Raw genomic sequence first — 60,948 nt, 5'->3', positions numbered from 1 at the left:
ACTTTTAAAATACTTGTTAATTAGCTGGGCTGTGTATTCATTCATAGTTCATCTGTTTTCAACCTGATTGGATTTTAAAAATTTGAAATGTGTGTGCCTTAACTCTCATTCTCTGCAACAGATAAGGACTTGATAAAGCAAGACAGAAACTTGAAAGAAACGGGTATGTTTTCTGGTTTTTCTAGAGATGTCTGGGCATATCCACCTCTCCCTGGCTGAAGATCTATCATAATAAACTGGGAAGTACCTGTTCCAGTTCATTACTAAGAAGGGCGAAGAAAGGTTTAGTAATAGTGCTCAGAAAATAGAAATTACTAGAGCACACTTTGGCATACAGGGAACATATGAATGATATTTAATTCTGAAGAAGCGAACATCTGGACCTTAGGCTAAGAGGTTGTAAGAAGGTAGGTCTAGGATCCAAACTCTTTCTCCCAGGAATTTCAATCTCAGTCTTGATTCCTGACTCTTGCAGCCTGTCCTTTCTATATTTTATAAGGAGTGTCAACAGTGAGTGTATTAGGAGCCAAGGATCTCAGGCCAATGCTAAAAAGTTTTGTGAAGAAATTCTGGGATGAAGATTTTGCTGGGACAAAGGAGATCAAAGAGTCAAGAGTTTTTCCAGATCTGGGGCCTGTCTTTGCTGCCATAGGCACCTTGGGGCAGCAGGACTATCTCTGGTTTTTATTGTGGAGCTCTGGTTTATTTATTCAGGCCTTCCTTAATCTTCATAGTAAAATTCTTCCCTTGAAAGCCTTCCAGTCCTTGCCTGTGAAAAGCATCATAGTTCTTCTTGGAGTCACATGCTTTTTGATTTCTAAACTCAATTTCCAATTTTCATTTGTTCAACCTGTTCTCCCTGTTTCATTCCTCTTGCTTCACAATGTTACAATAAGAATGTATTCCCAATTGTAGACCCAAGACAGGGGCAGTGTAAGGCAGGGAGGCATTCTCCTTGCACAGTCTCCTTGAGCAATATCTTAGGCTTAATTGGTCACAGCGACAGAGGCTGATCCCACGTGCTAAGAAGGAATCTGCTTCTACAAATGGAGTGGCCCCTGGGGAGAGCTGATATCTCATCTTTCCACTATTACCACTGTGTGATTTGGGCATGCCTGTTCTCCTCTGTAGGTTAAATTTCCTTGTCTGAGGAATGGGGAAGAGTATTATCTCCTAGTCATCCAAGGGCGCAGAGGAAACTGTTCAATAAAAAACAGAGTTATACTAACTTGGAATCTAAGGCACAGTACTGAAATCCATACTGATGAGGGTGAGTTAGATATTAACTTGAGTTAATGCAGGCAGCTGACCGTGCTGTTTCATAGCATATTCTCAGAAGGAAAGACTTTTATTTAAAAGCTAAATTCTGCCATCCCATTTCTAGCATTAGCAAACTGAGCACTACTGGAAGGAAATTAAAGGTTGACAAAGAGCTTTTTTCCCCCCCAATTTTTATAAAACTTTTTTATAGAGTAAGTATAGATTCACAGGGAGCACAAAACTAGTTCAGAGAGGGGTTGGGTACGTTTTATCCAGTTTCCCCCAGTGATTATGTTTGACATAGCTATAGTGCAATATCAAAACCAGAAAGTTGTCATTGGTACATTATGTATGTGTGTGCCATTTTATCACAAGTGTTGATTCATGTAAACACCCCCACAATCAAGATACAGAACTATCCCATCACCACAAAGATCTTCCTTGTGTTACCCCATAAAGCTACACCCATACCCTACCTGACTCCTACTCATCTCTAATCTCTTTTCCATCTCTATAATTTTGTCACTTTGAGAATGTTGTGTACATGAAATCATACATTATGTGACCTTTTGAGATTGATTTTTTTCACTTGGCATAATACCATTGAGATCCATCCAAGTTGTTTTGTGTATTAATAATTAATTTCTTCCTAGTACTCTGGGAGGCCGAGGCAGGAGGATAGCTTGAGCTCAGGAGTTCGAGACCAGCCTGAGCAAGAGCAAAACCCCGTCTCTTAAAAAAAAAAAAAAAATAGTTCATTTCTTTTTGTGAGTAGTATTCCATGGTATGAATATACCACAATTTGTTTATTCACCTACTGAGGGACATTTTGGTTATGTCCAGTTTTTTCATATTAGAGATAAGACTGCTGTGGACATTCATGTGCAGTTTTTGTGTGGATGGAAATTTTCGTTTATTTGGGATAAATGCCCAGTAGTGCGACTAAGTGTATGGTAAGTGCCTTTTAGTCATTTAGGAAATTGACAGCATGTATTTGGATCATATTTTTTATCCATTCTGCCAAGTGTCGGGAGGTGAAAGTTCAAGTTTCCCACTTGGCCTCAATTGACACCCTTGAGGGCAATAGGGAAGGGCACCTCAATACTGCTTGGATGAGCAGAAGTTCCAGCTGTCCACTAGGCCTCCACTGACACCAACCTGTGTGGCAGGGGGAAGGTGGCTCCTTACTGCTCCCCGTGTGACCTCACACAATGGGGGTGGGGCACCCCTCAATACAGCCGGGTGCATGTAGAAGTCTAGGTTCCCCACATTGCCTTTGCTGATAAGACTGGGGCGGGGCTGCAGTGTTTTTGGTTGGAGTAGGGTGAGCATAATGCTAGACTACCCGTTTCTTGGTCCTTTGACTAGGTAGAGCCAGTGTTTCTGGAAGCTATTTTTTCTTTTCTTTATTTTTCTTTTTTTATTTTTTTGGTCTGCGCCATTGGTGCTTCTGGATTGCTGGCTTCTCCAGCACAGTCCAGGATATATGAAGCCAAAACCAAACTCCCGTTCATCCAGATAACCCATTGCTGTGTCTTTCCTCAGACTTCAAAGTCTCTAGTTAATCTGCTTTTCTGAGCTTTGTGTTTGCTTTATATATAATGCCCAGGGTTTTTAGCAGTACGTTGCGAGAAGAATAGGGAGAAGTGTATCTATTCCATGTTTGTCCCATAACTGGCATCTGACAAAGTGCTTTTAAATGGCCATTTCTCCTCTAAAAGCACAAATCTGATCATGTCTCCACCCTTCTTGAAACCCTCTTAAAGCACCCAACAATCTAAAGGATAAAATTCTAACCCCTTAATGTTGATATTTAAGACTCTTCACTATCTCACCACAAGTAAAAACAATCATATCTTCTGCAGCGGCCCACCATGCACATGTCCTCACCAGCTACAGAGAATTTCTTATGCACCACTTCTTCAGCGTGCTGTGCTTTTTCATGGTTCCTTGTTCTGCGCATGCTAGTCCATCTGCAGTCTGCTGGCCCTACCTTTCTCCTCTTCCCTGATGGCACGCACCTAGCTTTCCTTCAAACCTACCTCTTACATTACCTACAGTGAAGTCTTCTGAGACTCTCCCGCAGTTATTTGATCCCTTCTCAGTGCCACCCTAGCAGTGTGAACACACCTTGATAACTTATTTAACATTTCTTCTTTGAGTTGATCTCTTCTACCAGAGCTCTTTGAGGTGGGATTGTCTTTATACGTTTCTGTCCCAATAGATTGTAAATTCTTCGAGGTTAGACTGTGCCTGTCTTATTTATCAGTGTATCTGCAGCACATAGCACCATGCCTGGCATGTAGTTGGCACTCAACAAATATTTATTAAATGAATAAGTGAGTGGTTACTTTCAGATAGTAGAGCAACCAAAAATTGTTATTAGCTGTGTTACTAGGCTTTTGTCATTACCATATATTCCTTTTAATTTTTCCTCTCAATGAAGTGACTTTGGAAAAGTATAATGATAATTTAACCACTTCCATGTCCTGCTACTTTCTTCCTTCCTAAGGACTTCTGGCTTTCAGATTGTTTTCATACACATCTGCTGCCACCACTGGTATTGTCAAGAGGTTAACCATTTGAGAGCAAGGCTGTCCTGTTGGTTGGGTACGTGGTCCCCAAAGCCCATTCTTCAGGCCATTCTGAACCATCAATCTCGTCTTTACTAGACTGAAGCCCCTACTTTTGACCAGTTACATCAGGGCAGGTACTTTCTTTGCTGAACATCCCAGAACTTTTGCTTTTATTGAGAAATAAAATCTTTGTGGGTTTATAGTCACCTTGCTTATCTATCTTTTGACTGTGTTGGCTGGGAGGATTCTAGTAGTAACTCTTCTTAGTGAGATTTCAGCATCTGACATTTAAGATTATAATTGCTTCTTTCATTTTTATGACCCTTTACTCAAGCCATATATACATCCTTGTCAACCTCAAATTATTCAGCATGGATTATCACAATGCTTACAATAACTCAGTGGGTTAAGTTGTGTATATATATGTACACATACACAGATACAGACACACAAACACATGATATTAAGGATTTTGCTGGTCAAACATATTCTCTTATACCCATTGATCCTTTTTAAGGACTCTGATCCTTTGACTCCTATATTTTGTTCTCTTTATTATGGCCATTGGTTTCTCTCAGCTGTGGTCAATATCTGATCCCAATACTGTATATAAATTCATGTGCACATAATTGCTGCACTTACCAAAGCTATTTAATAGGGACAGGCACTGTTACACTTTTTGTGTGCATAATTTTTAAATTCTTAAAGCCACTCTGCAAGGTAGGTGTTATTATCTGTTTCATACAGACAAGGGAACTGAGATTTCGAGAACTAGTAATTACCTGAGCCAGAATTAGCTCTGACCCCAAGCCCATGTTCTTTTCACTATACCACTCTGCCTTTCAATAAAAAGGCCTAATGTCAAATTGAATCTTTAAAAGATCGAATAATTCACATAATCACAATTTCTCCTAATATCCCAACTTGTACCCCCTCATTCAAGGCTCTAGGTCTTGATTCTATTACAAAAAATTATGCTATTCTCTCTTTAGTAAGACAGCAGTGGAAAGAGGGAAATGTGGCCAAAGAATGTTCCTGGTATATGTGGTAAATTTGGGGGTTCTGTTGCCTAGAGGCTCATTCACATGGCATTTGTCCTCATAGACTTTCTCAAGCATTCAGGTCCTTCTGTTCCTTTGAAAAAACCAGGGACAACACTTGTTTCTATGTCTAAAAGGCCCTAAACAGGTAACTGACTACCCAAAAAGTCCTGTGGGTGGCACTTGCTAGCGGTAGAAAACGGTATCTGATGTATAAAATGGCTCCTTTCTCAGAAGCGTCTGGTACTAAACCATAGTAAGCATTTTTGACAAATTATACGGCTATCCATAGAAGAACTGAGGATTTTTTCCTTTAGTGTCTGAGTCAGTGGCTCCTCCTTTCCTTATTTCCTTCAGGTACTGTCCACATCCTGCGGGGCTGGAGGGGGTCGTGTGTGGACGGGTGCTGGTAACAAGAAGGTGAGTCAAGAGTGGTGAGGTTGTGTAGCTGAGTAAAGGGGGTACCGGAGCCCCAGTATCCTTCTTTGTCACTCCCTCAACAAGCAGGAAGCCAATAGATGGTGCAGCTTACCTATAGGAGTAAGTGAGGAGGAGTTCCAACATTAATAGGAGGGTTTCCGCTGCCATCCTGGCCCCTGAGCAGGGATAGGTGGCTGGAATTCACAACAAGTGACAGCCCTGCTCCCAGCTACTTGTTGGCACATGGTGAATAACAGCCATGCTACCATGAGACATGTTCCTAATGCCTTTCTGAAAGTTCCAGCCCAGGCAAGCGTGGTCCTCTGAGAAGCAGGAACACAGCTCCTCCAGAGGGTCATGAAAAATGAGCAGTAGTGACCTTTATTCCTTGCTTTCTCTCTGTCTGAAATGGAAAGAGAAGTTCCATACTGCTCAAGTCTGGAGCACACCTGTGCAGCTCTGGAGCTGGTGTCGTCCGTTCCTCTGGTGGTGTCCACCTGCTCCCCCCATGTAGCATCACGTAACTTCAGCTGCCTTGGCTCATTGGTATTCCCAGTTTATCCTTCCCTTCAGTCCCTTAGAAATAAGTAGTTATCTTCCGGGGTGGATCAGCTCATTCCTCCAGTGTATTTTCTACCTCTTGAAAGGGGGTGCCTTAAGCTGGGGCATCTGGGATTACTGACTCCAGAGCTGGTGCTTTATACATTCTGGGACAACAGATGTCTCCTGGGATTGCCCAGGCAAACCAAGATAAAGTCACCTAACCCAGATGGCTAATAGCCACCTAACCAACTTGTAGGAATTAAATGAATGTACCCCTAGGCACAGTGTGGTAAGATTAAGGATTTGATTAAGTGAGCCACTGGTAGGACACTCTTCCTTTGGTGTTTCAACTCTCCGCACTACATTTAATCTGCTGATCTGTGCCTCCCTTCCTATGGCTTTTCTTCTTTCTTCCTTTACTTCTTGTCCTTGGCTTGTTGCCCTCTTCATTTCTGCCAGACCTATGCCCCTGACTGCCTGGGATTAACAAGAGGGTTTTACAACTCTGCTTACCCTCTTTTCGCTTGGTTCCAAGGCTGGTAGCAGCCAAGCCCATTATTCTGGGTCCTGACCTGTTTGGTGGAGTTGTTGCCTCACTTCCCTGACCTTGCTCTTAGGGCCTGGGCACTCCTAGGAGTTAGGGGCAGGGTGGGGTTAGGGCTGAAACCCATTTGCACAGACACATTCTGATTTTATGTTCTATTAACAACTTTATTCTCCAGGCGAATACTTCCTTTTCCACCCCTCTATCGTTCACCCTTGGGTTCACATACAGGGATCTCACAGTATCTTCTTACATGTGCAAACATACCCTGAAATCTTAAGGCTAGAGGCACAGAAGTCCCTGCCTGGTAGGCCCTGCTGGCCCTTCACTGCCACCTGGCTGCTTGCCTCCAAAAGGGAGAGCAGGAGTGACTGCAACAGTCTGTCCCAGCAGTAGGTGGGAGGCCAGTGTCTGTGAAGGGGACTAGTACGTCCTGGTCTGGAATCTGAGCACAGCAGGAAGCTCCAGCCTGAGGCTGGGAGGTGTGTTTGGGGCCAAATATTGTCCATCCCTGAAAACCCTCCTGCATCCCCCGGAGGCACCCGCACTCAGATCAATCAGTGTCATGTAGGGGATCACTGAGTGTCAGCTCTAGCCCTCGTGCCCCAGTGTCCCAATCTGTGTCCCGGCCCACTGCTTCTCAGGATAGGAAGTGCTGCGGGGCCCGCTGTGGGCAGTCGTGAACGTCACATACAGCAGACAATGTCTGGGATTGCTACTTTCATTTCCCTGGAGGGTAGTGAGGCAGAAAGTGCAGAGCAGAAAGAGGATCCCCAGAAACAGAGCTGTCAGTTTCTGGACAGGGAGGCAAAGCACAGAAAACTCAGGCGCTAGCGAACGGGCTGGGGGATGGCCAGCCGGTTTGCGCTGGGCCAGACCCCGAGGGCGGTCAGGTGCAACGGGGCGGGGGCTCCTGACCTCCGGCCGCGGGGCCAGGGCGGGCCGACCGGCGGGGCCTTTAAACCCCGCTGACAGCCCGGCCGGGACACGCGCCCAGCTCTGCGCCCTCCTCCGTCGACTCGGCTTCGGGTACCGGTCGGGCAAGATGCGGTCTTCCCTGGCTCCGGGTGTCTGGTTCTTCCGCGCCTTCTCCCGGGACAGCTGGTGAGCGGGCTGGGGGTGGGAGGCCGCCAGCCGGGCAGCTCCCGCGCCGGGACCGCCGGGGCAGCCTCGGGGGACAGACGGGGTCGGCCCCAGCGCCGCTGCGCCGCTCCGAGGGTTTGCAGGATCTGGCCCGGGCTCCTGCGGCGGCGCCAGCCTGGAAGATTGATAACACACTCGCTTCCTAACTCTGCGTTCCCCCAGACTCTGTGACGCTGGCTGTGTGACAGTGCTGAAGAACAGGCTGCTGGAGGGGTCTCCATCATTTCCTGTTTGCCGTCCCCTCCACCCCACACACACACCCACACCCACACACCCACCGGGAACCTTCCAAGCACCTCATTTCATATCTTTGTGCACCTGGGGAACATGGACTCGGAGGCTGGGGAACGGAAGCCAGGTGGCAGAGTAAAAAGGTGGCCATGGGGGTTCGTGAATGTCCTTTTTGGTCTCTGTTAGCCCTTGGGCAACACCAAGGCCAGAACTCAGTGGTCCTGGGAGCTTTCCTTGAGGGGTCTAGGCCCTGGGAGACACCCCTGGAAAGGGCATACCTCTCAGCGGAGCTGCAGCTGCTCCGCACCTGGGTGGTCCCCCACAGCGGGGGAGCTGGCTGCCACAGCCTTCCCCCTGACCACAGGAGGCCACAACGTGTGGGGCTGCCTGGCAAGACGGAGATGTTCAGCTGACTCTGTGTCAGAGATATTCAAATGTTGGAGCAATTTGCTTGGTTTGCACACTTCGTAAATATTGTGTTAGTTGCCATCATTTACAAATTATAAAATTTAACAAAAATAGATTCCTGGCTTCTCTTGAAAAATAGATGATGTAGCAATACCAGGCCTAATTTCCAAATTAAGTTAGTAGGATTGAGGAGCCCTCTTTAGATAGGGCAGGTGTTTTTAGGGAGACCAACTTGTCCAGGTTGAAACAGAAAGTCTTTTGTCCCCCACGCTTTCAGTCCTGGGCAGAGCAAGACAGTTGGTGACCCTAGGCACTTTCCAACTGGTGACAGTCTTCATCACTTCCAACCTTCTTCACTAAGTTAGATTACTTACCTGGTCTTTTTTGAGTTTGGGACTGTTAAAAAATATTTTTCAGAAAAAGATTAAAATCATGACTCTCATAAGGATATAAAAATGAACATGTGTTAAAGATTTTATTTTACTCATAATGAAGGAGCCAGATGTTCTAATTGGTTCAAAAGAGAATCCAGAGAAGGGAAATGGGGAGTTATTGCTTAATGGGTATGGAGTTTCAGTGTGGGAAGATGAAAACAGTTCTGAAGTTAGATGGTGGTGATGGTTGCACAACAATGTGAATGTCCCTAATGCCACTGAACTGTCCTCTTAAAAATGGTTAAATGGTAAAATTTACGTTTTTTATATATATATATATATATATATTACCACAATTTAAAAAAGAGAATATAAAGCACATACCCATTTACAGATCAGGAATATCGAGACCAAACTGGTTTTTCCACAGGTTGGGAGGGAAGACTATTGAAACTATCTTCATAGACATATTTTACATGATTTATCAGTTACCTATTACCTCAAAGAATTATAAAATAGCTCAAGGTGAATAAAAGGCTAGAGTTTGTGAGGAGCAGGGAACCTGTGGCCTTGGGGCCACACGCGGCCTTCTAGATCCTTGAGTGCAGCCTTTTGACTGAATCCAAACTTCACAGTCCAAATCCCTTTACTAAAAGGATTTGTTCTGTAAAATAAGGGGCCACACTTGGGGATCTGGAAGGCCACAGGTGGCTTTGAGGCTACAGGTTCCCCACCCAGTTTTTTTTCTATTGCCTCCCTGTTTTGACTTAAAAAATAGTATCCTAGAAAGATTATTCTTGATCATAAAATCCAATAATCATTAGATTTGATCTGATTATTTATATAGGTACACCAAGAATGTTAATTTACCATATAGGCCTAGTTAAGTTTGCTTTACTGGAAGTTTTCTTAAGGAGTCTTAGATTAGATTTTTAAAAGCCTTTAACTGTTTATTGTCCTGAGATTAGGAAGCCAAGCCAGGAAACTGTCTCCACCAGGTCGTACCTTGTGCACCTACAAATTTGGGCAAATTCCTCTCTTCTCAAGGTCTCAAATATCTTAAGTTTTCTGGGTCAGCCAGGGAGTTAACTTCCTTTTTGCCTATAGAGCTGGGAACCCAGTAAGCCAGTTTTCTTGGGAGGATTCTATTAGCATTGGCTCCATACAGTGAATGTTAGTTCCTTAAAAAGGGCTGGCTATATCAGATTAAATAGGCATCCTTGTCAAATATGACATTCCAGGCTGGGCCTTGGTTGTATAACAATTTTTTCTAATTATGTCCTGGTGAAAAAGAGGACAGATTCTTCTTGAACCTATGCAAACAACCATATTGCCACGAAAAGCAAGAAGACTCAATAAGAGTTTCTGAATTCTGAGGAGTCTGGTAGGGGGAATAAGATATTTATAAATATGTCATTTCAGTTTACAAAAGCAGAGTCTACTAAATTGTTATGGCTTAATATAGCCTAAGAAGAAAGATAAAGGTCTTCCTTATATATCCGGAAAATAGAACACTGTAACAACAGCAACAACGTTTCGAACATAAAGGACAGTCGTCCTTTATCAGTTCATTCAGTCCTATGGGGTTAGTTCTGTCCCTCTGAATCTTGGGTTAGCAATCTCAAAACCCACCTGCTCCTTGACTAAAGAGTTCTGGAAGTCCTGAGCCAGTCCACTAGTATGTTCTCAAAGTTGTCTAAGTAGTGCCATCCGAAATCTGTACCCAAGAGTAAGCACTCAGTACCGTGCTGTTCTGAGCAGTTCTTGGCTGTTAAAGATAAAAACTCTGGCCTGCTGGGTGCTGTGGAGCACCTATAGTCCCACCTACTTGGGAGGCTGAGGCAGGAGGATTGCTTGAGCCCAGGAGTTTGGAGCTGCAGTGTGCTATGCTATGATCACACCTGTGAATAACAGCCACTACACTCCAGCCTGAGCAACATAGTGAGACCCCGTCTCTAAAAAAATAAAATAAAATAAAATGCTATCCTATAGCTGATTGCAGAGACTTTAGGAAGAAACAGAGTAAAATAAAAACTATTTGTGGGTGATGGAGACTTAAAAAGTGCTGGTTAACTTATTACTGATAATTTTCAAAAGTGAACTACCTGATGAGAATTCATGATAAGAATAATGCAACTGACAAGGCAATTTGGTTGCTCCTGTGGTCTGCAAATCAAAAAGAAGCCAATCTAAACAAACAAAAATTCTAGACAATGTCTAAAAACATAATAAGGCTAATTTCGAAGAAGATAGTGAATGTTACATTAATTTATAAAAATGGATGAACATAATTTTTACAGAGGGGAAAAAAAATCTTAAGATACAGCATATAAAAACCCTGAGACACAATTTACATAATATACTGAGAATATCAACTAAAGAGATTCAGTTAAGTCTGGAATTAGTCCTTGAAAACCGATGGCCTGGAAGACGCTAGATTTAAATTTAAGAAGTTGCAGCCCAGCAAGTAACGTTTTAAATCGTAGCTGAAATAACATCTGGTGACACTACACTGTCGTCATCAGGTAGATCACCACCGGGGCGCTGATAAATGGAAACATCATGGACAGAAAGGACACCAAGAACTGTGTGCAAGTTCTTGTACAGTGTATAATTTCTGAAATGTTTATATAAATAATATTTACCTATACAAATTTAACCTAGAGAAGGCTGAGTATCTCTTCTGATTTGACAATTATTCCCATGCAATTGATCAATATTAACATATCAAATAAACCTGAATTATTCCCAGTACCTCTCTTTTTAAAAGACTAAAGAATAAATCTTTGTCATTTTCCAGAGGCTCTCTTTGTAAAACCAATATGAGTAAACTCACCAAAATTGAGCCAGCTTTGGGGAAATTTTAACACACTTAATTGCTTGTTTTCAGACTTATTATTTGCACATACTATAATCCAAGGCAAATCAAATTCCCTTTCCACAGATCTTTTACAAATATATCCAATAGGTTTTGTCCTTCATTGTCTTCTTTCTCATTTCACCTGTCATTTCACTTAGGATAAAACTTTTTTCCCCTTAATAAACAAAAACACATTTCACTCCCATGTGTGCGGTCAGTCGTACCTCTCTGCCACTGTTGCTCCTAGCAGAGTCTCATTTGTGTATATTAATTATATCCTTTAACCAAAGTAACTGATATTTCAGAGAAAATGGGGAATGGGAAGGGTGGATCATTCAAACAATCTGTCACACACCAGTGTCTTAGTGTAACGCAGCTTTCTCCAGCCACACGTCACCTGCACACTTCTCAAAGTGTGAATTTAGCTACTGTGTTCTCCACCATCTCGGGGATTTCAGACAGACCTGGTTTAAAGTCCTTCCACCACTGTGGGCCTTGAGTAGTTACCTCCACCCAGCCCCAGTTTCCTCATCCGTAAAAGTCAGGTGGGTTCTTGAGGATAAATGTGACAACATGTGTAAACATTCTTGACCCCTCGTGGCTGACAGTGGGTACTCAATGGCTGTCCTACTTCCTCCCTGATGAGTATGGCTTTGGATTCCTATCAAACACTAAACGTAATGTCGGTCTACTGCAGGTACTTTATTATGCTGAACTCTGAGGCCTGCAAAGACCTGGAACTAAGGGTCAAGCTAGAGAGAGGGTGTGTACACATAAGTCAGCAATTTCAGAAGGCCCTGCTCTGTGTATTGAGTGCCAAAGGGTGATGTTTCATACGTGCTGTGTCATTCAGAGGACCACCCAGGGGAATGCAGAGGTCAGCTGCGGGAATGTTGAAGAAAGCTGCTTTGTGGAGCATGTCTAACACATACGGTATTGGAGACTACATGTGTCAATTGCTCGGCATGCAGGAAGCATGTAATACACGGTGGCTGTTGTTATTGTTAGTGATCATGTTATTACAGACAGATGTTAACCCAACTCACCCTTCCTGTGCCAAACAACACACAGGCTGGGGTGGAGGGAAACAGAACAAAGACTTATAGTCTGAAATCTAGAATTGAACTCTCTGTCACATTTAACTGCTTTCACATGTCCCCAAGGAGGGCATTTAAGCAGAAGTGAAGAAGACAGGGTAGGAAGCTGAAGGTGGATTGGCCCAGGCCTTGGACTCCTCATCTATAAAATGGGGACATTAGTACCACCTGTGTCATACGAGTGTTATGAGGTGTAAATGAGGCGCTGTGTGTAAAGTACTTAGACCAGCGCCAGCCTCATAGGAAATGTTAATTATTGACTGTTATTCTATGCTTTTTTTTACTACTTTGTGCCAGGCATTGTTTATTTGTAATTCTTGTAGAACTGCAAGGTGAATGTTGGCTTCCCCACTGAGCATACGGGGATAATGAAGCACAGGGAAGTTATGTAAGCCTGTCCAGTGTCACACCGCTAGCAAATGACCAAGCTGGCATTTGAATCCAGGTCAGGCTGACTGCGAAGCCTGTGGTCTTTCCGCGTCTTCCTGATAATAGTATGGTATGGGAAAAAGATCACAGGGCCATTTGGCCTTGGACAAATCACTTAATCTCCCTAAGGCTCAATTTCCTTATCTATAAATTGGAAGTACTGATGTACCTATATCACAGGGTATGGTGAAATTAAATGAGAAGCTGCTTAAAGCACTTAGGTGCTAGCCTACTTAGCAGTCGCGAGGTGCTTGTAAGGGTATGAGGAGGGAGAGAGTCTTCCCTCTTAGGAGAAGATAGTCTTTGACTTGGATCTGGAGGTATTCTGAGCAGAGGTCACAGAGCCAGCAAAAGCAGGGGAGTGAAGACATAGCCTGTCTCCTGTCTCCAGACTGGTGACATGTCACTCCAGCTGACAGGAGCAGTCCCTGGAGATGAGGCTGGAGTCATGTGGCACCAGGTGTGCCGAGGCTGAGGAGTTTCTGCCTGTTATTGCTCCTCCTCCTGTCAGATCCTCTCTGGCAGGATGAGAATGAATAGCTTTTCCATGGCCTTTCAGAGCCACAGGGCACCTGCAGGTTCCCCAGCTCTGGGCCTGGCAGGCACCTGCCTTCCGTGCCAGCGTCTGCGTGGGCGTGTCTTGGGGCAGCTGGCAACACGGAAGACGACTGTGGCAGGTGCTTCTGGGGCTGGGCCCATTTCCCAGAGCCCTGTGAGGGGGACAGCTCAGGATGCGGAGAAGAGAAGCCTGTGGGAGGAGGGACCAGGTGACAAGGCAGCTGGATGAGCAGGAATGGGTGGGGGGGTGGATTGGGCAGGCAGGAAGAGCGAGACTGTGAACTCCCACGGTGGCGCTGTTTCCCCCACACCCTGATCTGCCCCTGTGAGTTGGGAAAGGCCAGGCTGAGCTGCAGTTGGGACAGAGGGATCTGCCCTGTGGAGTTAGCTAAGGGCCTGCACAGCCACACCCTGGCGTCCACCCTTGGGAAGGTGCAGGAGAAGGACCTTCAAATGCTCCCATAGAGAAAACCTGCTGAGTGGCAGGTCTCTTCGCATCCACCTATCCCATTCAATCCCGATATCAAGCCCCTACAGCAGGAGTGTACTGTCTTACTGAAAAGATGATCAGCCTGAGGCTTCAGAAGTTAAACAACTTGCCCAAGGTCAGGGTCAGAGGCAGGAGCAGAAATTAAGACTCAGCCTCTTTTGGTCTGATGTCCTTTTCCTGTTCTGCGGTGGCCCCAGCCAGCCCAGGGGCCTGGATGCTGCCAGCGCAGCTTTCTCTGGTTTTCCTGCCCAGTGTGAAGAGGCGCCTGGTGAGGGCAGGGGCAGAGTTGCTCGCGCCGCGATGAGCCGCGATGCCGAGAGGCTGCTCTGGAAAGAAAGTGCGGGTGCGGGGCGGAGAGCTGGGGGCTGGGCCCTGTGGTGTGGTGGTCCCTTCCCCCACCCCCTCGTGACTGCCGGCTTCTCCCCAGCTGCTCTCTGTGCTTCCTCTTCCACCCTGCTGTTTCCTCTTTCCCTCCTTGCGGAGCCTGGCGGGTACCTCGCTAGCTTTGGGTGGGGCTGTCTGACTCAGGCCCCAGGGACTGGCCTAGAAGGCAGCAAGCATTTAGAAATCGTCTGCTTGGTCGGTCAAGGCCTTATTTCTCCCAGTTGAGCTGTACCAACTGAGTGCCCGGCTCAGAGCTGAGCAGTCCCAAAGTAGCCACAGAATCGAGGCAGCACGCGGGGCAGAGTCCCCGAAGGCCGGCACCCCCCTCCCTGCCTGCGGGTTGGTGCGTGTGCGGGCGGGCCGGGCGGCGGTGTCGCTGCTCTCCCTTTGGCGTCTGGCTCCAGCCTGGTCCCCTGGATCCTTCCTGCTCCGGAGGAGGGTGTGAGGGTGAGGAGTGCTCAGAGGAGGCCGTCATCTTACCCCCGGGCAGGGCCACAGCTCTGGCATCATCAGCAGCTTCCGTCTGTTTGCACGACCTTTCTTAGGAAGAGAGGCCCACTCAGTGCCTGTCACCACCTCTTCCACACCCGCCCGTCTCACCCTCTTCCTCAGTGATCCCAGCGGCCTAAACAGGAGCTTGCCCGCGCCGAGGGCCGTGACTTCTCATTGTGTCCGCGCATTCAGGCCGCCCCCACTCGGCTTTCTTCTCCAAGCAAAGCGACCTGTACTGTATTTTCCTCTTTCCTAAAAAGATCGTCAGATCACATCTTAGCCACCAGGCTCTTCTGAGTCCTAGTTCCTTGTGTCCACTAGCCAGTGGCTCCCTTCCCCGGGAAGGATCCTGGGGGCCTTGCCCAGCGTGGCCTTTGGTCCTTGGCCTGCTGGCTGCCATCCCTTCCCTCATAGCCACCCTAGGGCTAGCTAGGCAAGGCCGAACTGTAGGTATTTTGTCCCCTGCTCCCCTTCTGGGACCTCTTGATTCATGAGGAAGGGCTCGTGAGAAGAGAAGTGAAACCGATGGGTTCTACACGCCAGAGGAACATGTCAGCCACCCTTGTGTGAGTTAGTGTCACTCAGCACTGGCCTCGGGCTAGCTAGACCTTAATCGGACCCATGTCCCCAGGCCCTCTTGAACTACAGGCCCTTGGCCTTTTTCTCAGAACACCTGACAAGGTGGATGGGAAGAACACCAGGCGCGGAGGAGGCCGGGCTCCAAGTGCGCTGGGGTATGGCTGGGAGCTCATCCCTCCATTTCCCTGGAGTCACAGGCAGGAAGTCCCCGTGCCAAGCCTCGTATCACACAGCTGAGGACCCCCTGCCCCCAGGAATCATGACTTTCCTGCTATCTTGGGTGTCAGAGTTAGGAGGAAGTCAGGCCAGCCCCTGGAGGAGGGCAGGGCTGGACTCCTCAGACCTGGCGGGCCTGCCAGTGTGGACCGCGGCTGGTCTCCTGGTCTCTCCTGAGGGAGCGCATGGGAAGACCCAGCAGGTGTCCCCCTCCCACCGAGGGACACTTCAACCCACCCCAGGCAAGGGGCGGGCTCCAGGGGATCTTCGTTTTCATCTAGACCCTGGTATGCGCAGTAGGGAGGTGGGGAGGAGAGGGCCATGCTGGCATCCAAATCTCTACCTTCCGGGTGAATCTACCTGGAACCCCCACCACCCAGAGGGGCTTGGTGCCAGCCCCCGACCCCACTCTGCTCCCCTAACAGAGCAGCATGGGCTGCCTCAGCCCCTCCAGCTCTTCTTCCTCATCTGAAAATCAGAAACATACCGGCTGTCATTTTTAAGTGCCCACTGGATGTTGGGAACGATTGAAGATGCGTTATATGCGTCATCTCATTGGTCTGTCAGTAGTTCTGTGAGAAAGGTAATAAGCTCTTGCTTTTCAGATAAGCAAACAGATTTAGGAATGAAACCAGCTTTTGCCTGATTCCTAAGTCCTTGCTCTTTTCTCTTATAGAACATCGACTCCTAGAAAAGCACCACGTAGGGTCCTCCGTGGTGCTGCCATGTGCCGGGCAGTGGCTGGCAGGATGGAAAAGGCACAGGCAACTGGCCCCGCTCTTCAGCGAGGGAGCTGTATGGGGCTTCCTGCCAAAATCCACAGGGGAGAGCCGTGGTCTTTACCTGGCCTGGACGGTGTCCAAAGCCCCCTGGCCTAGGAAATCCCAGCCCCCCTCACTAGCTTCCCATCACCCTCGAGAGGTACCCTGCACGCCACAGCTTGGCACCCAGGGGCCTGCGTGGCCTGGCCCTGCCTCCTTCCCAGACGCCACTCCTTCCATGCTTGGCTCTATCCCACTGTCAAATATCCTGGACAGCGCAGAGTTCCCCAGACAGGTAGTGTTATTTCAAGCTGCCATGCTTGTGCACACGCTGCTTCCTCTCCCGGGCACACCCTCCCTGCCCCGGCCCTCATTGGCCTGGCCACCTCCTGCCTGTTTTCGAAGAGGCAGCTGAAGCCTCACCTCCTGGAATCCTTTCCTGATGCTGCTATCATCCGGCTGGACTGGCTGTCCCTCTTCTGTGCTCCCATGTCACCCAAGAATGCTCTCGTCTACGGCACCGTCACACTGGTTCTGTCTCTTTCCCCTGACCCATGCGCTCATGGGGGTTGAGACCCTCTACGATTTCTCTTGCTATTGCTGATCCGTAGCATGGTGCCTGGCACAAGGTGGGCACAGGGTGGACAGGAGAACAGTCTTGTTTCTGCCAAAGAGAACCAGGATGTTAGAAACGGGCATGAGTTTGTTGCCCTCTGGCACAGCTCCTCCTACGAGGGTTGAGGGTCAGGACTCCAGACGAAAGGGACACGGAGCAGGTGAGGAAGAACACTTGGACCACAGGCAGGAGATGGGCAGGGGAGCGGGCGCTGAGGCCTTGGGTTGAAGCAGCATGGTTGGGAGGGTGGAAGGAGAAGGGGTGCCGGCAGCCACACTGTCCCTTTGGGTCCCCACTGTCACTGACCAGCCCTGGGAGGGCTCAGCGTGTCTTCTGAGGTGCGTCCTGGCTTCGCAGTCAGCACTGGGGGTCCAGAGCTGGCAAGGGCCTCCCTGCCAGGCCTGTCATGAGTGACCAGTCATCGCCAGGTGCCCCAGTGGGGCCTCGAGGCCATGGCAATCTTTCAGACCCAGAGAGGATCTGACTTGTCACCATGGTCAGCGGGCAAACATCCTGGCAAGAGCCCCGGCACATCCGTGTGGTCAGCCAAGGTAGGCTCGGCTGAGCTGGGGGCCTTAAAGGTGGCACATCCAGGGACCCAGGGACTAGAGGGCAATATAGTGTCCACTTATGTAGTGAGATAGATGGGGTTGACACTATCATCCATGTGCAACCAATGAGGAAACCAGAGGCAAAAAAGGCTTAGGAACTTGCATGAGGTTACGTGGGAAATTAGCGAGAAGCATCACTCAAAGCTGCGGCTGCTGCCTAGACCGGGCAGCGCGCCCGGCAGACTCCAGGAGGGTGTTGGCTGTAGGCTACAGTTTCCTTCCATCTATTGCTCTTTGCAGAAGGCCAGCTGGGCACCCGCTCCAAATTGTCTCGAAGGACTTCCCCCAGAGGTTAGAAGTCCCTGAACAAGGAGTCATGAGCCATATAGCAAGTGGTGGGACCCGGAAAACATTGCTGCCATCAAGCTTGCTGATGTCGGTCACCGTCCCTAGAGACCTCTGTGATCCCGCCCATGCACCTTCAGAAACTGGTAGCCAGAGAAGCTGCCTGCAGTCCAGACTACGTAGTTGTCAAGAACCTCATTCCTGATGGGATGGAAAGGCACTGAGAATTATTTAGCAAAGTAATGGAGGGGGCAAGTGCAATTTCATTCTCTGAAGATGAACTGTGGGGTCCCAGGTGGGAAGCTCAGTCCGGGGGTGGCATGAGAAGGGGCCTAGTAGCCCAACTCAAATTCAGCCTTCGCTGAAATACCGCTTTGCTCCACAAGTGTAGCCGCGTTGCTTCATGGACACTTGGGGGAAGTGAGTCTGGGTTCGCAGCAGACTCTTTGGGAGAGCAGAGTGAGCACCCAGTGTCCTGCCTCAGGCTCATGGAGCCAGGGATGGAAGGGCTGCAGGACCCTCCCACCCTTCTCCACGAGATCTGTAATGGTTCTGGGTCTTTCCTGATGCCTGGCCCTTCCTCCTGGGCGGGGGCCCGTTCTGAGATCTACTTTCCATGTGCTTCCTGGCCCCTGGCTGCTGACTGGGCTCAGCTGATGCCCTGCTGGGGAAGCAGACAGTGACTCAGGAGGCTCGGGGTGGGGTGGGGGGGCCCTTCCGCAGGCCTCGGGAGTGGGCAGGGGCCGGCGCAGTGGAAACTGTGAGCGCTGCCTGCCCACACTGCTCTTTCCATCCCAGACCTGTGTGTGGGATGAGCCACGGGGTGGGAGGGAGCACACGTGCATGTGAGCCACAGATGGAAAGGATGGGCTTCTGTCCAGTGGAACGGACGCAGTGGGGCTGGGAGGACTTGGGCTCTGTCACCAGCCGTCCCGCTGCTGACTCCTTCCAGCTGTGGTCTGGGCGGGGGCAGGCCCTATGTCTGCTGTGCTCTAAGCTTAAGAGGAATGTTGACCTCGCTTTAAAAACAGACTCTTCTTCTGCTTCACCTCCCTCTCACCCCCATCATTTCTGACACTTTAAAAACTACTCCAACTCCCCACCCCCACCTCTGCCCCCCATCCCCGACACGCACGCGGGCACACACACACACAGAGGCACCCTTACCTCAGTGAGGCCAAAGAAAAATCGAGGCGCTGGCAGATGGGCAGGGCAGGAGGAGGGGCTGAGTGCTGAGCCGGCTCCATCAGAGGCCCCAGGCTCTAGGACCAGGGAGGTAGGGTCACCCTGAGCACCCTGGCCTCTGGGCATTTGTTCCTGGCCTCCCCTTGGCCTCCGCCCTGAGGAACTTGTGTCTGGAAGGGGAGCCTGAGGGAAAAGCTTCATGGTGCTGAGGCCCTGGGGCTGCCAGACAGGTGGGATCCTGGCCCCCAGCTCGCAGCCAGCTGACCTGCAGCGAGCGCTGACGCCCATCTCCACCTGCAGGTTCCGAGGCTTCATCCTGCTGCTGACCTTCCTCATCTACACCTGTTACCACATGTCCAGGAAGCCCATCAGTGTGGTCAAGGTGAGGCTGGGCCAGCAGGCGAGGAAGAATGTAGCGGATGCCGGGCCTTCGATAGAGGCGTCCAGACCTCAGTCCATAACCCTCCTCATTCCCTTACCACGGTCGCCCGCACTGCTCCTTCACCCTGGCAGGCTCCCACTTCCAGCGGCTTTCCCAGGAATGTTTCCTAGGAGCTCCTTTTGAGTTTATTCACCAAGACGGCTGTGTCGGTGGGTGTGGATGGACTAGGAGAGCAGGGACCCTCGTGGGTCTGATGTGGCCACTTTGCCCCGTAGTCAGCTCCTGCAGGAGGAGGTGCCAGCAGGGGCAGCGTGGAATCTGGAGGCAGGGAGTGGCGCTGGTGTGGCTGGGGTGGGTGGTTGCCTGCTCTCCTCTGGGGCAAGTGGGCTCTGGGACGATGACATGACCCCTGACCTGCGTGTCCCATTGCCTCTCCAGAGCCGGCTGCACCAGAACTGCTCGGAGCTGATCAAACCTATCAATGACACCCACAGTCTCAATGACACCACATGGTGCAGCTGGGCCCCATTTGGTAAGAACAGGGCAGGCTGCCCTTCCCAGCCCCGGGGTCTGCCCTTCCCAAATCCCCATTCCCTCCTCCTCAGGAAGGGGTTATCCTGGCCAGAGAGCGCTTCCTGCAGGGGCAGCCAGCTTTCTGTCTCTCCCGTCTGTTTTCAGACAAGGACGACTACAAGGAGTTACTGGGCGCTGTGGACAACGCCTTCCTAGTGGCCTATGCCATTGGCATGTTCATCAGGTAATGAGAGGCCCAGCCTGTGACTGTGCAGTTAGGACAGCTCAGAGCTGCTGCCCGCCCTTGACAAACCTGGGGCAGTGGGTGGCAGTGAGCTCCCGCGGGGGAGTGATGGCTCCCCTAGGTGCGAGTGAGACCGAGATTTCTGCACACGTGGTTAGGTTAGCCCACAGCCATCCCCTCCCTTACTGCGGTCGCCAAGGCCGCCCCTCCACCTGCTAGAGCTGTTAGTAGTTCTTTTTTCCTGGGTTTTCCTGGAAGCTGCTTTTGAGTTTATTCACTGAGCTAGCAGGGTTGGCAGGTAGGGACCGAGATCCTTGAAGGATGGCCCTGGACGCAGGGATGGCTGGGAAAATCCCCATCCTGGGCTGTGGCTAAACCGGGCAGCAAGCACGGGCTCCACACGGAAGCACAGTGTTCGCTGCCAGGAATCCGAGATGACTGAGGCAGGGTACTGCCTTCAAAGAGCTCACAGGCTAGTAGGGGTGACCAATACATCAGCAGCTAATGACAAAACTTTGTGATGGCTCTGTGACCGAGGTGGCCATCAGGTGCTCTGGGAGCTCAGACACGGTCATTTAGTCCAAGCTGGAGCGAGCAGAGGGGTTAGGGAAGGCTACTTGGATGAGATGATACATGAACTGGGGAAGATTAGGTGGGTTTGCAGTGGAGAAGGGGCCCCAGGCAGAAGGGCTAGTATGAGAAAGCAGGGAATCCTGAAACGGCTTGAGCTAGGGGAGGAACTGCTAACAGGCTTATGTAACATTTGAGGAAGGTATTAGCAGGGCTGAAGGTCATTTGCAGAGGGCCTGGGAGCCACGTGGGGAAGGGTTTCCTCGGGGAGTCATGATCGGACTGGCGTTTCAGATAGATGCTCTGAGAGCGCTGCCGAGAGGACTGGAGAGAGGGGAGGCTGGTCATGCTAGGGGCAGGTTGGAGGAGAGTTTGTGTGACGGCAGCGGTAATGGAGAACTGGTTAGGGGTAGCATGGGTGGTCTCGAGACTGACTATGAGGGGTGGGAAGGACAGAGGAGAGACTGAGGGAGCAGCCTGGTCTGGCCTGAGTGGCCAAGGGGTCCCTTTCCCTCAGATGAGGGGTGCAGGGCTGGGTGGCAGGAGGAGGAAGAGGAGTTCAACGTTCGAGTGCTCAGTTTCAAATGCTTTGGGAGCTTCGAGTAAAGGTGTCCGGAAGGGATCTGGATATGATCCTGAAACTCTGGGAGACAGGTCAGGTCTGGAGATCCGTGGTTGGGGCTGTTCAGCATATGGGTGGTGGCTGGACCCATGAAAGTGACAGAAGAAACTGCTCTGAGTGGCCGGAGGTGGCAGGGAGTGCCGGCCAAAGGAGAGGAAGACGGGCAACACCGACATGGCGGAGCATGGCCGGCAGTGCCAGGGCAAACACAGGAGTCTGGGCACTGAGGCCACCCTGACGCGTGGCAGCAGGGAGGTCGTAGCGTGGCGGGAGGAACGGGGTGGTAGAGCGTCAGGGAGTGGACAGGGAGGGGGCTGACCACAAATCCAACTCTCCTCCCCAGTGGGATGTTTGGGGAGCGGCTCCCCCTCCGCTACTACCTCTCAGCAGGAATGCTGCTCAGTGGCCTCTTCACCTCGCTCTTTGGCTTGGGATATTTCTGGAACATTCATATGCTCTGGTACTTTGTGCTCATCCAGGTACGAGTGTCTGTCTCACTCTCAGGCCTCTGTTTTCATCTCGGAAAGGACCCTGGAGACCCCTCGTCCTCCCTGGCACTCCCAGGCCATAGCAGGCTGGGGCTGGACTCCTGTCCCCTGTCCAGTGCTCCTCTATCACACCGCGCTGGGGCCTGCCTCCCAGTCCCTTGTGCCTTCCTTCACTCGTCACTTCCCCTGCACTTGGGGCTGGGCTCTGCCTGAACAGCCTTGAGCTGGAGGAAAAGCCAGCTGGTGACGATGGGGTGTGTGGACGTGTGCATGGGGGATGGGCAGGGCTGGTAGTGTGGGGCGTGGGGGCCCCTCAGCTTTGCTATTGAAGCCCCTCGACCCAGCGTGGTAGGAGCGGGGAGCCAGCAGTAGGGCCTGCCCGACCCCACTGTCCTGCTCCCTGCAGATCTGCAATGGACTTGTCCAGACCACGGGCTGGCCCTCCGTCGTGACCTGTGTTGGAAACTGGTTCGGCAAAGGAAAGTGAGTCTGTGCCCAGGGAGGACGAGTGGGAAGGATCCAGAGGGCTGGGGGCCCGAGGCAGTCACTCGTGGCCTCTAATGTGATCTCAGGGGAAAGAGGAGATCACTACCTCTGTGTCGCTGACGTTCACTCGCTGAGGTCCAAGCAGCCTGCCGGTAGCTCAAGGGCAGTGCTGACTTTCCCACTGACGATGCTTTGACCCATAGAACAGGCAGCTTTAGTTATACTTTTTTCTCATAATAGATGAATTTCCATTTTGAATGAAGACAAAAGCCTGTAAAACGTTTTTTCTTGTACTGGTTTGTGTGCGGAATTAGTTGCTTTAGAGCAGGGTTCGCACCCTGGGCACCGTTGCCCTCCTGGGCTGTCAGACCCTGATTTGGGGCTGCCCTGGGCACTGCAGGGGGTCCAGTAGCATCCCTGGCATCTGCCCACTAGATGCCAGGAGCACATCCTGAGTTGTGACCATCTCCAGCCATTACCAGATGTCCCCCCTGGGGCAGAATCACCCCCCCAGTGAGGACACTGCTTTAGAGCGAGACCACGGGGCCCACCCCCTCTGCGTGGCCACAGCTCCCGCCCTCGGTGCTCGCTCAGGGAGCTGGGCATGGGGTGTGGGCCCCACCCACCGAGGCCTCCCCTCCTCGCTGACGGTGGTCCTGGGGCTGTGTGCCTCGTCTTCAGTGCCTCGTGGGAGCTGCGGGCTGCCCGCCCTTCGAGCTAGGCTGGGGCGGCTGCTGCGAACAGTGCACCTCACTTTTTCCTACTCTCCTGCCCGCCCTCCCCGGCAGGCGAGGCCTCATCATGGGCGTGTGGAACTCCCACACGTCCGTCGGCAACATCCTGGGCTCCCTGATCGCCGGTGTCTGGGTGAACCAGCACTGGGGCCTGTCGTTCATCGTTCCTGGCATCATCACCGCTGCCGTAGGCGTCCTCACCTTCTTCTTCCTCATCGAACGTGAGTGCACCTCCCGGTGCTCTGTTTCTGGGAGGAGGCAGCTGGATCCACTGGAAAGCTTACTGGCCACAGAGTGGGAGGACCAGCTGTGTGACTTATCACAACCTCTCAGAGCCTGTTTTCTTGTTTGTAAACTAACAATAGTAGTATGTCCTCATAAGATTTCTGCAGGGTTGAGACACTAGTTTAAACGCCTGGCCCATGATGGGCACTTGGCAAGCAGTGGTTGAATCTGAGAGGTGTGAAAGGGGAAGGTGGAGTTCTGGGACATTCCTGTAGTAACCCTCTCTTGCATTTGGTGCAGACAGGTGTCACCATCCCATTTCCTGACAGCCTTGTTAGCCAGACCAGGCATTACAGCCACTCTGTAGAGAGCACTGAAGTCCCAAAGACACTGGTGACACCGCTGGCTGTTAGGAGAGCCAGGCTCAGACACCTGGTCTCCTGAGCCCCATTCCTGTTCCCTCCTGCAGGGACATACACTGGCCACCTTAGGAGTAGGAAGTGGGGCTGGCTCCCAGGACAATTCAGACCAGTGCAAGGTGAGGGCCTGGCCTGTTGGGAAGCTTCTTAGAAAGTTTCTTTTTCCAGACCCAGAAGACGTGGACTGCACCCCTCCTCAGCACCATGTGAGTGGGAGCCCTCCCGGGCCCATCCCTGCCCTCCCACTCCAGAGGGCTGGACCCAGACAGGGCTGGGGAGTTGCTGGAGGGAGCCCTGGCCCCACAGGGATTTCACAGACCCGATGTTAGGCCTTGGGTTGGTCCTGCACGACCTGATGGGCCTGGCAGGTTAGTCCAGCCCGGGAGAGACGTGCGCCCCCTCCAGCCTGGGAGCCCCACGTCTCTCCCTGGGCTGCCCCTCCAGCCGGTGGGAGGGGTACGTGGCCAGCCCATGCCCAGCAAGGGCTCCTCTCCTCTGCTCAGGGCGGGCCGGACGAGGACCAGGACAGCCCTCAGGACCCTGGGAATGGCCCCTACTCTAACAGGGAGAGTGGCCTTGAGACTGCAGCCAGATGCTCCAAGGAGCCATATGAGGAGCCTGCCGCCATCAGCTTCCTCGGGGCACTCCGGATCCCGGTGAGAAGTGTGGAAAGGAGGGGAAAGGAGGGCTTTCCAGACTTTTCTGTTGGATATCAGGAGATGGGGTGCTTGGGGTGATCTATGGTTTCCAGAATGTCTTTACAGGAGATCTGTGAGGTGGGTGGCTTGCGCGGGGAGACTTGTCTTGAAGCAACACTGAGCAGCAGCCACACGGCTGTCATTGAGGCTGGGTGTGTATCTGAGGCTGCTTACTGCAGCAGGTGAGGGAAAGTACTGGGTGGTGCTACGCCAGCCCTGGGGGCTGCCACAGGACCAGGGATCTCTTGGGCCCCTTCCCATCGTGCCCTCTGTCCCAATCCCCAGGGCGTGGTCGAGTTCTCTTTGTGTCTGCTCTTTGCCAAGCTGGTCAGTTACACCTTCCTCTACTGGCTACCGCTCTACATCTCCAATGTGGGTGAGTGCACGGGGAGGGGTGGGGAAGGGGTCTTGAGGAGGCCAAGGCCACTTATGGTAGGAGAGGAAGCTCGTTGTGTCATGGTGACACAGGTGATGCCAGTATATAGGCAGGATTACCCTGTACACAGCCCCCTAGACCCCGACTCCAGCCACCTTCCTCCCTTGGAACTGAGCTGGAGCTTAGCTGGGGATCTGGAACGCAAAGCTCTGCCAAGGAGCAGCCCGCCCCGCCCTCCCCTGCCCCCAGGAGCCTCTGAGCTGCAGCAGGGCCAGGACCTCTCACCCAGCTGCCGCCCCGCCCCCAGCCCTGAGGGGGACTACACCACCTACACAGTGCTGGCTCTGCAGGACATACTGCAGGAATTAGTCACAGCTAGATCTCAAGCTGCAGCTCGCCTGCAGCTGTACCTGCAGGCCTCTCTCTGTGACAGTGGAGAGGCTAGGGCGGTGGACATTTGACTCTTTGTTCTGTGGCCTTGATGCTGACTTCAGAGTATGAAGCAATCTTGAGGGTGGGGCTACAATTCAAGCTTCTAGACATTCCTATTTCTAAACCATAGCCAAGGCCTATGACCTGAGGTCCCCATTGTCCTGCAAGTTTCCTTCCTGGCTCTGTTTATGAGCACAGGTAGATGCGAGCAGCTCCTAGTTGGCCTGTGACTGGCGGGGCTGGGCCGGGGGATCACAGAGGGCCGTTGTGCTCCAGGGGAAAGGTGGTGGTGGGACAGGGTTCTCAGGGCCCTGTCCCAGGGCTTGCATGGGAGGGGCTGCTCTAAGAGGTCAAGGTCATCCTGCAGGGGGCCAGAAGGGCATCTGTCCCAAACAGCTGTACACTGACTCTGGGACTCTGGCCGGTCACTGCTCCATGGGTCTTCTGCTCCTTCCTCAGAAAAGGAGGCTCTGGGCCGGGTCAGTGCTCTGCAGGGATCCTGCCGGCCGTAGCACTGCAGGATGTCTGCCCTGAGCCCCCAGGCCTGACCACGTCTCTGTGTGTTCCACAGCTCACTTTAGTGCCAAGGAGGCTGGGGACCTATCTACGCTTTTTGATGTTGGCGGCATCATAGGTGAGGCCCTGCCCTGCTTTGCCACTAGGCTGCCTTCCCCTCTTCTCTTGTGGGGAGCAGAGAGAAGGGACAGGCCCATTGGGCTGCGACCTGGGCAGGAGGCACTCGGAAAAAAAAGGGCTCCTGGGTTTATTCTCAATTCTGCTCCTGCCTGGCTGGGTTGGCCTAAGAAAGATGGCCCTTGTGTTGGTCTTCCTGTAGTGACAGGCGCAGGGGAGGGCGGTGGAGGAGGCACCACCTTCCCGGAGTCAGCCCCGCTCCTGTTCTGGTTTGTTTGCTCGGTGCTGCCGCTCAGCTGGGCCTCCCCTCTCTGCTGTCTCTGCTGCTTCTTGATGCCAGGCCCAGGCCAGCGCTGGGCAGGGTGCCGGGGCAGAGCTGGGTAGCAGGTGACAGGACGGCGGGGTTCTCTGTGGGTGGCAGTGTGTGAGGGGGTGTGTGTTCCAGGCGGCATCGTGGCGGGGCTCATCTCTGACCGCACCGACGGCAGGGCCACCACTTGCTGCATCATGCTGATCTTGGCTGCCCCCATGGTGCGTATAACCTCAAGGGCAAAGTGCACGTGCACATGAGCAGGGACCTGTGTGGCCTCTGCCCTGCGTGCACATGTGTGCGTTTACACACGTGCCGTCTCTGTGCACACGTCGGGGGAGGAGAAGCCAGGCTCAGCAGAGGAGCAGGCACCTGGGAAAGAGATCCGGACTGAGGGTTTGGGAAAGGGTTAGTGACTGGCTGACCTTGATGGAGACCAGCTAAACTTCTTGACCAAGGAAAGGAGAGGAGATTGAGGGTAGACATGAGAGAAGACTGCTTGGGAAAAGGGAAACAATAGATTACCATGTGTTAGACCTTCTATCCCTGCATTAAGACCACAGAAGTTTGGCTGTGTGAGGGAAAAGGAATGAGGTGGCCTCTGCGGCTCCGGGGCAGGGCGGGTTGTTCCAGACTTCGGGGCTCCAGCCTGGCAGGGGCGAGTCTGGCAGGGGCGAGCCTGGCAGGGGCGAGCCTGGCGACTGCGCCTCTCCTGCTCCTCTCTCAGATGTTCCTGTACAACTACATCGGCCAGAACGGGATCACCAGCTCCATAGGTGAGGAGGAGGTCACAAGTCCTGCCAGTCCCCGGGAAAGGCGCCGCCTTGGGGGCCCCATGAGGGGCATGGGTGGAGGGACTGCCGGGGGTGGGGGCCTGGGGTGCTCCTGCCTTGGGGCTGGGAGGGGCAGCCCCTCCTCTCTAACGGGCCTGTCTCTGCTGCCGCCCAGTGATGCTGATCGTCTGCGGGGCGCTGGTCAACGGCCCTTACGCGCTCATCACCACCGCGGTCTCCGCGGACCTGGTAAGCTGGGCTGAGGGCTGGGTCAAGGCCACTGTCTCTGCATCCATTTCCCGCTCTCTGGGTCGGCAGAGGCGAGACCCTCAAGGTTCCGCAGAACCCACCAGGGACCCCTCTTTCCTCTCAAGCCCAAGCTCCAGGCCCCACCTTGCCCGAGTCGGCCTCGCTCCCGCTCTGGGTCGCTGGCTCGGTGCTGCCGCCCACCTGGGCCCCTCTCCGCTGTCTCTCCCCAGGGAACTCACAAGAGCCTGCAGGGCAACGCCAAGGCCCTGTCCACCGTCACGGCCATCATCGACGGCACTGGGTCCATAGGTGTGTGACTAGCTTTTGGCCCCCCACAGCCGAGCCTTGTTGAGGCAGACCCCCCTGACACACACACACACACACACACACACACACACACACACACACACTCTTTACCGCCCCCAGGTGGGCGGAAGAGGTGTGGGATCCCCGCCTCACCACGCTGTGCTCTGCGCAGGCGCGGCTCTGGGGCCTCTGCTGGCCGGGCTCATCTCCCCCACAGGCTGGAACAACGTCTTCTACATGCTCATCTCTGCCGATATCCTGGCCTGCTTGGTGAGAGTTCCGGGGGTACACACATGGGTACTGGGGGATGCTCTGTCCCCCCAGGCTGGAGGTCCAAAACATTGGCCACTGGGGGATCTGGGACAATGAGAACAGCTGCCCTTTGCTCAGAACAGCTGCATTTCACCGCCCATGGGTGACCCCTGCAGAATGACTGTCCGCTGGTCCCCTGACACTGGGAACCAAGTGCTCAGTGCTAATGGTGCCCTCCCTTCCCTCTGGGTCCCGGGCTTCCCACAGTTCCTCTGTCGGTTGGTGTACAAAGAGATCCTGGCCTGGAAGTCATCCCTGACCAGAGACAGAGGGTGAGTCCTCCAGCGAGCTGAAGCTGGCCCTCTGCCAACCTCACTTCTCGTGGGAATCAGTGCTCAGTCTCTGCAGACCTGGTCTGAGGCCTGCCCAGCCCAGACCTGGGGAGCGCTGAGCCAGCCCCCAGATGTGCCGTTTGAACCCCGCCGCACCCCAGCCCCGCTAACCTGTCTCTGTTGTCCCCATGTGTCTCCATAGCTCTAATCTGGTCCTAACCCACCCGCGATAGTATTTTCCTCAAGTCCCATGACTCTTGTGAGTATTTGCTTCAGGTCTGTGACTAATGTGCCGTCAGAACGGGGGCTGCGTGCAGATCCTCTCTCCTCCTGTGTGATATTTTCCAACTTTCTCTGTTTTCCTGGGAGCCAGTTCTAAAGACTCTCAACCCGAGCAAAGCATGGTGCTTGGGAAGGGTTTCCCAAGGGGCCTGAGATGCCGCAGAGGGTGGCAGCCTCTTGCCCTGAGGAGAGTGTTAAGGGACATACCCACTAGGACAGAGGAGGCAGAGATGGGGAAATTGTTTTCCCTCCAAACTCAGACTGAGCAGCAAGTGCTTCCTGACGTTCAGAAACCAAGGCCATCTGGCCCTTCTGCCTGGGGTATGCAGAAACAAGCAACTACCAATCAAAGCCTCTGAAGGAAAATTCAAATCAGGTTTCGGTGGCTGGCCTGGTGTGCTCTGTCTGTTGTCTGGTGGTGGTGGGTGTGGAGGTGGCACAAATAGGTTCGTGGCTGGAAGGAGGGGCTGGCCAGAGGCTGAGGCCACCTGCTAGTGCTGGTAGCCTAGTGGCCAGGTGACCCTCTCCCTTGGCTGTGCTGAGCAGGAGCCTCTTCCTAATGAGGAGCTGGCGGGAGCTATGCACCTGGGCTGGATGGTAACTGTGAGGAGGAACCCCCAGGGTCATGGTAACCAGCTGTTTATTAGGGAAGCACTTGCCCTTAAGGAAGACATCAGCCCGGGAGAAAATGGAGAGCAGGAAGACACCCTGGAAGCAGGAAGCGTTCCAGCACCTGTCCTGCCCTGCAGGAGGCGAGCAGGGGACCAGGCAGATGCAGAGCTCCTTCCACCGGGGCTCCCTGGGGCCAGGCCTGAGGGGAGGCAGGAAGGAGAAGAAAAGCAGCAGAAGGGAAAAGAAGAAATATTTAATGAGCAACTACTCTGTGCCTGGAATTTTGTCCAGCTTTATATATATTAGCTTACTTCTCAGCAACCTCTCAATCAGAGGTGAGAGAATGGAACTCAGGGACTATGCCTGAGCTCCAGGCATAAGGCCTCAGCTCGTCTCAGCACAGCCTGACACTGAACTGGGCCTGTGGGGTAGTTTGCTTTTCTCTGAACCGCCACCATCCCAAGCTGGTCCTTCTCCATGGAAGGCCTGTGTGGGGGGCGTCAGTGATTTGTTAGAGCAGACAGAGCACTGGGCTTGGAATCCGAAATCCCTGGACAGTCTTGCCTTCTGTGTGCACTCTCCTATAGGATCTTGGGCCTACCACCCAGATTCCCTGTATGAATGGGAGTGCTTGTCCCTAAATACCCAGCAGGGTTGATCTGAGGCTGAGACAAGATGGGGTATGCGATGCTGCTCTGTAAAGCCGTCAAATGCAGCATAATCGTTGTAAGGTTGTAAATATCATCCCGGCCGGCCATACCCTGCCCAAGAGGGGAAAGGGAGCCTTAATTATAGAGAGCAGAGATGAAAGGCAATTATTAAGGGACCCTAGGAACCTGCTTTTCCTCTCCCGACTGGGCAGGAACTCATTAAGTTGTGTCTCACTTTCTCTTCCGTTACCTTTCTCCTCTTCATGCAGGTATAAAGAAATATGAGGCTCCAACTGGAAGAGAAGCATGGAGGGTCCCAGCTGGGTCCCCAACATGCTCCCCATGGGCAAGACAATGGAAACTTCCACAGATGGGGGAGGCAGAGCCAGCCCAGCCCAGCCACAGGACTGCTAAGGGTACAGGAGATTGTCCATGGGAAAGGGACGGCCAAGCAGGAGGAAATGGAAGATTCAAGAGCCTGAGCTCTGGAAGCTGCAAGCAGAAGGGATGGGGATCAGAGCTGAGTGCTGTCTCCATATTGATACGGGAAGGTTATGCTCAGACTCTCGCTTGTTCAGATTCCAAGACAGAAGGCTCTAATAGGGCCAAGGCCTGGAAAATGTCCTTCTCGCCTTCTCATGTTAAATTTTAATCTCTGTAATCAGCCTGTACCTATAGGTAGGCATCTCACTCCATTTCAAAGGGGCCCAGCCCGTCTTTGTCCCTTTGTGCATGAATTAGTCTTCTCTCTGTATTTCCCTAAGTGGGACCCTCTCTGCCCTCCATTTGATCCTGTTGATAACTCCGTCACCCACCCCGCTCCAACATCACTGCTCTTCTTCCTGGGCCAGGACTAGGCTGAGGCAAGGGAGCTGCCTCAGTGCAGAACTTAAGGGGCATTCACTCTGGTCCCAACCCCCAATGTCCTCAGTGGAAGAGGACATCAGGGCCAGTGCTGTGGGGGGAATAGAAAGAAGGGCTGGGCATGGCTAAAAATAGCAGTGTGTGTATTAAGTATTTTGAGAATGAAATGCCAGTGGTTACAGAGTGCCGGCCGTATGCCAGCTCTACTCTAGGAATGAAGTAGACAATGGACACAAAGAGGACTTATGCCTTGGCATCAGGGTGACAAGACTAGAAGGAAATGAGCGCACTGACTGGTTCATTCAAGCAGCTTCTGCCTGTGCAGTTGCTCAGCGCCACATGCAGCCCCCTTTTCTACCCAGTGTTCCTGACGCACGTCCTCCTTCCACCCCAAATCCTGCCCGGCTGACTCTTGGCATCTCCATCTGACCGTAAAGCTGCCCATCGGCACCAATACAGATTGCCTTTTACCAGACGTGCCTGTGCTTGTCCTTGGCAGGGCCTGCTCAGCCACAGCGAGCAGGGCTCGCATGGGTTGTTGAGATTGTGTCCCAGGACCACAAGGTCCAGTATACTGGGGCTGGTGATAAGAGGCATTCCTGGAGGGGCTGCTTGTGACATTGATGACACGAGGAGCAAGCCGGAGCTTAGAGCACAAGACACAACCCTTGCACTACCCCGGGCACTATGCAGGTGGCACATTAACCGGGCACACATACCAAGACACAGGTCGCACACACTCCTACGGTAACAAATAGGTAGGGCTCATACTGCCTGATAGTCACTTCAGCTCTGAAAGCAGGAGTCAGTCAGGGACCTCCAAGTCCCCAGATCCCACAGGGGCAGGAGCTATAATATATGGCATTATGTTCAGCATTCACAAAAGCTGCTCTCAAGACCAAAAAGCTTTATCTGCCATGTTCATTTAGGAAGGACCAGCTTAAGGAGAAACTTTGTTCCTTACCTGAGCCACTAGATGGCGACGCAACCCCATGATAAAGCCCAGTGTGGGCCTGTTCTGCTTCCGGAATGAAGGCTAGGAGCCAGGGTTCTTGGAAAAAGACTTGCAGCTTGCTTTCTGCTGCAGACGGGTCAGGGGAGGAAGGAAGCCTCTCTCACGGTCTTCCCTTCCCCAGCTTCTCCACCTACTAGCTTTGAGCCTGCTTCCTCATCTAGAAAATGGTAACATTACCTACGTCACAGGGTTGGTGTAAACGGAGACGAGCACATATTAAACACACTCCCTGCCCTGGAGGAACTTGTTTAGTTAGGGGATAAGATAGGAATATGACAATACAGGGCTCAGGTTGAGAGCTTCGCTGTTCATTGGTCCAGCTGTGAAAGGATAGGGCTGGCAGGAGGGCGATCCCAGCAGCAATGGAAAGAATCATTCTTCCTTATGAGGAAGAATTCAGAAGACTTGGATGGTTAGTTTGATAAAGTAGCAAAAAGTAGAAAAGGGAGGAAGTTAACATGAGTACTCATCAGCCCCTACTGTGTTCGGCATCAGAGACTGAAAAATGAACACGAGGCATGGTTCCTACCAGCAAGTAAGTGTGGCGCCAGACACGTGCAAAGGGCATGTGGGAGCTCAGAGCCCGGCCTTGGCAATGAGGACTTGGGCTGTAGGTGGGGGTTGGGACAATACCAATGGGTGGGGGAGCCGCAGCCCTGAAGTCTGCCCTTTTGCACCCATCTCCCAGGGCCCAGGCCCACCTGGGCAGCTCTGGGCACTGCCTGTTCATCAGAGGCCTGGTACCTGTCTCTTCTCTGGGCCTCAGCACTCACACGGGTCTAATGTAGGAGCATTACGTTAATTAGTTATTCATTTAATTTAACTTCACATTTGGTCTCAATTAAGCTTAAAATGTTCTTCCTTATAGATGCTACAATAGCACTTGTAATTAAAAAGCAATAACTCTTTGCCTTTCTCCTTTAGAGATCCATTGGGAGGCTGGGCTAGTGTGGGGGGCGGCAGATGGGGGAGGAGGAGGAGGCAAGAAGCAATGAAAAGAAAGGAAAAGAAGCTCTTGATAGATCTTGGAACCATGAGGCCACTACCAAGACTGAGGCTGGGGGAGGAACTCTTAAAACCCAACATGGGTGTCGGGGTGGGAACCTGAGACGCGGAGGCAGGAACAGAACAGACCCTGGACATAAAGGAGTGGGGGTAGGGAGGGTGGGAGATGGGGTAGAGGAAGGCAATCCTGAGAGATTGGAAGGTGGGGCAGAAAGCGCCCCCTGCCCAAGATGTCCACATCCTAATTCCCAGAACCAGTGAATATGTTACCTTACATGGCAAATAAGATTTTGCCAATGTGATTAAGGGTCTTGAGACGGGAAGACTTATCAGGGTGGGCCCAATGTATCACAGGGGTCCTTATAAATCACAGAGGGAGGCAGGAGTTTCAGAGATTGGAAGATGCTACACCACTGGCTTTCAAGATAGAGGAAGGGCCCACCAGCCAGGGATCGTAGGTGGACTCTAAAAGCTAGAAAAGGCAAGCAAATGATTCTCCCCTTGTCTCTGAAGCTTTTACTTTAGCCCCATGAAACCCATTTCTGATTTCTGACCTCCAGAACTATAAGACAAATTTGTATTGTTCTAAACCACTAAGTTTGTATTAATAGGAATTTGTTACAATAGGAAACTTTGCAGCAATAGGAAACTAATAATAGTCCCTAATAATATTCTCAGTGTAAAACTGGGGCATGATCAATTTAAAGACAGGAACAAAACCCACAGGAAAACAGAAGACATCCTCAAGCATAAAACAAGCTGTAGGGCTGGCCCATGGCATTTAGGAACAGCATAAATGCTACGCGTGTAACTACCCCAAGGGTTCTCTGAGGGCGGGGCCTGGGCTAAAGGTACAGTCTTTACAATCCCCAACATGAGGTGATAAAAGTCATAAAAGCAAACTTTCTCATTCTGTCTGTGGTGCTGGGCCCTGATTTGGATCCCCGCTGTCATTTCTTAGTTCCCAGTGAACTGAGAAAAGAGGCTGGGGTGCAGGAACTCATAAATATTTTTTTCCCCTTGAATAAACAGCAACTACTAATGATCGCCTAGAAACAGAGATCGAGTAAAAACAACAACAACAAAAAAAAACCCCAAAAACCAAACATTCTTGGTTCATGGCTTTGAGTCTTCCATTGGCACCTCTGAAAACCAACCCAAGTATCAACATTCCAGGTGGACAGCGCTTACGAGAGAGATTGCTGCGAATGTCCTTGAAAACACTACTGCTAGCTCAGCTGTTTAGTATCTCTAAACTAGGGGAAAGCCAAACTCTGAGCAGAGACCTGCCAAAACCACGGGGTTCATCGGTGAAGTTGTCTCCGTGGTCCCACGTGCCTTTTAGTTGCTTTGCCCCAGACTCCTGCAAAGTTCCTAAGAGTCTGGTTTTCCAACCAGACTCAGCTGCTTTTCCTTGGTATTTCCACCAAGTGGCTTTGCATTGCCTGACCTTGTTTTCATCTGATGGAGCAACGTAATATAAAGCAGTTAAGAGCTTAGACACTGGAACCAAACTGCCGGACTCAAATCCCGAGCTGAGTGATCTCCAGCAAATGACCTTAGCAGCCTGTGTCTGTTCCCCGTCTGTGAAATGGGGATATTAAGAGTACCCACACTTCATAGGGCTGATATGAGGATGACATAAGTTAATACTTACAATGCACTCAGAGAAATACCTAGCACATGCTTGCTAAGTGTAATAAAAATTGTGATTTTAGCATGTGGAAGACTAGACTTATTTCCAAGTATTGGGATGGAAATAGAGATTAAAGGTTGAACTCTATGAGCCATAAAATCTCTTCCAATCCTGAGTTTTTATGCTCCTATGAGGATAATCAACACTACTCCAGATTCGTTTCCATACGGTTCTGATTCCCACATCTGGAAATTTATTTCTGTGTAACAACAGCCAAATACTTAAAAGGTTTAAGCCAAGGAATTATGATAAAATGTTTGTTATTTGTACTATAAATGTTAATTAGAATCCTTTTAATGAAACTTTTACCTTTTGGGATACGTTAGGGAAATGGTGAGTACAGATACCTAAGAAGTAGGATTAACCAAAGTAAAAATAAAGCGTTGTTTGAAAGACAAAAGTGATCTTTAAACTACCCGAGAAACGAGATGTCAAGAATCCTGATGTCAAGCTAGAGCCCCACTACTAACTAGCCATGAAACTTTTCAAATCCTTCTCTGCCGATTTCTCCTCTGTAAGATAATGGCAGCAGGTTTTACACATTGAACAAAAAACAAAACAGAAACACTTCAACTGCAACAACAATGAAATTGAGTTGACAGAAAAGTTTGTATTAAAGAACAGAACAAGAAATGGATTACTTTATGTTAGAATGAAAACATTTAAAAATAATTTGGATGCCTTCGTTCTGGGACGAAGTCAGGAAGATGGCCAAGACACCTCAGAGCCATTCTTTGATCAGCTTACCCCACCAGGACCAGGGCTTTCTACCCGAGGCACACAATACATGTGGAAAGAACAGCATGTGTGTCAGATGCGTGAATCAATGGCCGTGCGTTCCCGAGTGCCTGGACATGGTACGATGCAACAACGATGCTCTGTTGCAGTTTTACATTAAACACATGATACTGTGTATCAACAAAGAATGTCAGCTTTACTTCCATTTTTGTAAGTGAAAAATTTAGCTTTTGTCAGGAGGCTATGAAATACCTGTTTTCTTACATAGAAGCCTGGATTTACTCTCCCTCTCCGCCTTCTCAACAGTGGGGATCACCAGGCTCTGCCACAGGACCCCCTCTAGGTAGGAAACTGTATAGTAGGGAACCTGCTCTAAGGCCACTGATCAAAGATTGGCTAATGGAACCTTAAGATGATTTCTGCCTGTATTTAAGGTATCACCACTGTGCCCTGTCTCCAAGAAGGCCATGAACATAAGGGGTGCCACATCAGAAACTGACTGTAGGAGTCCCCCATGCTGAACTCCCAGTAAAATTCACTGTGTGACCTTTCAGCTTTCCACTTCTAATCCCAACGCCACGGGGTTTGGATGTGACTGCTTTGAGTATGCAGGTAGAAAGTAATCACCACAGCTGGTAATTATAGACTCAGGATCTATAGAAGATAGGCCACACTAAAATACTCTTTGCACAAAGCATATTTTTTGTATAAAGCCAGCCCTTACACAAGCCTGTCATGTATATCTGGCAAAGAAAACTGTTAGATAGCAGTGGTGTTTGGGAAAGAATATCATTTCTAACCTTAACACATTTTTCTCCATCTAAATAGTCATCCAAACCTCATAGCTATTATCCATTGATCTAATATTTGGGTACTTTTTTGGGGGGAAAAAGATGGAGTCATGGTCAGGAACCTATAATAGTTTTCCCAGAGTTGTTTTTTCAGCAAGTCTCTCAAAAGAAAGCAACATTTGATAGCCTGTGTTTATTAGGAGTCAAACTTCCACTTGGGCTGGCTCAAGATCTCTGCGCGGAGACTCACAGGCACCTGGGAGCTTCAGTACCAGTTGCATGATAGCATGAAACCCCCAGCTAGCCCCACTTCCCTCAAAAATTCTGCCTTCTTCTTTCTCTCCTTCAACCTGCTTGGAGGATGTTTCTTCTTTTCTGACCTGTGTGCCTCAGGCCAGATTAAGAAACTTTTTCCTTTGAAGCTTTCTGTGTAAAGCTTTATCTGCAAAGGTTTTCCAAACTAAGATAAGGAGACAGTTCAAGTGTAGGGTTAATACACGTGGCCCTCATCAGCCCATGACTCAATGGTCATGTGTTCTCTCCTCCTGTAATTTAGAGCTTAGTGCCCCCTGGGGTGACAGGACTGGGTACCTCCTCTACCTGACAATAGGATCCAGGAGAGAAAGTGAAGGAGCAGTGGCTTTAACCTTCCTCAAGCTCTCAATCTGAGCTCCACAAAGCCTAGTGTGTTTTCTTTCCAGTCCGAGACAGCCCCTAGAGCCTGCCACACGTAGGTTTGCGCACTGGCTGTTATGTGAAGCTTGAGCAAGTCAGATGTCAGATAATCTTTTCAAGCCTTGATTTTTTTCTACTTTAAAATGGGGATAATAGATTGTTATAAAAATTAAATAAACTTCAAAGGAATTAGGGTGCTACTGGCATACGGCATGTACTCAATCAATGTTCTTTTTCCAACTTGTTTTCTTGGTTCTTAATTTTAAGCCATAAGACCCTTTTGCAAATAGTTCTAGGTAGTCAGGATCAGACTTTAAAATGGAACCAGACCAAAACCCCTCCATTTAATGACAATTTCACTTGGTTTGGGAGATCAGACAGATATAAAGTTACATCTAATGCTGAGAATATACCTTCCTCACTAGTTTTGGAGAAAGGGCTACAAAAATAAAAAGAGAAGATAACAACCCAAAATGAACTCTTATGATAATTAAATATAGCACACAGAGACCACCAAATCATGGAAGACAACCCAGAGACACCTGGCAAGACAAAACAACCAATATTTCCATACCTTTCCTCTAATGCCCTAGTAAACTTGAAATATAAAAATACTGGATTCAGAAAGCTGTGGCCAAGAGTTTAAAGTGAAAGTCGGCCCTTTGGCTTTTATTTATTGGCGTATTAGAGCAGAGGAAAGTGACACCCATTGCCTTTACAAAGTTCTGTTGAATTGTATGCATAGAGTGGTCAGTAACCAATATCTGAGTAAGTCTTCCCAATTATCACATTAAAATCAACTTTTGAATTTGAGTGCCTTTGCTTTCCAAATGATTCCAACCTCATAACAAAGAATTTGACATATTATCAGAATGGACCAGGTTCTTTTATTGGACAGCAGAAGCCAAATGCTCCTTTTCCCAAAATCCACTTCCTAATGACTTGATTGAAAATCTATTCTAAGCAGATCACTGCTACTATGCCCCTTTCAAAGGATGGAAATTCTGAGGTCCAAGTACTAAGAAGATAGCAATATCTCTCATAAGCTGGTGAGCATCTATCCCCACAGGGACAATTTTGCAACCATGTTTCTGGAAGCCAGGACACAAGAGATTTGTCTTAGTGGTGGATGAATATTCCTGTGTATCTTAAGGCACAAGGGCTGTCAAAACAAGGCTCCGAATAGTGCCTTTCTGCTCATCAATGCCATCACATCGAAGGAGAGGAGAGCAGGGTCTTGGTTTTCCTAGACAGTACTCAGTAGGACCGCAGTGGTTTGGCATAGATTGGCTGCAGGACATGATGAGTTAGAACCAAGAAGAGGCCTCCAAGGAAGACAGCACTGAGGAAAGCCAGCAGGACATAGCGGCCAATGAAAAAGGCATCCACAATCTGGAGAAAGAAAACATCAAAATGAAATTACTACCACTTCGGCACCCTGGCTATGTTACACTGAAATCTGTCATGAACAGGCCAAGAGTTTATTCATATTTGTAACTTCCAGTAACATCTTGCCTTGAGTCTCCTCTGTGCATGGATAGGAAGGAATCTTTTTCTCAACTCCATGAGCAGGAGATATAAGGTAAAGAAAGGATTAGTGAGGTACAGGGAACAAATGGCTCAATTTAGGAGGTTCATAAACCCTGGAAGTCCCTGATGAATTCTTTTATGTTCTGAAATCTGTTATCTGAAAGAGTTAATGAGAAGCTTTTGCTTGGTCCAAGAAAGGCTCATTTTTGTTGTTGTTGTTGTTAAAACACTTTTTATTATGAAGCATTTTAAACATACATACAAATATAATAGTAAAATAAACCCTCATGCACCTCAGACCCACCCCCACCCCCCAAATCATCAACCCACTGCCAATTCAGGAGAGTTCATTTTCAAAATGAAAAGATAGCTCTTTAAAGCTTTCATCAGAAGAATTTTGAATCCTAACTTTCCAAGGGATAGGAAAATAGCCATTTGCCTGAGATACTAAAACACTAAGAGGACAGGTGACTTGCCCCACATCATACAGTTGGCTGCCTGGCCTTCCACCTGAGGCCCCAAAGTGGTTGGCCTTTGCTGGCTGACAAAAGTCTATAACCGATGTTGGCTCTATCCACTTATCTACTGTCCATTTCCAGAGCTCCACTCTCCCCAGATTCAAATAGTGGTGCTTAAATGTGGGCAGGAAAAAGCAATTTAATTGACAGACCTAATGGAGCAGCAACACAAATCAGGTGACTGACTTGACTTCACAGAAGCTTTGAAAACCCAGTACCTATAAGAGAATCCAAAATACCTGAAAGGTGACTGTGGTAGACAGAATAATGGCCCACAGATGTCCACATCCTACCCAGAAATTGTGAATATGTTGATTATAAGGCAAAGGGGAATCAAGGCTGCAGATGGACTTGAGGTTGTTAATCATCTGACCTTAAAATAGAGATTAGCCTGGATTATCTAATCCAGGTAGGCCCAATGTAATCACAAAGGTCTTTAAAATTTGAATGGGGAGGCAGAAGGGAGTGTCAGAGAAAGAGATGGAGTTAATGGAGTTAAACCTCCATTTGGGGGCTTGGAAAAAGGATGGGAGCAGCCTCGGCGAGCTGTTACACTGCTGGCTTTGAGAATGCAGGAAGGGGGCCACGAGCCAAGGAATACAGGCAGCCTCTAGAAGCTGGAAAACGTAAGAAAATGGATTTTCCCCTAAAAACTCCAGAAGAATGCAGCTCTGTCAACCAAAGCTCTGCTTTGGGCCGGACACGGTGTCTCACGCCTGCAATCCTCCCAGCACTCTGGGAGGCCGAGACGGGAGGATCGCTCGAGGTCAGGAGTTCGAGACCAGCCTGAGCAAGAGAGAGGCCCCGTCTCTACTAAAAATATAGAAAGAAATTAACCAGACAACTAAAAATATATATAGAAAAAATTAGGTGGGCATGGTGGCGCATGCCTGTAGTCCCAGATACTCGGGAGGCTGAGGCAGTAGGATTACGTGAGCCCAGGAGTTTGAGGTTGCTGTGAGCTAGGCTGACGCCATGGCACTCTAGCCCAGGCAATAGAGTGAGACTCTGTCTCAAAAAAAAAAAAAAAAAAAACAACAAAAACAAAAAAACCCCAAAGCTCTGCTTTGATTTTAGCGCAGTGAGACTGATTTTGGACTTCTAATCTACAGAACTTTAAGATAACATATCTGTGTTGTGGGCTACTGCATTTGTAGTAATTTGTTACAGCAGCAATAGAAAACTAATACAGCAGTTAAACATACAGCACCTATCAAGTCCAAGTACTGGTGTGATCACTGAGATCCAAAGACACCAAGAAGAAAAAGGCTGCAGACACTCCAGCTGCTCCAGAGATTACCCCAGCAGTCAACTTACAACAAAGGTCAGCTTGATAAAACAGCTTTAACATAACTTTGACCTTGGCTCCTGTACAGAACATGTCTCTGGCGGGCTACATGTTTGCTCGTTCAACACGTTTCACTTTTTAATTAGCCAATTAGCAGGCCTTGGGTGCAGAAGGCCCAGGCCATGTATTATTGATACAGCATTGACACAGGCTGCTGCAGGGGTCAGCTCTCAAAACCTGAAAATGAGAACTCCAATTCTGCTGGCCATGCTGATGAACACATTTCGCTTAAGACCCATTCTTTTCTCCTGGGTCTGGAACTCATATGAAACAAAATGGAGGGATTGATTAAAAACTGTGTTTGCTCTGTGCCCTTCTTCCAATATTCACATCTATAGCATCCAGAAATGCAGCAGCCTACAGCACAATCCCCCCTTGAAAGGCAAGGAAACTGAGGCAGGAATTACCCCTGGATCAGACACATGGTACTTAGACCTTCAGAGTGGTTTGCAAATGCTGACAAAAAACTTGGCATCTATGGAAGTAATTCCTTAAATGTGTGTGGTTAAGTATTATTTCCCTTGGAGTTTTCAAAACTATTTTCCTTCTTTTTGCCATGGTTAGTCTTAGATAGAGTTATATGTCAATTTTAGTTCTATAATTTTATGACCTTTTGTTGTCTATGGTCAAAATGGTAACCCATGAGCTCTCTGGAATGGCCTCTGATACTCTGTTAAGTCCTCAACAATGAAGATTTTGAAGACAGACCTCAGCTTGAATCCCTGCTATGCCTCTTGCAACATATGTATACCCTCGGGCAAGTTGCCTTAACCTCTTATAGTCTCAGTGTTCTTACCCATAAAACGGAGATAAAAATAGTACCTACTTCATACCACATAGGGTTGTCCTGAGGTTTAAATGAGATAATGTAAGTAACCAATGTGCTTAGGACAGGACCTGGCACGCAGCAATCCCTTAAAAAATGTTAGCTATTATGACTACTATCAATACCTAAAAAATCAAATTGACAATAGAGAAAAAAAAGCTGGGAGAAGGAGTAATGGGACAGAAGAGGTCAATCCCACTGTCAAGATCCTACAACTCTGAGATCAGCCATGCAGGGTGAAGCCAGAGCCCTGAATCAGGACTATGAGAGAGATGATAAAAATCCACTTAAAGAGGAGGGTGTTGGCAGGCATGGACCCACGAATGAGCACCAAAGGAGCTCCCCGAAGACTGTTAGGATTGAATTCATCTAGATCTACCAACTTTGGCTTTCCATAGAAACGTCCTCTTTCTTTCCTCACTGTTCTTCTCTATGGAAGTTATTCTCTCCACATCACAAAACAAGAAAGTGCACCACACAGAGTTGGCAAAGCATGTCATTCAGCACCCTGAGGGCACTGCATCAATTTTGGCCCAGGATCTGAGATTCTGAGCCAAGGCTACCAGGAACGGGAACACTTCCATCTCAGGAGTAGGCCTATTCCTATTCCTGTTCCTATCTCATTTTCTCTTTTTCTGTCCCCATGGTATGGGGTGGCTTTTCAACACATTGTTGTTCAGCTTGATGCAAATTGGAGATGAGACAGAATCAGGCAAACAACTGCCTAGTGGGGGTGCAGGTGGAATTCAGGGTAAGATTCTTTTCCTGAGTGAAGGGCAGGGAACTTAGAACTCTCTCTGAGCTTTCCCCACAGTTGTTTGAACTTGACAATTCTTTTAACACATCTCAGGCAACCTGATGACAGGGAATGAGGGCAGGACAGAGGTGTAGACCAAGGGAAACAAGAGTTCCAACTCAGGAGGCAAAATGAAAGCAATAGCTTTACCTTAACTTCGACCTCTGGGGCTGGGAATTCACTAGCTCGGGGGAAAAGCAACAGAACTGATGTGATGATCAGAGCACCGAGGAGTACAAAAATGACAGAGAACCTGGGGTCAAAAAGACAGAGTATTAAAAGCACTGTTTGCAGTTTCTTCTCGAATCAGTTAGGCCTGAACTGGCTCTTCCTTGAGACCAATATTCTGTGTTGCAGTCCCTTAACAATGCCCAGAGACCTGCTGTCCACAGCCCGTTCAGCCCACAGCTCTTCTTGCTAGGCAGGGACAAGCTGGTGTGTTTCCAGTTACTCCTGGTAATTCCAAATTCCTAAGAATGGGAATTTGTAGTTTTTGTTTTTACATGTGCACAAGGGCATAATTGAGAAAAACTAAAGCAGCTCCTCCCTAAACCCCCATTTCTGTTCTTAGACCAGAATACTTAAAGAAATTCTGTAACTCTCTGCTTCAGACTGATACTCTCTCACCAGAGTGTACAGAGTTTTCGGGGTCAGTTTATGGCCTAACCTTGTTCTGAAGTCAACGCCTGACAGAGAGAGCCGGTGCGACTCACCAAATGCTTCTTTAGTTTCCCTGGATCCAGGTCTAAACCCTCAGGGACTAGACCCAGCATCTACCATAAATCTGAACAATTAAGAAACACACACATGTGCAACCCCAAGAAATTCAATAGGCAGCAAGAGCAGATTTTCTTGTCATCTCTTATGTTCCCCCCATCTCTCCACAGTGAGAACTGAAAAAGACCACTTCCCTCTCCTCCTACCCCTGCTTCAGAGCATAAATAACACAGTTCGTGCTTATGACAAGAGGTTAAAACGCAACTCATTCAAACTGCCAGTAATTACAAAAATGATCTCCTGAATTCTAAATGTTTAATGAGCATCAGCGATTTTAGCTCTAATAGCTTTTACCTAGGACTCCCAGCTGGAAGTAGGCCTTACCTAGCCATCCTGGAGGCTCTGGATAACAGCACACACAGCAGCAGCACCGACACCCAGAGCAGGGCTAGGATGAACACGCCTGCGCCCACTCCGAGCACGGTGCCAGCCATCCTGGGCGGAGGCAGCAGCAGTCCTGCCGCCCCGTGAGCTGCACGGTCCAGTGTCCTCGGTGCTCCCGCCGCTGCCTTCCTGTGCACGCTCCCAGGTTGTACGAAGGCGTTCAGACAAATACAGAAAGCCGGCACTCATTACAGGGAATTTTTTGATGATTGGTGTGTTAGGAGGGTTACTCAGTACAGGCCATTAACTTCCAGAAATGTCCAGTCCCAGAGTCTCTTAATGGGAACTAGAAATTTAGAACCCAAAGCCTTTCTTTTTGACAGGGACTCAGAGGTTGCTTTCTGCTCTGAGTGTGTCATTTCAAATTTAGTACCTGAGTTCTAGTTTGACTTCTTCCCCCAGCCCACGGTAGAAAGCTGAGCTCTCCCTCGATACCAAGCCCTAACTAAGGACTGCTAGAAGGCTCCAGGGCCTGGGAGCTCCAGGGCCAAATGAGCAGCTCTCAGGTTAAATCCACGGTAGGAGCTTTGACTCACCAGGCAATCGATCACAGGACAGAAAGTTCCCACTCTGTTGTCAAGTTCTTACTCATAGGAGAAAGAAAACTCCCAGTCCTTAAAGAACAAGAACAGCCATCACTATTTTTGAACATTTACTATGTGCTAAGTTCTTTACAAACATATCTCATTTAATCATGGCAATAAGCTTCTGAGGGAAGTATTATATTCATGCTACAGAATAGGTGAGTGAGGTATAACTGCACGGGGTATGTATTAGTTGCCTAATCCGTGGCTCATAACAACAGAAATTTATCCTCTCACAGTTAGAGAGCCAGAAGTCTAAAATCAAGGTGTCCGCAGGGCCACTCGCCCTCTAACAGGATCCTTCCCTGCGTCTTCCAGCTTCTGGTGGCTCCGGGCGTTCCTTGGCTTGTGACATACAATTCCAATCTCTGCCTCCACCTTCCCCTGGCATTCTCCTGTGTCTCTGTCTTCTCCTTCTCTGTCTCCTATAAGGGTACTTGTCATTGGATTTAGGGTCCATCCAAATAATCTAGAACGATCTTATCTTGAGATCCTTAATTACATCTGCAAAGACCCTTTTGGCAAACAAGGCAAAGTTCACAGATCCCCGGGGTTAGGATGTAGACATATCTTTGGGGAGGGGCCCCATTCAACCACTACAGGGTAAACACCAAACTATAGTACCTCCCCTGCTTCTCACTTTATGTATCAGAGATGTCTTAAGCAAATCCATTCGTTAGGATGCTGGTGTTCTTTACCCTGACGGTTTAAATACCACAAAAATATTATTACAAAGGAGACTCTAAGCATGAACAGCTAAAAAAGAAATTGCACATACTCAATCAACATTTATGATGTGCCTGCCATGGAAAGAAAAAGCATTGTGCTACAAGCTGGGGATGACGAAGGTAAATAAGACATATCTCCCGACAGAGCTTAAGGTCTGTTGGAGAACACTGTCATGTAAACAACTATCCATATTCCATTCTGATTAGGAGTAAAAGCAAAGTGCAGTGGGAACTGTGCTAGTGAGAAGGGCTTTACCAAGGAGGTGCTTTGCACAGGCACATTAGGAAAGAATCAGTGTGGCAAGACGACAGAGTAAGGGGGGAGGCGGCAGATGAGACCTGGAGCTCTCCTGCGTCTCTAACCTGACTGGGAACAGGCTTCCCTCATTAGAGCTGCAGGGGCGTCACCTTAGTAACTTTAACATGTCAAGTGTTTACCTGTTTCTGGGTCTTTGTATTTGTTGTCTCCACTGCCTGGAACTAACCTCCAACCCCAAACAAGCTGCCTACTATTTGCAGGGCTGGCTCTCCTCATCCTTGGATGAGATTTTGGCTTAAATGACACCTCCTCAGAGTGGTCTTCCCTGACTGCCCTCTCAAAAGTAATCCCCAAACAGTTACTCTCCATCACTTTATTTCCTTCAGAATATTTTTCACACATTGTAGTTAACATTTAACTTATTTGTTTACAAGTTTATTTTCTGTTTCTCCAACTAGAAACTCTATGAGGGCAAAGACTTTACATCTTTCTCACCACAGTAACCCTAGTCCTTAGCACAGAGATTATGCACAACAAATATCTGTTGGATGAATAAATGGAGCAGTGCCAAAAAGTTCACAAAAACCAAGTGAGGGAGTAATAGGATCATATCAAGTTTTAGAAAGATGATTGTAACTTCTGGTCCATATGCTGAGCTAAGCCCAAAGGTCTATAGGAGTATTGACCCCAGATACAGACCTTCAGAGTGTTCCACTCCTAGAACTGAGAACAATGCATAAAGCTGGGCCCTCAAAGGGCTAATCTGTTTTTGAAATAGGATCTAAAAGATCTGCTACTAAATTGAAAGAAAGCTGGCCAAGTGCCCCAGGCTACAGGCGAAAAAAGCATAACTCAAGAGAAATCTGAATCCCAATTCTACGTCACATGCAAGTGTGGGATTCAAGTCGTACTACCAATGTGGTATGGGAATCCTAAGTAGAAAGACTGACATGAAGACTAGACCAAAAGTGAGAAACCCAGAAGATCCCAGCAGAGACAAAACCAAAACCTCTCTATGGGGATGACACCACAGGCTGGCATGCAGGACTCCCTCGAGAGAGAGTGTATGGTGGCTATGGTGGCTCATGCCTGTAATCCTAGCACTTTCGGAGGCCAAGGTGAGAAGATTGCTCAAAGTTAGGAGTTCAAGACCAGCCTGGACAACATAACAAGACCCCATCTCTACAAAAAATGTTTTAAAATTAGCTAGGTGTGGTGGCATGCAGCTGTAGTCCCAGGTACTCGGAAGGCTGAGGCAGGAGGATTGCTTGAGCCTAGGAGTTGGAGGTTGCAGTGAGCTACAATAGCTCCACTGCACTCCAGCCTGGGTGATAGAGTAAGACCCCATCTCTTAAAAAAAAAAAAGAGTACAAAATAAAGATGTTTTCAGACATACAAAAGTGAAATGGAGTTCACGTCTCACAGATCCTCAGTGAAAGAGCTACTCAGAGATATACTTCAACAAGAAGGAAAATTAGTCAAGAAAGGAGATGTGAGATGTAGAAGAATGGTGAAAAAAAATTAGGAAATATTGACAGTAAAGATTTCCATAATAATAATGACCAATTTTTTGAAGGGTCAAAAATAAGGAAGAACTAAAATATTACTCAACAGTTACATGGAAGATGGGAAAGGATAGTTCAAAGTTTAAGCATTCTAAAATTATTATTTTGCTTTGAAGGAGGTGAGCGTTAATGTGTATCTGTATGTTTTGTTAAGCTAAATATGCATGTTAAAAACATATGGGTAAACACCAAATAACAGAAATAGAATGAATAACTTCTATACTAGTAGAGTGAAACAAACACAGGAATAAAACAGAAGGCAGGGGTGTGATGGTGGTGAGGTGGGTAGTGGAACAAAGAATAAGCAAAGAAAATAGAAAATACAAAATAAGATTGAAAAATAAACCCAAATAGAACAGTAACCATAGTAAATGCAAACAGATTATACTTGACTACTAAAAGAGATTCCCTTATCTAATTTTTTAAAAACTAGCTCTGTACAAAAGCTACACAGAAATCATAATGAAAGAGAGACGGAAAATGAAGAGATTGAAAAAAACAAACCAATCATAAAACAAAAACTGGGGAAGGAAGGAATGGGGAAATGTTCAATGAGTATAGAGTTTCAGTTCTTCAAGATGAAAAGGTTCTAAAGGTCTGTTTCACAACAGTGTGCATATACTTAACACTGCTGAACTGACTGTTAAAAAGGGTTAAGATGGCAAATTTTAAGTGAAGTGGGTTTTTTTTAACCACAATTAAAAAAAACAAGTGAAGCAAAATAAAATATAAGTTGGTGAAGCAATATTAGTACCAAGAAAAATAGAAGTAGATCTCTGAAAAATATTAATAAGAACATTCACAAAAGGAGTAATTTAACAAAAAGATACAACTTGAAGCAAATATGAACCTAAGAACAAAACCTCCAAATATATAAAGCCAAAATTGACAGAAACACTACAATAAATGGACAAACCCACAAATTTAGTGGGAGATTTTAATATACTTTTTTCAGAAACTGATAGATCAAACAGATAAAAAATAAGAATAAACTCTTGACAAAAAGGATATCTGAATGGCCAATAAATATGTAAAAAAGTATTATATAATACTCAACTTCATTAGTCATCAGGAAATTGCAAATGAAAACTGCAATTTCTATACACCCACCAGAATGGCTAAAATGGAAATGACAGATAACACCAAGTGCTGTTGAACAAGATGTGGAGTAACTAGAACCCTCATATATTGATGGTGAAAGTATAGATTGTTAACACCTGCTTTGGAGACTATTAGCAGTATCTAATAAAGCTGAATATACATGTGCCCTACATCCGGCTCTTCTATTCCTAGGTGTATTTCCAACAGAAATGTACATATAAGTTCACCAAAAGACACGTACAAGAAGTTAATTGCAGCCCCATTTGAAACTGCTAAAACCGCAAACAACCCAAATATCCACCAATAGGATGGATAAGTATGGCATTCTACATACCATCTATTCATTCATGCAATGGAATAGTATAAAGCAATGAGAATGAACAAACTACAACTATACCCAACAATGTGGATGAATTTCACAAATATTAAGCGAAAAAAGCTAGAGGCAAAAAAGTTCATACTGTATGATTTCATTTATATGATTTTCAAAAACAGGTCAAACTAATTTGGTGGGCTAGAAGTTAAGGAGTATGGTTACCTTGTGGAACAGTGACTGGAGGGGGCACGGAGGGGATCTTGGGGTGCTGATAAAATTCTGTTTTTTCATCTGAGTGTTGGTTACTTGGCTTTGTTCATGTCGTTATATTGTATCTATCTATACACTTAGGATCTGCACACTTTTCTATATGTGTATTACACTTCACCAAAAAGTTTACTTTAAAGAGCGATATTAAGAGACAGATCAGCTAAATGCAATATATGGACCCTGTCTGGGTTCTGATTCACAGCAATTCTAAAAACCTTTTATGAGATGATTGGGGAAATCTGAACAGTATCTGGATATTTGATGATATTATGGAATTACTGTTTATTTTTAAGTGAAAAATAGTTTTTAAAAAATGTGATAGTATTATTTTATTGTTAAGAGATATTTTTATGATATTCATATATACAGACACATGTAACACATTACAGATAACAGATGTTCTAGGAACTTCATGTTATCTGGGAGAGAGGTGAAAAAGGCTAATGTGAAACAAGACAGGCCATGAGCTAGTTGTTGAAGCTGGTTAACAAGTGTGTCGATGTTTGCTATCCTATTTTCTATACTTTTGAATATATTTGAAACTTTCATAACAAAAAGATGAGTACAAAAGTATACAAAAAGTATGAATAAATACAATAAAAGATATGTAAGATTTTTATAGCTAAAATTATAAAACTTTATTCAAAGACTGTTTTTAAAGAAAAAGATCTGAATAGAGAAATAAAGCAGACCTAAATAGAGAAATAACTCATGTTCCCAGATGGGATGGTTCAATTAAAAGGTTTTAATTTTCCTTAATCTATAAATTCAGTGCAATTTTAACCATAGTCCAAAAACAATTTTTTTATGGAACTTGAAAACTGATCCTAAATTCATATGGAAGAGCAAAAACCCAAGAATAGCCAAAACAATTTTGAGAACTAGGATGGCAACTTGCCTGTCTTCTTACCAACTGCCGCAAGATACATTAAAAAACCAAAGTAATTAAAACAGTGTGATAGTGGCACAAAGACACATGGCCCAGTGGCATAAAATCGAGAACCGAGAAACAGATCCATGCATTTGTTAGAACTTCCTACAGGACAGAGTTGGCTTTGTGATTCAGTGGGTAAAGGATTTCATAGATGCTGTTGAGATGAATGATTATCCAGGAGGAAAATAATAACACTAGATCTCTATATCATATACAGAAACTGATTTTAAATGGAAAGTAATTCATAATGAAATAGCATATGTTTAAATATACAAATGTTCAGGCTGACTACGCTAGAATACATAATGAAGTACAGTAGTCAGATGCTCGCACCTAAACTTAGAATCACATGAACGCAAAAGCTACAAATGCAGACTATGCAGGTGTGTTGTACTGGCAACTCAAATACCACGAGCTGTGCTGCCTTCAGTTACGTGATTTTCTAGAGTGATGAACAACTCTTGTTAAAGTGCCAAACCACAAACAAGTATGATTTACATTAGAGTTGCATTCCTAAAAATTTTTACCATATTAAACTATGCCAAAAAATACATTACGTTTATACAAAAAATGGAGTTAGGCTCTAGGCTCAGATAATTATAAATGAATATCCTATGGGACACTCAAAAGTTGTACAGGATACAGGACAATTGTTTTATTGTGAGGACTGTCTCATGAATTACAGAACATCTAGCATCCCTGGCTCTGCTCTGTATACCCCAGTAGTTCCTCCAATCACAGCAATAATCAAATATGCCCTCACAAATTCCAAAACACCCCCAAAGAGCAGTACCACCTTCTTGGTGAACCACTGTTGTAGAAGAAGTCTTGCTTAGACACGTGCAAAGATGTTCATTGCAGCTTTGTTCATGAGAACAAAATATCAGAAAAAACCTAAATGTTCATCAATAAGGGAATGGATACACTATTATACACTCATAATGAACACTTAAAATGAATGAACTTGGTATATAAGTACTGATGTGAATACACTGGCAAAAGCTAGTTGCAAAATAAAACCTATAGTATAAACCTGTATTTTTAAAATTAAAAAACCCTAAATAATAATATCTATTGTTTATGATGTATAATACACAGCAAAAGTATAAAAACATGGGCATGAATGATGCACACAAATTTCAGTAGAGTGTTTGCCTCTAGGGAGGGAAGAAGGAAGGAAGGGAAATGGGGCTGGGAATCAGAGCAAAAGGGATCTGAACCAAATCTGTGATGTTTTATTTCTTTAAAGTACAAAACTTTTTTTTTGAAGCAGTCTTACTTAATCACCCTGGGTAGAGTGGAAAAAAAAAAAAAACTAAAGCAGATTTGCCAAAATGTTAATATTAATTAAGCTGGTTTGTGGCACATTTGTTACACTATCCAATGTAACAATTTCTATTTTTTTAATTTTTGTGATAATTCTTAATAGGTGGCAGGGTACATATGAATTGGGATCAGTGACCAATTAGCAGACTACTGCAATTCTCCAGATAAGAGATGATAAGGGTCTGAACTTCAGTCTTAGCTGTAGAAACACAAAGGGGTCAAAGCAGAAGGTGTTAGAAATGACTCAGGTTTCTAGCTTGGTTGATTGAGCTGATAATACTACCTGTAAGAAAACAACTATTTAATTTGTGCTGTTTTGGATATTACACAAATAACCTGTTAGACTCCAGCCAGTTCTAATACCTATTAATAGAATACAGGGCAATTGGTAGTTGAAGTTGGTATCATTAGAAACATTGCCCTTCGATCTGCCATGGAAGCTTAAAAGTTCATGAGACATTGGGTTCCATATATGGTATTGCTTTAAAGTAATGAGATAAATATCCCCAAGCTCTTCTAAGAATGGGGTTCATCACTTTATAAACAAACCATACATTTTCTTACTAAGCATGGAAAGGAAGGTCTGGGTGTAGCATAGAGTACTGTTGCAGGGCAGGAGTGAACAGTCATTTTATCTTGTTATTTCAATGTAAGAATAACACTTGTGATTATTTCCCACATTGGAATAGCTAAGTAATTGAGTTAAATATAAAAAATAAAAACAACAGTGTTGTATTTACTGTTCACACTTTCTGCAAACCTTCTTTGAGACTTGATGGCTTAGCCAACCTGAATTCAAGAGTGAAGTCCAGGCCGGGCGCGGTGGCTCACGCCTGTAATCCTAGCACTCTGGGAGGCCGAGGCGGGTGGATCGCTCGAGGTCAGGAGTTCAAGACCAGCCTGAGCAAGAGTGAGACCCCGTCTCTACTAAAAATAGAAAGAAATTATATGGACAACTAAAATATATATATACAAAAAATTAGCTGGGCATGGTGGCGCATGCCTGTAGTCCCAGCTACTCGGGAGGCTGAGGCAGTAGGATCGCTTAAGCCCAGGAGTTTGAGGTTGCTGTGAGCTAGGCTGACGCCACGGCACTCACTCTAGCCCGGGCAACAGAGTGAGACTCTGTCTCAAAAAAAAAAAAAAAAAAAAAAAAAGAGTGAAGTCCATTTACTTAGTACCTGTGGCATTTAGAGCAGTTAGACTGGAGTTGAAAAAAATAAACTTGAACACTCTGTTTAGTTGCTGGCAACAAGAGCAATCCTACAGGGCCAATTTTTTTCCCTCTGTGCTCAATGCTGTAAGGTCTTTCTTTGGAAAGTTTGTGCAAAACATTTTTGATGTATATATATATGGTTGGTTCTACATACCCTTTCACCCAGCTCTCAGAGAAAAATTGTGTGGATTCAGAGGTGGGTAATGTGGCCTAATGCTGCTGCTGGTGGGAGATACCTCCCCTATACCCCAATCTTCACACTGACTCAAGCCTTGAAAGCAATAGAAAACAGTGGGTTACAGGAGTGAATTGCTCTTCTAGAGGAATCCTTTTCGCTTCCCTTTACAGCTGTTTCAAACCTTCAAAATAATCGGGGGGACTTTCATTCACACTTTTACGTTTCTACTTTAAACACTTCAGTGCTTGAATGTTAAAATATTAGGATAATATCTCTACCTTTGTAATCAAGTAAAATGCAAGTCTGGGAAAAATCAGTTGCCGAGACACCTAATGGCATCCACTCTTAACACGCTGCTAGAAAAGGGGGATCAATGATTCCAGATCCCGTCCTCACACCCTTTCCCTGGGCGGTGTTAAAGTGCCGCCGCGTTTCGGTCTAGCTGCTAACTGCATCCCGCAGCGGCCCCCAGCGCCGCAGCCTGGGAACACCGTAACCAGCCCCGTGGCTGACTCAAACTGGCGACAGGAAAACACTGCTCCCGCGTCTTATCTTCAGAATGTTCACTGGCGACCTCCCAGTAATTGGAAAGGGATTAAGGTTTTGGTCATAAGGTATTTGAATCAGGCACTGATATTTTACTTTCCCAAGAGCATGAAACATAAAACAGCCCTTCCTTCTCTGCCCCTAATTATTATTTATTGGCCGCCAGGCCTTGGGTCCAGGTTGGCGGTACGGGTGGTCTGTGAGGTCCGTGCACCGCCATTTGCCCACGCCTTCTTCCGACCACCTCAGTCCGAGCCTCACACCCTTCTCCCTTCTCCGCAGCCGCCTCGCTTTCTTCACCTCCGCCCCCCCTCACCTTGCTCCCTCTCTTCCCCGGCCCCTACTCACATCTCTCAGTCCGACCTGTTCCAGCCCACAGGGCCTTTGGTCCACTTGGGGCGAATCACAAGTGGGCTTTCATTCAGGTGATTTCGGATTCGCTAATCAGCGACACTCTTTCAACGCCCACCTTCCCCCTCATTAGTTTACCACTGCAGCGGCTCCCGGCAGCGCCGAACGCGGTGGGTGGGCACGTCGCCCTCTGTTAAGCCCTCCGATTGGTAGTTCCTGTCGGCTCCCGAGTCTGGGCTCAAGTTCGATTGGATAGCAGAAGACCCAGCTCCCGCCAGCCCCACCCCACTGTCAATCACACCATCCCCCTTCGTAACTCACTGGACTATTGGTCAGTCTAGTCTGAGGGCGGGTTGTTGGGCGGAAGAGAGCGGCTTCTCCCGGCCTCGCTTGCTGTCACCATGGAGATTGCACACGTCGGCCAGCGAAGCCGCTGGGCCGGGCAGCTCCCATTTCGAAGGCTGGAGATCTGTACAGCAGTCCAGATATTACTGCTTGTTTAGGGGGTCTGATGAACTTCTCCCCGACCCACTAGCTCGGGTGGGGCGTAGGATTTGGGGGTCAAGTCAGCTCGGGCCCAGTGATCAAAGGTCCCTAATAGCCCTTCTGGAAGGAACCGAGTCCGAAGCACCAGTTTTAATAACATCACATTTCAATTATCCTTATCTCGCCTTATATTATTTGGTATTATTCTTCCGCTGTCCTTAGGAAGTAGATAAGCAAGGATCATTCTACCCATGGGACATACTGAAACAAAATTTGGAAACATGAAGCAAACTATTCAATCCTGGAACACTGAATCTCTGATTTAGGTAATTCAGCTCCTGAATCATATATGATATATGATTTATGAACCAAATAGAAGAAGATGGTTGAATTTCATTGACCGTACATCTCAAATTTATTCTACTTTGAAGGCTTCATTTGCAGTCACATAAACTAACCAACGATTTCTTAAGTGTTTGGCAACTTAACCTTATTTGGCCTAGTGAGGAGCTCTGTGGTTATAAAGCCATTATTTTGATTAATTCATTTCATTGGAATTGAGTGTTAACTGCAGTTACGCACTGTGAGGATATACAAGAGATGCAGTGTGACTCCTGTCTTAATAGCCTGCAGTTTTGTAATGTTAGATTAACAACACATGAAACAAATAGGAGACATTTTACAGCAAGATATAATAATGATCAAACCTAATTTATAGTTAATTGCTCCAAAAGATAATACTTCATATTTGCAAAGCATTTTGTAGTTATCACTTCTTCACTTGTATTATTTAGAGGATATTTTGTTTTGGCTGGAGTTAATGTGGATGTCTTCATGGTAAAGCTAGAACTAATGTTGGGTCCTAGCATCTGGGTAGGAACAGGAAAAGTAGAACAGAGATGGAAGGGAATGTGGGAGAGAAAATAGTTCGGACACAGAGGCTGAGACAAAAATAAGCACTGAATATCTAGAGAAGAGTAAAATGGAAACAAATAATGGAAAATGATGTTGTGTAGACCAACTGGTCAGAACTGGTTCTGAGCTCTTAATGTTTTTGGGGGGAAAGTGGTCAAAAGTTTGAGATTGAGAAAGTTAACCTCCTTACTTACACTTCTAATTATCAAACTGGCTTTAGTTAAATTATAAATTAAGAATGATCACAAATGAGGAAGCACTCCAAAATTCTACATCTTCCTGAATGGTTGTAGCATTAGATTTTCTTGTCTCTTAAGAAGGAACCCTCCTCCCAAGCACCCCCCATCCCCCCATCTTACCCCTCAACTGGGAGGGTGTATTAGTTTTCTGATTAAATATCATACTCTCTCAATGAAACTGAGAGAAGTGCTGTCACCATAGTACTTCATCTTTTGCTGTCTCTCAATCAAACTTATGTCCCCCATTCTAGAGGGATTGATTACTTGACTATACAATCTTTCTCTTTTTAAAATTTGTCTTTTGTATGCCAAGTTTTATACAGTACCACTCCGCATTGCTCCACATCTCTGCTGTATATGTGTCCCTCATATTGTACTTGTAGAATGCACATAGGTGCCTATATACATATCTAATTTTCTTCTCCTAAACACATAAAAAACGTCAAAGCAACAACAACAACAAAATCCCAATGTTCATTTCCTCCTTCTCAAATGTGTAAAATTATTTGTTATGCTGCCCAGTAGAGGTAGGGGAGTAAAAAGAGGTCATTCAGGTTACAAGAGTGCATGGGATGATTTCAAGAGAAGATGTAAAGTTTTCTTGCTTATTTTATATTTATCAAAACTTATTCTGCAAGAGAGCCCTGAATTTTTTTGTACACAGTTTCTCATATGTGATTATTTAGCATTTCTGCTGGTCTGAAAATGTATCAAAAACTGAAGTAAGTGTTGGGTTGTTAACTGAGGCTGAAAAGCCACTAAATCTGCTAATTCTCAATTTTGCTAACTGAGAAACTGAATAAACAAAAAATTCCCCCCCAGTACTATTGTCAGTGGTTGAAGCCAAGTTACTGACCTTCCAAGGCCACCCAGAATTACCACAATGATTTTCTAGGTCACAATATTTACCTAATGTCATAAACCAGAGGTCACCAAACTATGGCCCATGGGCCTAATTTTAGCTTGTACCACCTATAAGCTAAGAATGAGTTCACATTTCTAAATGGTTGGAAAAACTCAAAAGAAGAAAAACGCTTTGTGACATATGAAAATTATATGAAATTCAAATATTGAAGTAGTGTCTGTAAGTAAAGTTTTACTGGAACACAAGCACGCTCATTTGTTTATATGTTGTCTATGGCTCCTTTTGCTTTACAACAGCAAAGCTGAGTAGTCGCCACAGAGACTGCATGGCCCATAGCTTAAAATATTTACTATTGGGCCTTTTAAGAAAAAGTTTTTATTCTTACTATCTTAGAGATCTCTAATAAATCAGATCTGATGACTTGTTAGAACTGAAACTGACTTTGGAAATCATGTAGTATTAATTTAAAATCTCACATCAATAGAGATAAATTACCTCTTGCCTAAAATCACATAGTCAATGGAAAGGGGTAATTCTAGAACCCTGGTTCTATTGGTCCAAGGCTTTTTTCATCCATGCAGTGTCTTTCCTCACGTAGAGCTTGTCTTATTTAGGATGGGATAGGTATTATATAGGCTGGAAGCAAGGAGAATTCATCAAAAATTTTTCAAATTTTGATCTCATTTCTTATTCACACAAATACAGTGCAACATGCATCAATTTATGAATACTTTGACATTCATTATTTTTTTCTGCTAATTTGAGTTGCCTTCTGTTTTCCATTTTTCTTACTTCTCAAAAAGTGTTATCAGCGGGGCACGGTGGTTCGTGCTTATAATCTCAGCGCTTTGGAAGACCGAGGTGGGAGAATAGTTAGAGATCAGCCTGGGCAACATAGCAAGACCCTGTCTCTACAAAAAGATAAAATAAAAAATAAAAAGTGTGTGGCCATCATGAAGAACTTTCTCACTCTTATGTTCATTCTCTCTTTTTAAAAATCTCTCCTTTTTCTCCTTTGACAAAGGAATTTGGAGGTGACTGAGTTTCTATACTAGCCCGAGGTTCTTAAGGGAGGTATGGATGATCAGAAAAGCAGAGGACACTCAGTGTTTACTGGAGTCCGTGGATGGCCCGTATGTGTGGAGAGGAGAAGGAATGCTCACAGACCCACTGAAATTGTAAGGTTTAGTGTGTCTGAGCATAGGTGGGCTTTTCTGAGGGGAGTATCCATAGCTTTCATAAAATTTGTAAAAGAGTCCATGACCACAAGAAGATTTGGGGTTATAGATGTAAAAGAAGATACGTTTGGGGGAGAAATCCGCTCAGGTGTGTGATGGTGGAGACCAGTCTAGGTTCCCAGGACTGTCAGACCTCAGCTAATCTGAGGGGAGAGCTCTCTGCCCACTTACATCAGCCCACCCAAGTCTCATTTTCTCTGCCCCTCATACAGGTGGTAAGAATGCATCAGAGTCACAGAACGGTTGAACTCAGATGGTGATGAAAACCCAGTATAATTCTTTTCCAAAGAACTTTCTGATTAATAGAAGCTGCAGAGGAACTAATTTTATGAAAATAGCAAATGGGATTGTTTCAGTTGGAGCAAGCCAGGAGAGCTGGCACCGATGCCAAGCAGGAAGATGCAAATGATCCCATTGTGTGGAGCTGATGGCTCCAATCCTGCCACTTATTTATTAAATGTCTTTCCGCTGTAAATTATTAAGCCTAGATTTGGGGAGATGTGGGAGCTGACAGAATAAGACAATAGAACGGAAAGCAAACCTGGACAGCTTCCTTCAGTGTTAGTGCCGTATTGTGTTTTCTGAAAAGCCTTTGCTCCCCTCTGGTGTTGGAGAAGGGGGAGGATTCTGTCTTCAGTGAGGCTCAGGGATGGATGAGACAAGCGGCAGGCTTTTGATTTCTGAAATATTTGCCAGTTCTTACAAATCAGAATGGTTTTCTGAGAAAATTCAACCTGTTGGCTCAACAACAAGGTGCCAGATATTTTGTGTATTTTCTGAAAGGGCTGTTTTGCCCAGACAAGAAGGTTGGTTTGCCTTAACATTATGAAGTGCCAAATTAAATGTTTTAGAGGACTCAGCTGCCAGATGATTGGGTTCATTTGGCTTATTGGGTAACTGGGAAGGTCTAGCACACTGGAAAGGAGTTCTAGTCTAACTCTCAAGCCAAAGAATAGGAATAGGTTGATGGACAAAGAGGGAGTTGAGCTCTGATTATGCTCAGCATCATTTGAAAAGCTGGCGTTCTGATAACTGGGGGAGTAGCTACTTTATGTGAGTCATGGGTTCAACTTTTAGCCTCTACTTTTCTACAGCATCAGTGGAGGGCAGGAGGCTGTGCCTCTTAGCCAGGCACCAGGCAAGTAATTGTATGTGCCTGGGCATGGATACCTAAAAGTAGGGCCCTTCATTCATCATTTGCCCATTCATTTGACAAGTATTTATTGAGTATTACTCTGCTTGCATTGTTCTGCAAAGTGGGGATAAAGAACAAACAGTGCAGCCCATGGTCAGAAGGGGGCCTGATTCTCATAACACCTTAGTCCTTAACTAGATTTTGGTGATTCCTCCCCAGCGTGTGGAGTGAGAAGGCTCATTTCACTTCTCTCATCTGTAGGGTACGTGGGATTTCTTTGTTATTTGTAAGATGGCATCCTCTCCTGGAGCGTGCCAAGGGTGATGATAAGCTGGGGTTTAATGTCTCTTTGTTCTCCTATAGATTAGGAGGAGGCTATCAAGCCATCAAGCAGCAAGAGAGAGATTCTGGCCCCATCAGCCCTGCCCAGCCGCTGGGTTTGCAATCTGGGCATCCTTTCTGGGGAGCTGATATCAACTGGCTGGCCGGAGGAGGATTCTGTGAGTTCTAATTTCCTCAGCTCTCGTGAAGGAGGAGAGGACCATAAGCCTGAGAGGCAAAATGCCAGGCGACAGCTAGGAGGATATATATGGCAAGCTCAGCTGGAGCCCATACAGGAACATTTGGTGGTGGGGGTTAGGAAACTTGCGGTACTTTGTGGGAAAGAGTGAGAGTATTAGAAGAACCGTGGGGTTTCTGCATCGGCAGATGTCTTGAGGCACTGTTACAGCCTGTGGCGAGGCTGAGCCCACACTTGCTTACGAGGTTTGAAGTTGACTGTGCAGCCCGTTCATCTGGGAGCCCACCAAGGCCCTCTTCTGTCTGTTTGGTCAGGGTGTTTCAGAACAGGGGCAAGCTGAAGCTGTGAGGAGTGTAGCCACTGTTCCCGAGCTCTGAGGGAGAGGAGACAGCCGGACTCAGAACTGAGGGATTTTAAAATATGGGGACAAATCTTTGAGCTCTCAGCCGCTCAAATTGAAAAGCCTTTTACAGATTGGTGCTGTGTTCTGGGATTGAAAGACCACATACTTAGAATGGAGATCTAAGTGCTAAATCAGGATTGTCAATATAATTCTCTCAGAAGCTCACAAATACCTAGGGGTGGCCAGGTTCGAAAGTGCAGTCTCACAAATATTCCCACTTCTCCATAAGGAGGAGAAGAAGTCTTGAAGATTTCAGTTCTGGAACTTTCTGCCTCAGACCCCTGTTTTGCTAATCTTTGGGGCACCATGCCAAACTATTCTCCTCAGAAACTATTAACATTACGAGTTTGCTACACACACTCAGAGGCCCTGAAGGCAGTAGATGTGATTTAAATTAATCTAATAAATACATGATGAAAAATAGAATCACTTTGATTGCCTAGCGAATGTGTTCCCCAGGTTGAGACGCTTAGGGGGAGTCAGTGAGTGTGTAAGTAGGGGACAGGGAGAAGAAAGGAAGGGAGTGACAAAGGTCAGGGAGCTTGAGAAATGAAAAGAATGGAGCCAAATTCCCTAAAGAAAAAGGAAGCCCGGTGTGTGATCCTTCAGGTGGTACTTGGCTGAGAGGGACGGCCATGCCTTGAGTTGGTCTGTTTCTGAAGATGACGGCCTACGAGGTAGACTCCAGATTCTGCCTGACCCCTTGGTCATGTTTTGACCTCAGGAATAAAGGCCTGATGCGATTCACTTCAAAGCCTGAGCATTCCGCCGCCCATCAGGCAGTGTCCTGGAAATGGGAGAGGGGGAGATACGACACAGCCCCTTTCTGCACATTGTTCACATTCCCCACGGGAGATGCCAAGAAAAACACCCTGGCGAGAAAGGCTACCTCAGAGGCAAATCTAGGGTGCCTCCCAGGTACACAGGAGGAAGCTGGAGGGGTCAGGGAAGGCTTCCAAGGTGACGCTTGAACACAGCCGCTCTAGGTGAGTGCAGATTAGCCACAGAGGACAGGCGGGAAAGGATTCTAGACACAAAGAACAGCACGTGCCAGTATCTAGTGACATTCAAGCACACGGCAGACTGGCTGCTGGCAACGGGTGGGGGATGAGTGTGGCATGGGGTGTGCTGGGCTGAAAGCAGGGGGCGCGGCAAAGGCAGAAGACCAGGCAGAAGGTCGTCGGCATCGGGATCACCAAGAGCTTACATGACATAAGGAATTTCGACAGTATCCCACAGATTCTGATGAGCCACTGGAAGAATTTTACAAAGGAAGGTTTTTATACTTTGTATACTAAAAAAACAAAACAAACAAAACAAAAACCTCTTCTTCCGTAAATCTCTTATCTAGTCATTTGGCTTCTGCTTGAATATTTTCAGGATTGGGGAGCTCTCAACCTCCAAAGCTGCCCACCTCATTGTTGGATGACTGTAAATCTTAGAAAGTTCTTTCCCACATTGAGCCAAACTCTCTGTCTCCTCACAATCCCTACTCATCATTTCTAGTTTGACCATTGTGGCAACACATAAAAGGCGATTTAAAAAATATATGAAGATACCTATTGAAACTTCCATTATTTCAGTTTTCCGAGATTCCACAGAGTTTTCACATTCTTTGTTTATTTCATTGTTTCTAGACTTCTTTACCATCCTGGTTACAGTTATCTGGATGAACTGTGGGTTTTCAATGCATCTTTTTTTTTTTAAATTCAGGATTATGGGGTTACAAACATTTTGGTTACATGAAATGTGTTTGCCTCCCCCATGCCAGGGCCACAAGCATGTCCGTCCCCCATACAGTGTGCTCCGTTTCCACTAGCTGTGAGTTTACCCCCCACCCCCCAACCTCTCCCCCTGACCGGCACCCAGTGAATATCACTACCACGTGAGCACCTCAGTGTTGATCAGTTAGTACCAATTTGATGGCATGTACATATGGTGCATGTTTTTCCATCCTTGTGATACCTCACTTATCAATGCGTCTTTTAGAATCTGGTGCTAGAATTGCCATAATACTTCAAATAAGCTCCAAAAGACATGGAGTACAGTGATGTTAGGACTGCTTCTTCTGAGCTGGGCACCAAATGACCATCAGGGATTCCAATGTCCTTAGTTTGTTATTGGTTTTATCTCACTGCTTTTATAATTTTTTATTAACTGACGCTTTTAACTCTTCTGCACATTAATTGCTGCCAAGTCAAATTCCACCATGCTTAGTGTGTGCAATTTATTTTTGAAATCTAAATATAGTACTTTACACTTATTTAACATTTACCTTGTTAGTTTGAGCTCAACATTCCAGCCTATTAGACTCATTTTTAGTTTTGATTTTCTTTCCTATGGTATTAGTGGGTCTCCTTTCACATTTAACAAACATTCTTTGTATGTTTTAATCCAAGTCACTAATAAAAATGACTAAGACAAAACTTGGTAGCAGTGGAGACCTCCTTCCAGTCTGGGTATGTGTTCAGACATCTTCAATTTTGCCTAATGACCCATTTTACAACATAATGTTGAAGATTTATTAAACATTCTGTTGAAATCCTTGAAGATTTATTGAATATTCTGTTTAAATATACATCGTATTTGGCATTTTCTCTTATTTAAAAGAATAAACATATTGTTGACTTCCTATCTGCTAGGTTCTACGCTAGACACTAATAACACAAAAATGATCAAGATGTTAGTCTGGTCTTAAAGAGTTCACATCTAGCAGAGGTGACAGACACACACACATCAGCTCTAAATCCATACATGTATAGTTAAAAATTGCATTAGAGAGACAGATAGAGGGAAAATAAAATATAATAGATAATATATCATATATATTATATCATATTAAACATTAGCAATGTAAGCGAAATGTATCAAGAACCTAGAGAAAGAGGAGATTAAGTCTTCATGGTGAAGAAAGAGAAAGGAAGGCTTCAGAAAAAAGTGACATTTGAACCTGGCCTTGAAACCTCTGTAGGGGTTTTGTGAGGTAAGTGGAGACTGGAGATAGGAAGAAATTCCTATGGAGAAACAGGATATGTAAACCAGGGAGGAGTGAATGTCTTTGGAATGATTCAGGAACAGCAACTATTACAGTGTGAGTGAGTACCAGGTTCAGGCAAATGA

At 47.2% G+C, this 60,948-nt stretch overlaps 2 protein-coding genes across 7 annotated transcripts; one reads left to right on the top strand and one right to left on the bottom strand.

The window, feature by feature from the left end:
- The first annotated feature begins 7,153 nt into the window (after positions 1-7,153).
- Positions 7,154-31,301, top strand: SLC37A2 (solute carrier family 37 member 2). 2 transcript variants are annotated; one of them, XM_069468725.1, is made up of 19 exons: positions 7,154-7,487; positions 19,403-19,484; positions 19,923-20,016; positions 20,163-20,241; positions 21,777-21,912; positions 22,328-22,404; positions 23,196-23,362; positions 23,954-23,991; positions 24,289-24,441; positions 24,769-24,859; positions 25,863-25,925; positions 26,370-26,455; positions 26,962-27,010; positions 27,183-27,256; positions 27,487-27,565; positions 27,735-27,832; positions 28,082-28,146; positions 28,349-28,405; positions 29,960-31,301. In XM_069468725.1, the coding sequence occupies exons 1-18, from the start codon at positions 7,429-7,431 to the stop codon at positions 28,377-28,379; spliced, it is 1,521 nt and encodes a 506-aa protein (XP_069324826.1). In that variant the 5' UTR covers positions 7,154-7,428; the 3' UTR covers positions 28,380-28,405; positions 29,960-31,301. The 2 variants fall into 2 exon arrangements, with proteins under 2 accessions (XP_069324826.1, XP_069324825.1); XM_069468724.1 differs by lacking the exon at positions 28,349-28,405 and having other exon boundaries at positions 7,366-7,487.
- A 5,732-nt stretch (positions 31,302-37,033) lies between these two features.
- Positions 37,034-52,122, bottom strand: TMEM218 (transmembrane protein 218). Of its 5 annotated transcripts, none has more exons than XM_069468719.1 (5): positions 52,025-52,122; positions 43,190-43,267; positions 42,594-42,939; positions 41,643-41,745; positions 37,035-37,866 (listed from the first exon to the last, which is right to left on the bottom strand). In XM_069468719.1, the coding sequence occupies exons 3-5, from the start codon at positions 42,701-42,703 to the stop codon at positions 37,732-37,734; spliced, it is 348 nt and encodes a 115-aa protein (XP_069324820.1). In that variant the 5' UTR covers positions 42,704-42,939; positions 43,190-43,267; positions 52,025-52,122; the 3' UTR covers positions 37,035-37,731. The 5 variants fall into 5 exon arrangements, with proteins under 5 accessions (XP_069324824.1, XP_069324820.1, XP_069324821.1 ...); XM_069468720.1 differs by having other exon boundaries at positions 42,594-42,928; XM_069468721.1 differs by having other exon boundaries at positions 42,594-42,791.
- Between the last annotated feature and the right edge of the window lie 8,826 nt (positions 52,123-60,948).

This window comes from Eulemur rufifrons, chromosome 6 (genome assembly GCF_041146395.1).
Source record: "Eulemur rufifrons isolate Redbay chromosome 6, OSU_ERuf_1, whole genome shotgun sequence".
NCBI lineage: Eukaryota > Metazoa > Chordata > Mammalia > Primates > Lemuridae > Eulemur > Eulemur rufifrons.
This window is presented reverse-complemented; position numbering and strand designations above follow the sequence as displayed.

What these genes read in the sequence shown, in the direction of transcription:
- SLC37A2 (XM_069468725.1), top strand. Translation starts at nt 7,429, where the DNA reads ATGCGGTCTTCCCTGGCTCCGGGTGTCTGGTTCTTCCGCGCCTTCTCC. An exon ending in TCGGGGCACTCCGGATCCCG is followed by an intron (nt 24,442 to 24,768) that starts GTGAGAAGTGTG and finishes CCCAATCCCCAG; the next exon opens with GGCGTGGTCGAGTTCTCTTT. An exon ending in CGACGGCACTGGGTCCATAG is followed by an intron (nt 27,566 to 27,734) that starts GTGTGTGACTAG and finishes TGCTCTGCGCAG; the next exon opens with GCGCGGCTCTGGGGCCTCTG.
- TMEM218 (XM_069468719.1), bottom strand. Translation starts at nt 42,703, where the DNA reads ATGGCTGGCACCGTGCTCGGAGTGGGCGCAGGCGTGTTCATCCTAGCC. An exon ending in AGAGCCTCCAGGATGGCTAG is followed by an intron (nt 41,746 to 42,593) that starts GTAAGGCCTACT and finishes TTTTGACCCCAG; the next exon opens with GTTCTCTGTCATTTTTGTAC. An exon ending in CCCCAGAGGTCGAAGTTAAG is followed by an intron (nt 37,867 to 41,642) that starts GTAAAGCTATTG and finishes TTCTTTCTCCAG; the next exon opens with ATTGTGGATGCCTTTTTCAT.